The following is a 53,813-nucleotide window of genomic DNA, read 5'->3' as shown; positions in this document are numbered from 1 at the left end:
CACCAGTCAATTGTTACTACGGCCAGCCCAGGTCCGAAGGTATACCGGGGAAATTGGCCGTGTTTTTACCCTTCTGGTGCCAGATAAATGCGATGTTTTATCTTTGCGCAAAATATAGCGGGGAATGGGCCTTACCTATGGTCCCTGGGTGCGGGGGCATTGTGCGGAGATTTTTCCATTTGTTCGTCCACGCAGGGCGGGCATTTTACCCGGGGTTGGCTGGACCGAAAGTCAAAGTCCCCGCATTTCCCCGGACCTTGTTAGGGGTGTGGTTACAATTGACTGGTGCAATACAATACAACATAATGATAGGGATATTGACATTATCACTTTTGTAGTTTTTACATGAGAAATAATGCCTTCAATAAATCAATAATAGGTTTAAGGATGTGTTTTGGCTCAAAGCCTTGAAAAATGAACCATTTGTGCAATTAAAAAAAAAAACGTATTGAAATTCAAAATAAAAATAAAGGCTGCCTGTTTATTGGGGTCAAAAACGATCGTTTACAATAAAGTGATAATGTTCCCAGCACAAATTGAGCTTTAAATGTTGCCCATGCGATGTATAGATTGGTCATACGTTAAAAAGATCGACAATATATTGTACAAGTAAAGTCAGCTCTAAATGTCCGTTTCATTAAATTACTATTTCATTTTTAAGAACTCACTAGTATATTAAAATGCATTAGCACTAAAACGTTTCCGTGTGTGAGTTTTTGATTGGGTGCATGCAAGGTTTCTCGAAATTTCTTCTCAATTTGTAAGAACATCTCAGATGCTAGAAAAGTGAGAATGATCGTGTCGCCTTAGAAATCTAAGAAATTTAAAAACATTTCCATTAATAACATGTAATATTGCCACTTACTGGATACCTTTACGGCCATCCTATGAACCCAGCGTATCACACAATCAAATTTTCTAATCCTTAATACTTTGTTATAATGCAGAGGCGTAGCTTGGCAAATCTCAATGTGTAGGCCCCGTCGTTCTAGGGGGGTCCGGGGGCATGCCCCCCCCCCCCTCCGAAATTGTTTGAAATCCTATATCGCCGCAGCTGTATTTTGGGGCATTTTTGGGGAATTTTTTGAGGGAAAATAAGTTTTATAAATTTGCAGTTTTTGTCAAGAAACAATAAATAAACGATAATTGAAAAACTCTCCGTACTGTATTCAGAATATATTTATGACATGAATATATAACCGACCATGTCAATAAAAGTAATCAGAGTAAGAAACCGGTACTAGGTAGAAATCGTACAAATCAAACACTTTCTGTAGCAAAGGCCGACTGCACTGGCTTCAGAAAAAGTTTAGATTCCTGCACTTCCTTGAAGCGAATGTAATTATTACATTATTAATGTCGACGTCCATGTCCTTGTGAATATGCAGTAATACTAACGATGACATTCTGTCTGGTCGACCGCAAATAGTTCTTGATTCGCTTCATAGCACAAAACGATCGTTCGCATGATGCTGATGTCGGTGGCATTGTCAACAGTACTCCGAGAATGCTATAGATACACCGGTACAAATCTTTGCTCGTCTGTCGGAGCGTATCTTGGAGCCGAGGTCTACTTTCCGCGATATTCCACCGACCTCTCCACCTCGCAACTTCGTTACCGAAAGCTTCAAACGAATGCAGGAAATCTGGAGCATATGCGGCATATATGGACGGAAGCATTTCATCATGTAGACCTGACAATCGGTTTGGCAAAAGATACTCTGCCGCGAAGCGGTCTTCATTGCTTAAAATGCGGGTCTCCATTTCCTGTATCAAATGGTCAATTAATACATTGAACAGTGTTATTCTCCAATAGTCGGAAACTGTATCTACATCCGGGTTAGCGCGGTGATTTTGCCTACCAGCCCTTGTTGGTCTCGACGGGATTATATCGAATTCTGGTGCAACATTTGTAACTTTTTCAAAGAGAACGCCCCACACGTCTGGGTCGTTTCGCTCATTGTTCATTAGATGAATGACGACCTTAGCCTCACCAATTGCATGTAACAGATCGTTATCTTCTTTTTGCAATAGGTTTGTTAATGCAACCGTGGAACTAATCACATGTTCAGCCACTATCAATGGTATAATGAATTCAAAGCAAAGTATCCCTGCCGAAAGCTGCTAGCTGTTTCGCAGAGTAATCGAACATAAAACTTATGTCCTGGACAGTTGATATCATTGTTTGAACACAAGGAATATTGGAGCTGTGAACCAACGCGAGATTAAGGCAATGCGCTTTGCAGTGTACGTAGTTAGCATGCGGTGATCTTTCACGAACAAGAGACTCAACTCCCCGATATTTCCCCGACATGTTTGATGCCCCATCGTAACTCTGCGCTCGAACTTTTAAGACGTCAAGGTCGGCTTCCTGGAGAAATGACATAATATTGGCACAAAGTTCAAATCCTTTGACAGAGGCACACTGATCGAAGCCCAAAAAATCCTCTCTTACTGTACCCTTAATGTCAACAAATCTGACACAGAGCAACAACTTTTTTTTAGTTGATTTATCGGTAGCTTCATCGACAATTATTGCAAATTATGGACGGTTCCGACAGTCGCTAAAAATCCTTTCTTTGACTTGTTCACCGCAAATGTCAATAAGTTCGTTTTGGATGTCAGGGGAAATGTACTTGGCATTATATTGTGCGCTAGCTATGTGCTCCGACAGAATTTCATCATTGTGTGCAAATGCAGTAAGTATTGCGTAGAAATTACTAGTTTCCTCTGTAAGCCCTCGTTGTGGTATGTTTTGCTTTGAACAGAGAACTATTATTTTAATTATTCTATGCAAGACATGTCTGTTGTTCACCACTGTTGTCCTAGCGGAGTCCGACAGTTTCTTGTTAATAGACTCACTTTATCCAAACTGTATGTCTTGATAACTTTCAACTCGAGCGGAAGCATTATTATGACAATTTTCTTTTTTATGACGTTTAACCAACGATGACAAGTTCTTCCAATCAGTCATACCAGATGTTAACGTCTTCTCTCGGCCATCAGAACCTCCAAACAGGCAACAGTTCACACAATATATCGCATCCTTTGACTTAAAATACCGCAACCATTTGTTCTCCAATGGCCATTTACCATTCAGTTTTCGTTGTTTGCCTCCAAATGTCCTGTTAAGCAAAATACTTCAGTGTTAAACATTTTGAGATAATTCTAGAAAAATGGTTTCGGACGGACGAATGGACGAACAGACAGACGAAAGTAAAAAAAAATCACCAACTGGTTACAAAAGTATTATGAGTGGCGAAATATTTTTTATTAATATTTATATGCTGGATCGAGGAATCGGACCGGGGTAGCTCGTGTGGGTGTCAATCATCATACCACTACACCACAGTCGATTAGCCAATATTAGCGTTCTTAAACTAGTACATATTAATTTAACACATTTGTTTCGTAAGTAAAACAATAAACATTTTATTTAAAAAAAAAAAATGCAAATTTAAATTAAAATTCTGCAATAAAAGCAGATGATACATATTTATTATGAGTCTTGTTGAATTATTTTATGTCATAAATGTAGTACGCACATACCGAAATGGGAATGGGTAGGACAGACAAGACGACCAGGTTTCAGTCATTAAAAGTAACTTTTATTTATTCATTTTTGATAAAAATGTGTAGGCCAACAGTGCCTAAATGAAGCTACGCCCCTGTAATGCCATATTTTTTTAAACAAAATTCAAGATGTCATTATCTGTTTGAATACAAAATGTAACCATGATTTTAAAAGTGTTTTTCATGGAATCAAGAAGAAAGATCACGTTTTCCTTTTATGACTTTAATATTTTTTGAAATATCTTATCCAAGCAGATATCTACCATTTCATCAAAATAAGAAATACACAAGTATGACTTGCTTGAGTATTACCCATTAAGTAATTAGTGTTTCAAGGTTAAATTATTTACAAACGGGCGCAGTGATACTGTTATATTACTCATGTATAATGCAAAAACAATACGTGATTGTTTTATTAAAACGGAAACAAGGTCTATCATGAGATAAATACTGATTGTTGTTATAAGCTAAATCTATAATTGCTAATGCATTCATTCTTTTTCAAAAGTTCATGGCGGATGGGGTCAGTGGAGTCCATTCGGGTCATGCAGCTCCACCTGTGGTAATGGCCTGATGAGACGGGACAGACAATGTGACAACCCTTGGCCATCCTCAGACGGAAATTTCTGCTTTGGAGATAACATCAATTATGATTCTTGCATCGGTTCAGACTGCCCTGGTATAAATAGTGTTCGTGTTGTTATAATATAGATGCAATTAATATATATGCGGCTTGTACTCTTCGTTATTTATTGATGTAGTCATTTTGATAAGATCAAAGTCTTCGGTGGGATTTTGATGTGCCACTTATAAGTGACAATGTCTGTGTTGGATAAGTTAATATTATATTTTTGTAACTATAATTCTGTTCCTTTGATGCGTTTTAATTATATGATAAATCACATTGTTCTAATATAATTATGAAAATCGCACTTTAAAATTCCTTATGTTATTAACGCTTTATTTTTGATTAGTCGGTTGGCTACCGTGGTCAGCATGGAGCAAGTGTTCCGGTAGCTGTGGCGATGGAATAAAGACGAGGCAGAGGACCTGTCAGAACGTTGTAACGTCTCTCCTCCTTGGTAATTGTACCGGTCAAGATCAAGAGTTGGTTCAATGCAGCCAATGGAACTGCTCAGGTAAATAGCAATTTTACCGGTGAAAACGATGAGGTGGTTTAATGCAGCCAATGGAACTGCTCAGGTAAATAGCAATTTTACCGGTTCAGAAGATGAGGTGGTTCAATGCAGGCAATGAAGCTGCTCAGATAAATAGCAATTTTACCGGTGAAGACGATGAGGTGGTTCAATGCAGCCAATGGAACTGCTCAGGTAAATAGCAATTTTACCGGTTAAGACGATGAGGTGGTTAAATGAAGTCAATGGAACTGTTTGGGTTAATAGCAATTTTACCGGTAAAGACAATGAGATGGTTCAATGCAGCCAATGGAACTGCTCAGGTAAATAGCAATTTTACTGGTCAAGATCAAGAGTTGGTTCAATGCAGCCAATGGAACTGTTCAGGTAAATGGCAGTTTTACCGGTTAAGAAGATGAGGTGGTTCAATGCAGCCAATGGAACTGCTCAGGTAAATAGCAATTGTACCGGCTTAAACGATGAGGTGGTTAAATGCAGTAAATGGAACTGCTCAGTTAAATAGCAATTTTACCGGTTAAGACGATGATATGGTTCAATGCAGCCAACGGAACTGCTCAGGTAAATAATAATTTACCGTTTAAGACGATGAGGTGGTTGAATGTAGTCAATGGAACTGCTCAGGTAAATAGCAATTTACCGGTTAAGACGATGAGGTGGTTCAATGCAGTCAATTGAACTGCTCAGGTAAATAGCAATTGACCGGTAAAGACGATGAGGTGGTTCAATGCAGTCAATGGAACTGCTCAGGTAAATAGCAATTTACCGGTTAAGACGATCAGGTGGTTCAATGCAGTCAGTGGGACTGCTCAGGTAAAAAGCAATTTTACCGGTTAAGACGATGAGGTGGTTCAATGCAGTCAATGGAACTGCTTAAGTAAACAGCGCTTTCAAACCATGCAGCAATTGTCTAAGCGTAAGTGTCATTTATTATTTCTTATCATTTTTTATGTTTATAATTCAGTATTAATTCCCAATTTTAGATCATTTGAACTAGCTTACACAGTGAGCCTTCTGGATGAATTCATGTGAGGAAAATTACGAAACGAAGTATTATGATACATTTTCTGACGAGTGAATCATCATGTGATATCGTATTCAGTAGAAGAGTGTCATATTGACGATATATTTTTGTACATACAAGTTTTCTTTAAATGAAACAATATCCGAAATCCCGTTTTAGCGAACTAGTTAGTAAAAAGTGTTGTCACTCGATGGTGTTCACTACGTCCACTCGAATGTCTCTTATATATGTAACTGAAGAAATGGGTAGCAATTTGACGTTATTTCAAAGTAATGAAAAGAGAAAACCAAAACACTTGACATAACATTTAATCAAAACACCTTAAAACATTATTATAGCAAATATTTATCCAAAGGGCTAAAATCGCGGCTCATATGATATGCATCTCTGATCGTGATTTACTCTTTATTTATAGATGTTAGAATAAATGATGCTTAGTTGCGATTAGAAGGATTATTACTTAATTATGGATTTACTTTTAATGCGTTTTTGCCTCTTAGATAGTAACATAATTGAATTTAGTATAGAATCTAGTATATAAATTAAATTCACATATATACTTGTTGGAAAGTACTTTGTGTTTTTCAAATCCAAGTGTTTGTTTGTTTTAAAACAAAAAAAAACACATTTATACATGTAGTTAAATTTCACACATGCATGAAAATGAAATGAAACGGGTTTAAACGCAAAGCATATATATATATATATATATTACTTATTGATAAACCGTTATAGAGTTATTGCCAGTTACATAGTAAAAGTTTCAAACTTTCATATAGTTTAGTACATTAATTAAATTGCAAAATTTATGATGGAAAGTACTTTGTTATTAAATCAAAGAGATTTTTTTTTAAATAATACATTAATAAATAAAGTTAAATATTACAAATCCTATCGAAAGGAGATTGTTAAATGCAACAAATGAACATTTAAAAGTTCTCCTGTTAATGCGCACCAACAAATAATTATTTTTAGTTTTTTTTTTTCAATATAACATTTTCAAAAAAAAACAAAACAAGGCTTGAGCACCGTTAAAGGATTACCTTTAGAAATGATACATGAAAAGTAGACAAGTGATATATGTACAAAACAAAATTAATACTATAACTTGCAACTGAAATGTAATGTGAATGAACTAAAAAGAAGATGAAAACAGTAAAGTGATATCATCTTCTTCTAAATAATGAAACAAACCCAATTGTCTTTGTAGCAGAAATATAACATAAACCTGTGTGACTTAATTGTGTTTTCTCCTTTACGCAACAGTTTTGTTCCGAGCACGGGGGGTTGCTGATTACACTCTGTCAACAAAAAATCAGATAATCATCTTCACCGAAATGCTCTACAATGTCGGTGGAGGCTACAATCCTGCAACTGGCAAATTTACAGCACCAGTCACGGGTATCTACCTTTTCACTGTTCACCTTTGCGCTGCACACTCTGAAAGTATCTTCTACGCTATTATGGCCAAGGGAGAGCAGGTGGCAAATGGACACACGTACAGGGTTTCGGGATGGGTTTGTGTTTCAGGAGACGCCATAGTACAGCTTGATGTCAATCACGTCGTCTACGTCAAAACCACTTATACACAAGACGAACTTTTGCAAGCAGGACTGAATGATGATTTTGACGCAAAGTCGAATTCCTTTCAAGGCGTCCTTCTGAAGTAGTTCTAATCAAAACCATATAGTCAATCCATGCTTCGAAAAATGACAGCAAGTGACAGAATAAGAATGGAATGTAACAGAACAGAAATAGTCCATATTTAATGTTAATTGCAGACTGTATAATTCTGTAAATTTTACAAAAAAGTTTGAATACCTTTCAAACTCCCTCATGGAAAATAGGTTACCCTGGAGAGACCTGATTGAATATGCAAATATTGTTACATCCATTTTCAAGTGTGTCAGCGTAAGACCAATTCTTGGAACAGCTCGTAAAAACACAAACGGCTTTCATTAAACAATTGAGATGTAAAACTATAACGTCTGGAATAGATGTATCGAACCACCGACCCAAGGAATATGAGCTTGAAGAGCTATTAAATGGCATCATATAGTTTGCTGTGTTTCTTTTTTCATCAATCATAAGAAAGTAAAAATAAATTACAGAATGCATTCTCCTTTTTTTATTGAGACCAATAATATGTCTATGCATATTTCAAGTATTGTTTTGTAAGCCGAGATCGTTTTATTCAGAAAATGTTTTCATTCCCTTACGTCATAGTTCACTTTGATGTGTGATATATGTCGTTATCCATTTCTAAACATCTATAAGAAAACATGAATGCAGACAGCATAACGTGCACTATACCCTACGTTACTGTTTGTTTAAACTTGCTACTTAAGTAAGTTTAACTTTAATTTATCACGGAAAAATCAGTCCCCAAGGCGACGTTCGTGCAGCCCGAAAACAAAATCGGCTGAGAAAAGACTCGGATTCTTTCATACATATGCGATGGTACGTCCTTCAAGAGATTCACTGATGGTTCCCACAGCCATAAACGTCCGTTTATATATATTGTTGAAAACGTACCATAATTATACAAAGGTCACTTTATTATGTTATAAGCAACAAAAAAAAGAACTTCTTCATTTTTGCTGTGCTGTAATCTCTTTTATCGGTTAACAGTTTCGCTCAACATTTCAGTCTCTGAAAGACGGTTAATGCATTTGCTTGCATTTTTAGTGATATGTGTATCAACTTTAACATTTAAATTCGCATAAAATTATACTGGGTAATGTGTTATTATCAACGTCTTAAGCGTCGAATTGAATAACCTTTAGTATCAAGCAGACAGTTTTCTTGTTTTTAAATCCAAATGATTTTGCAAAACGACCAGGTACGCTGATTAATATATTTTAGTTGTGTATCTGATCAATAACATGTATTCATATTTGTTTGCAGCGAAATATCATACATTTACCTGAAAATGTAATTGTCATGTTTTCGTCACTCTTATACAATTAGTTATTACTTATTGCGGGTTGATGTATGTGTTCATATTTTGTATTTCGCCGTGACTATGTTTGTAATGGCCATAGGTAGTAGATGCCGCTTTTGACAAAATATACTTTGAACTTGTTTTATAACCGTTTAATCGGTTTCCGCATTTTAAGCAAGATATTATTATCACGGCGTAGATTTCTCGTGCAACAAGCCTGAGGTCTTCTTAAACAATACCGCGTAGTAGATGTTATGATACTAGGTTCAATAAGTTGAACATGTTTTGCAAGAAAACTCATTGCATTATTGAATACAGGCATACGTTGTTTCTCAACGGACGTTTGCTTCACGAACAAATCAGTCTGAATTGATTGCCATATCCTGTTTATCTTAGCCTTGGTTCTCAAAAACAAATATATTATAAGTCAGGCTTCAGAGTTAAACACTATTTTCGCAATTTCCCGTGGGAAAAATTAAGATATAAATCTAGGACTCATCGCACTTGGATCATTATAAAGTGGAAAATACTAAAACACATGTCAGCTAGATATAAATCTGTATAATAATGCTGCTTATCTTGAACTTCCTTGATTTGACAATAGACACCTGTGGCAAATTTGCGATATCCCTTAGGAAACATAATTTTCTTCAAACGAAACTGATTGCAAGATAACAAAGCCCCAACCAATAGCACTTCCTTCAGTTTATAACAGACATATAACAAAACAAGGATGCTTCATCGAAGGAAAATTCTCAGCATAAAATAACTTGTCTTCGATACCTGGTTGCAGACACAACCGGCTTTGGACCCATACAAACTACTCGAAATGCATGCTCAGCAGAAATATTTCATTCTTTTTTGTACATTTTCTTTTGTATTCGGTGATGAGCCCCGTTTTAAATCACGATTTGAGTACGATGAGCAACTATTGGAGAAAATGATTCGCATGGAAATTGAACATGAAAAGTGGGAAAAGCGTATAAATGAAACTATGGGAAAAATTGAGAAACAGAGAAATAGCATTCATACTGATTTGGAAGTATTGCGAAATGAAAGAGAGGAGTTTGACAAGCACGTTAACGAGACGCTGATTGACATGATGCAGCAACTATCTACATGTAAGTGTCACTTATTATATTAATATAATTAATTTAAGATTATTTTTTAGTATTAATTTCCAATTAATGAACATTTAAAGAAGTTCATTGTATAAAATGATGAAATAAGGTATCTGACTTTTAGTGGAAGAAAGTCATATTGACCGATATTATGTTTTGCCAATGAATATCATTTCATATGACTCTCTAGTGAATAACTGTTTCATTATATGACAAGTTTTAGATTTATATCAAAATTTTTCTTTTACCCACTGAACAATCTAATAAGCACTACTTTTTTAAAAAGGTTTGCATACAATTTAAGTGTATTAATATGACCTTTTTCCTTAATAACGTTATTATATTTTATTTTACCAGACCTAGTTAGTCGGAAATGACGTAAACGGATTATCTTCGCTACGATCTAGTTGAATGTCCCTTTTGTATGTAACTGAAGAAACGAGAAACAGTGCGGAATTATTGCTAAATAATGAGCGAAAAAAACATAAACAACATATTTCACTCTGAGAAATTGTTACTGCGCTGTAACTGCGTTTTTGCCAGTTCAATGGTAATATTATTCAAGCTATTATAGACACATATTTTTCCAATTTATATTCATCAAGTTCACACATTTCTGTTGATATAAGTACTTCATTTTTGTTTCAAATCCAGAGGTGTGCTTGTTTTGTGCACAACTACAAGAAATGTATGTTTAATATTAAATATTCTCAAGAAATGTGTATATAGTTTGCATCACATGGGCAATTAAAATTCCACCTGTTTAATTGCAACACATACTTGGTTTAAACTATATTTATTGCAAATCCGAATTCAAGGTATACAAAGTTAAAAATGACATATTCATAGGATTAAGCGTTGAAAATTGACATAAAAAGTAGACAACAAGACAATTTATGGAATGTACAAAACAAAAACTCAAATAGAGAATTCGCTTACGATAATGCTTACGAGCATATACTTTATCTCGCTTCTAAAAATATACAAGTGTTAAATGCAATACGCATGTATTAAATAATGACTGAAAAGGTGGTAAGCGACACCAACTTCTTCCTAGCGATCATAAAACAAAATTGATTTTTTTTGTAGCGAGAATATATCGTAAATAATTCCAACTTTCATATGTTTTGTTCTTTTTTTTTTAGCAAAAAACATTAAAGTTTTGTTCCGAGCTTGGGAAGTCTCGGATTATACCCTATCAACTGCAAACGACAAAATCATCTTCACTGACGTGCTCGAAAACGTTAGCGGTGGCTACAGTTCTGCAACTGGAGAATTTACAGCACCAGTTGCCGGGACCTATCTATTTTCTGTTAGTCTGTGTGCGGTAACAAAAAAAACATATTCTACAACATTGTGGCCAAAGAAGACGTAGTGACATATGGACATTCTTACAGTGTATCTGGCTACCCTTGCATTACCGGAAACAGTATCGTGCAGCTTGACGTCAATGACGTCGTCTACGTCAAATCCACATACAGCAATGATGTACTTGCGACTGCTGTGAAGGACTCGAATGACGCAAAGGCCAATTCCTTTTCAGGCGTCCTTTTACACCCAATCTAGAAAACACATATCCTCAAAATATGTTCACTTAAGGACAATGCCGACCCTAAACGTTCGCCAGATTGCTAAAATATGGAAATTGTAGACCCAGCTATGGACTTTCGTTTATATTAATGACATTGTTTTTAGTCGGAATGAATTTTCATTCTGTTATGGAACTTTTAGACAATCAGAATGATTATTAAATGCAAATCGTATTTTATTTGTCAATGTGTCATTTATTGAAAAGTCAATAAATTACAGAGGCGATTTGCTTTACACAGTTTGTCAAATGTGATTTGTTAGAGTTGATTCATCATTTGTTTTTTTATAATTGATTACAATCATCAAGTATTGATTTGTTTTTGAATTTAGTAGTTTACAGAATAATTCTTTAAAAAACCCGATAATATTATTGTTGTTAAAACGTTTGAAAGAGATATTACGGCACGATTAATATCCTATTTTCGAGTAGAAATCAAAATAAGAGTTTGATAGGTGGACTACGTCAGTCGTAATATGCTAAATATATTCATTTTTTGTGTGGCTTCTCCATCTTTTCAAACAAGAAATCCCAATCTTAAATACAGTTGGAATTATTGCCTTAGTTCCCTGACGCTTTACAGACCGACTTGTGCTAAATGGAATATGTTAGGATATGAAACGCCTGCCATCTGATACTTTTATAGCAAACGCAAACGAACTATGTCAAAACAAAGCAAGGTTTTTGGATTAATTTAGTTCTAAAATGAGGGCATATATGTACCGTGGCACAGCAGTTTTGTGATAGTATGCATTTGTGACATTAATTAGCACATATGAACATAACGGTCTTAGTGTTATCGTAATTGCGGATGTCCGTCTGTCCCGTCGCCAGCCCTAAATAAGCATGGAAACACTCTATTATTAAAATTTTTGAAGAAACCTATCTAAACTTTGAACAAATGTTTATCGCTTTCAGACCGGTTAAGATTGACACTAGTCCAGATCGGACTATAAGATAAAAAGTTATGGTCCTCGATTAAAAATATCATTTCAGTACACATAATTTCGCAACAACAGCTTTTATCTGATCGACATAAATTTTCTGTCGAGGCGAAAACTAGGTCACTTGTTGAACTTATAGAATGTTGTTGAAAGCAAAAAAGTGTAAACTTATCAAACCATCGTGAAACTTGTTCAGCATAAATGTGTACATCGAATTTTAATTCGAATAATAATGAGTCACGATATGTCAAAAACTCAATAACATAGCTAGGTAATATATAATGACATGTCGTGTGCAAAAAGAACGCCCATATTATCAAAGGAGATAGTAAGAAATCGCATACTCGGAATATTGATCACAGTAGATCTGTATGGTTTTGGAGCTACAGTGTATATGCAAAACAATAGTAGTAAGAATTTCTACAAGGCCAAACAGCCACACACTTTTTTTCAGAACGATATAGGTAAGACGGCAGATAAATTTGAACTCGTTCATATATCTCTTGTTACGTAGTCAGTAACTGAACTAGGCATATATATGTAAATACCGATGATACAATGTATGAGCTTCATAGTACCAAACCGATTGTGTTTGTTTAGTTTATTTAAACTTCATTTATTGTACAACGATTGTTCAAAAAGTTATACTCATTTATGGTTTAAATCAAACATTTCTGTTAAGAAATTGTTATATAAATAACATCGTTTAGATCTTTCAAGTATCATGACATTTGTAAATAGCCTCCCATAAAATCTTATTACTAAATTTATTATATATCACAAAGATTGATTTTTCTTTTTTTTCGATACCTTATTGTATGTTCTTTTATTTAGCTCACTTATATTTTCTCTTTTCTTTGTATTTAGGTCATGCATCGTTGTTACCATACTGACTATTTATATTCGTGCTGATATGTTTTATATTCTGTCCAAAAAACTTTTATATAATATGTTTACGCCAATAAACATTTATGCCTCTCTGTCTGTCTGGTAAGTCACTCTCGTTGGCACGTCCTAATGCGAAAGAGTCGTCAACCAAACTAACATGCACCCAGGTTGAAATTTTACAAACTTGTTGGTTATAGTGTTTATTGTTTCATCTTAAAATTACCAAATCGGCCAAGAAACACCAACACAAAACACGTACAGAGTAGGAATAGCCCTGCCAATAAGTCTTGGTCAATATAACACAGAATTTCAGTGTGTTGTCTTTTGTCGTGTGTGTACGTTTGTGTCTTTCGTTCAGTGTCGTTTTGGTCCATCCCTTGTGCCTCTTAACAGGGTTTACATTTTAAATTTGGGTTTGTTAATTACTATAAATAATTTTAATATGAATACAATTAAACTCATACGTTCAATATGAGCTCTTATCGACTTAAGAACACGTTGGCGACAATAGAGGGCCTGTCAATGTATGTTTAGTAAATTTTAGTTTGTAGGTCGTAATCAATACTTACTTTTTGACATGGCATGTTAAAAGAATTAATGCGCCGAGGTTACAAAAAGGAACAAATAGTTATATGCGGTTGAAAATATTGCGATTAAAATACCCAGTTTATTCATATACGTTCATAAGATTGCAACGTGAATTTCAATGTGAATTAGAAAGTAATCGGGTAACAAGCTTCAAGATTCAAGATTTGACTTATTAATTAAGTAACTTGAAACAAAGGGTTCTTCATTGCATGATAGAAATAATACATTCAATGAAACATATATACAACGATGACACCCAATGACTCAACAGTCAATCAATTAGCATCTCTCTATCATACATTTTGTCAAGCCCTAGATACCAGGAAAGAAGTTTGAGTATTTTTTTGTGATATTTCAAAAGCTTTCGATAGGATTTGGCATAAGGGACTATTGAATAAACATGAATCAAAAGGAATTGCAGGCCCTCTTCTCCGCTGGTTCTCGAACTATTTCTCAGACCGCTCTCAGAGAGTTGTTATTGATGGATCGGAGTCGAAACTCCTGAAGCTTCAAGCTGGAGTCCCGCAAGGGTCCATACCTGGGCCATTACTATTTATTGTCTTCATTAATGACATCGTTGACCAAATTCAATCAGGAATACATCTATTCGCCGACGATACAAGCTAATACGTGGTTTTTGATGACCCTGTTACTGCTTCTGTATCTCTGAACGCAGATATCCAAACAAATCTCCCAATGGGCTGCGCAATGGTTAGTTTTATATAACCCACAAAAACAGAATCTCTCATCATATCACGTAAACATAACAAACCATTTCATCCTCCTGTCTTAATGAATGGAAATCACATACAAGAGGTTACCTCGCACAAACATCTTGGGCTCACTTTTTCAAATGACGGCTCATGGCAAAACCATATTCTAGCAATTGTAGAGAAGGCTTGGAAGAGAGTACATGCTCTCAGATACCTCAAGTTCGTCATAGACAGGAAGTCCCTTGAAATAATGTACAAGACGTTTATAAGGCCGACTCTTGAATATGGTGACATTGCATGGGGAAACCACACCCTTCGAGATGAAAATCTACTCGAACAAGTTCAGTTAGAAGCACTCAGAATTATCATTGGTGCTACTTAGCTTGTTAATACTGATAAGCTTTATAAAGAGGCTGGGTTTAAACCAATAACGTCACGCCGAGAGCAACATAGACACACTCTGTTCTATAAGATGATAAATTCCATGACACCAACTTACCTTTCAAATCTCATTCCTAACTTAGTACAAAATGTTACGTCCTATAATCTACGGAATTCTGCTTCTACAATAAATTTCTATTGTAATACACAGGTTATCGCAAAGTCATTCATCCCATCCACTATTGCCTCATGAAAGAGTCTGAAACAGTGTCGTTTTTTTAAGTCACGACTATCAACACTTTATCAAATATTAAACCCACCAACCTATTATTATGAAGGTAATCGTTTCGACTCCAAAATGCACTGAAGAATAAGGACCCATTGTAGAATTTTAAAGGAGCACTTGTTAAAACAACAACAACATAATTCCAGACCCCTACTGTCAATGCGGCCAGATAGAAACGACCGAACACTATTTCTTTCACTGTCACTTATATCGCAAGCAAAGACAGATTCTCTTTCGAAATTACCAATCACCTCAACCTGTTAATTAAAACACCCTTATTCGGTAGTCCTCATTCTGATGACATAACAAACCGTAACTTATTTCGCCATGTTCATAAGTTTGTCTCAGCCTCAAAAAGGTTTTCGTAATCTATTATTAAGGCCTACTCGGGAGTGTCCCGAAACACAAGCCCAAACCAGTTCACATACCTACTTTTCACTACCTCTTTCTCTCCTGCCATCTCCTTTCTCATTCACATACAAGAGGTTACCTCGCACAAACATCTTGGGCTCACTTTTTCAAATGACGGCTCATGGCAAAACCATATTCTAGCAATTGTAGAGAAGACTTGGAAGAGAGTACATGCTCTCAGATACCTCAAGTTCGTCATAGACAGGAAGTCCCTTGATATAATGTACAAGACGTTTATAAGGCCGACTCTTGAATATGGTGACATTACATGGGGAAACCATACCCTTCGAGATGAAAATCTACTCGAACAAGTTCAGTTAGAAGCACTCAGAATTATCATTGGTGCTACTTAGCTTGTTAATACTGATAAGCTTTATAAAGAGGCTGGGTTTAAACCAATAATGTCACGCCGAGAGCAACATAGACACACTCTGTTCTATAAGATGATAAATTCCATGACACCAACTTACCTTTCAAATCTCGTCCCTAACTTAGTACAAAATGTTACGTCCTATAATCTACGGAATTCTGCTTCTACAAGAAATTTCTATTGTAATACACAGGTTATCGCAAAGTCATTCATCCCATCCACAATTGCCTCACTATCCACACTTTATCAAATATTAAACCCACCAACCTATTATTATGAAGGTAATCGTTTCGACTCCAAAATGCACTGAAGAATAAGGACCCATTGTATAATTTTAAAGGAGCACTTGTTAAAAAAACAACAACATAATTCCAGACCCCTACTGTCAATGCGGCCAGATAGAAACGACCGAACACTATTTCTTTCACTGTCACCTATATCGCAAGCAAAGACAGATTCTCTTTCGAAATTACCAATCACCTCAACCTGTTAATTAAAACACCCTTATTCGGTAGTCCTTATTCTGATGACATAACAAACCGTAACTTATTTCGCCATGTTCATAAGTTTATCTCAGCCTCGAAAAGGTTTTCGTAATCTATTATAATGGCCTACTCGGCAGTGTCCCCGAAACACGAACCCAAACCAGTTCACAGACCTACTTTTCACTACCTCTTTCTCTCCTGCCATCTCCTTTCTCTACCACAACCGGTCAAAACTCCGCATAAATAATCTTTATACCTACTCTTATTCTCCCTTTTATCCTTACTACCGATTATTTTCTATTTAAGTTAATTTGACTTATGAATAAAAAATACTTTACTGTCTACGCTATTTTTGTACATAACGATACATTTGAGACTTCCGACAACCTTTCCACGTGTATTTTTCTATATTGCTTTAAGTTGTGTATACCAACCATATCGATGTATTAATGATATAAATAAGGAAAGAAGTCTTAATATTAGCTCTAATATATATATTCAATCCTCTACCCTGTATACTTGTAGCATGCTGATATATTAACAACATATGAATAAATAATGTTTAAACCAACGATGACATCATCGTTGTGAAATCTTAGACATGTTAAAGGAACTTAATAACCAATATTTTAATATTCAACTTTGTATTAGATAATTTTACAATACACGAACATTTCACTAACACCTTACAGTGAGGATGGACTTACAACTTATTAGTAAATATTTATATTATATTTGCCATGACGAAAGCTAGATTTTTTAAGATATATTATGGTATGCAAAAAAACCCATAATAGGTTAACCTTTAATAAAGATCATAAAACAATATTTATGACGACGTTCAAATGCTTTAAAAATAAATATGCACAAGTTAAGCTGAACGGAATGATTCGTATCTTGCATAAGATCAATAAATTTCGACATACTAGGCCTAACGATATATTTTCTCAAATATGTTCTACGTAACTTGTGAGACGTGAGTCTCAATTTAGTAAGAGGAATTCTATACTTAAAAGCAAATTTACCCAGATACATAGAGCGTTCGAAAGAAGTTTTAAACTACAGTTTCAAAGTCTTTTCTACCCTCTAGTATTGCGTCCTGGAACGACCTCCCTCCTGAGATTCGCGACTCAGAAAGCGTATCAGTATTCAAATCAAAAGTCAGCGTTCTCTTTGGTAAAAAAAATTCTACAGTGGTGATCGCTTTTTCAATATGCAGCATGCCAGGTTAAGGACTCATTGTAGCAACTTGAAAGAGCATCTCTTCTCAAAAAACATTATCGATGACCCACTCTGTACATGTGGCGAAATTGAGACAACTGCACATTTCCTTATGTATTGTCCTAACTACGCTGAACAAAGATCTGAATGTTGAGAACCTTCAAGCTTTTATTCCTATTTCTACTGACCGTCTCATGTACGGTGACTCCAGTTTTCACGAGCAGTCAAACGTGGCTATTTGCAACGAAGTGCATCGTTTTTTTAAAGTAACTGATCGTTTCACCCCATATGTTACTTAATTACTACTGCGAATTGAATTTACATCAAGGCCTACACCGAGTCTTTGGGCTGGGCGACCTTACTACCTTACTTTCTATCTTCTTCTAACTTTCCCTTTTTACCTATTGTCTCAATATCTGACTAAAATAACAAACAAAGCCCCATCATGTTACTTCAACTCGGAATACTTCAGCAGTTCACTACAGTACATTTGCAACAAAATAAATACTGTTTAAACCAAGTTTTAAATTGTTTGTATGTACATAAGACTGGGCTGTTATGTATGGAGTAATACCAAGATTGTTAAAATAATCAATACGGCATTCTTTAAAACTAAATAGAACTATTTCATATCGAAACAGCTAGGGTTTATCCAAACATCTGAACAACCAGTTGTGTTAAGCAACATTTTTACACTACTAACCCAATAAGTTTTCCCTTTCGTACAATCTGATAAAATATTATTATACATTGTACTAGCGATAATATTTTCGTTATTAAAGATTTTAAACCAATATTTTATAATTCGTGTATATCTGATTATATACAATGCATATCTACCTAGTTCACCATAAATTGACGGTGTCGATTTGGACTGCTTCAGATGAACCCTTTCAATTTCCTTATTTTTCCAAATCCCCAAATTTCACGACCGTAATTAAGTATTGATGAGAAAAATGCATCAAACAATTGACATACTGTTCTTGGTTTTAAAGGCTTATTTCTAGCATTTGTAAGACGGATATTAAGAGCCTTTAAACCATTACCAGCAATTGTCAATTCAGTATAAAACTTCCAGTATAATTAAACAGTTCCAAGATAGTTGAAATTATCATCAACTTCTAAGTTACAGCCACTGAAATTCCGTTTTTCAACAATTTTGTCAGGACCTCGTTTTCAAAACTATTTTACTTTTATCTGGGCTGACTTCTAATCTTTTGCAAATCTTCTGGAAACTGTCCCATTATAACCATATCATCTGCAAATAACATAAGTATGAAATATATTCCTTCTAAAGTAACACCTGAGTCTATACTATCAAATAAATACAACTCCAGATCTTCTAAAAATAATAAAAACAATATTGGAGACATAACTTCCCCTTGCTTTAAACCTAAAGGACATTCAAAGAAATCAGAAAATGAACTACACTTCCTATCACGTGCTCTAACCTTAGAGTACACATCGCGTACTTCAACGTTTAACCACGAACACCTACATTATATAACTTAACCGAAGACCATTGCTATAAATACTGTCAAAGGCTTCTTAAAATAAAAAATGCACAGGCTAAGCGTTTATTTTCATTCCAAAATTTACTTATAGCAGCATTCAGCACAAAAAAAAAAATGCACCAACTGTTGGGCGATCTATTCTAAAACCAAATTGGGTATTTCTTATAATATCATTATTTTCGGCCCAATCTGTAGTACGTTAATTAAGTATTCGTGTAAAAAAATGTAGACAAACAACTGACAAGCGTCATACCTCTATAACTATTTACATCAAGGGGGTCATTCTTTTTAAAGTGACACTTTTATTCAAAATCACTACATACACATGTATAACAAACATATATTTTGAGTGATAAACCCTCATCTACTTACTTAATAATGCATTTATGCAAAATATTAATTACTGATAACACTATTATAACTGTGTGTTTAATAGCTCAAAACGCAAAAATATTAAATGATTGGTGAATGCTAAAATATTTAATACGATCTACTATCGTCTCATAAGGCAGCAATACCGTGTTTTCTGCACATTTCTTTCAAATTAAACTCGGTATCCTTCATAAGCACCATTGTTTTCGACATATATTCATTTGGTTTGGTATATTAAAACAATTGTATTGAATGTGTTAAATCTTATTGATGTAATAGTGCATTTTTAAACAAAGTAACTATAAAACTTTCCAGTCATTGGTCGGGTAAAAGTTGCAGTAAAATATTCATTTAAAAATTCGTCACCAGCGAAAGCTTTATTCTTCTTATAAACTTTTGTTATATTTTCAATTTCCTGCACAGTGATTGGAGTATCAAGCTCTTCAAAAAAATTTATCACTATAAAAATGATGATTGCTTCAGAAATGCTCTGCGTTTACATTTGATGCATTTTTCATCCAAAAGTGAAAAATAGCGAAAGAATTCATCAGTGCTGATATCATTACTATTAGTTTTTTATTTACTGAAATGCCTCCAAAAATATTTTGGTTTACAGTGCTTAGGTTTTTTATTTAGCATATATTCTTCTTTTAAACGAGGCATTTATCAATCTTTTTAATTCGCCGATTCATTCAATTTCTATAACTATTATATTTACTTAGTATTTTAATATACAAACGTTAAGCATTAAAGCAATCTTCATCGAACAAGTAAGCCGTTTTACATACGCCTAGATCAACAAATGGCTTATCAGTTACAATGGTAGTTTCTGCTACATAAATAATGACATCTGTAAATTTTCTTATACAATCATTAACAGCAATACGACTATCAAACATAACATCATTTACAAAATAGTAGCTAAAAATAAACATTTTGTGTGATTAACAATGCTTAGTAAGCTTAGTTTATTTTCACTTATCGAATACAAAAGTCGTTAATTCTGTTTAAGAACAGAATAAAAAGATAAAGAGGATAAGAAGAAATAAAAAGGGTAGGGTGGTTGGTTTAAATGAATTACTTACAGTGCCTATTCTTCACTGAGCCCTTATTAGTAGTGCTGAATATCACATGTTTACAGAAAGGAGACAATCCTGGTTGGGATTGATTATAGTAGTAGGAAGTGACTGTCACTGGCTATCAAACCATTTTGTTATTTGAATAAAGATGTGAACTGCATCGAACAGTGTCTTATTTTGTTTTTCTGTAAAGGCAGTGTCACCGTATAGTAAATTGCGAAGCGTTACGTTAGTCAAAGCCTCCACAGAGTTGAGCAGATGTCTTCTTTGTTCAGTATAAAGGGGACGGATAAGAAGATAATGATACGTTGTTTTCTGAACTCCACACGCACAGGTGGATGAGGGCACAATATTTTTAACAAACAGGTGATGGTTCAATGTACTGCATTCGTTCCGTAAGCGAGCGTGAATGACCGGTAATCGACGTTTTCCATAATAAAACAGAGTATTTGGTTTGGAATTATCCGACTTAAGGTACGAGATGCTGAGATTGATGAAGGAAGGTATGAATTCAAATAAAGTGACGTATGTGTACGAAAGCTAGATATATTGGATGCGTTTCGAAGTGATCTTGTTGATGCTTGACCGACTGTCTGAGGAACCGAACTTGAAAGATAATCAGGGGAGAGACCATTTTTGTTTGTAAAAGAGTAAAAGCTTGTGTTTTCACGCCTTGATTCCAAGCTCTCAAAGCCAGATTCAATGTAAAGCAGACGCAAAGAAACAAGGCTATTGCAGCCAGTAACAATGCGTTCACATTCGTTTTGAATTTTGTCATGATAATTTTTTTCATACTGTGTACACTTATTCCAGATGACATATGCATACTCCAAGATTGGCCTAATAAAAAAAAAATGACCTCCAGAGACTTCATATCCAGTTGATAGCATAGACGTTTCATAATGTTAACTCTAGACCAAGTTTTTTCTTTAATAAATTTAATGTGAGTATGCCAATTGCCTTTATTAGAAAGAAAAATACCCAGGTGTTTGGGAGATTCAGCAAACGGGATATCAGTGTCAAACATGTACACAGGCGGATGAATGGATTTGTTTCGTTTTCGAGATATGACCATTGATTAGATTTGTTGGGATTGAACTTAAAAAGCCACTTATCAGCCCAGATCGATATTTTGTTTATATCTGTCTGTAGTTTTAAAACTGCAGTCTGGAGGGTGTCCACTATAACAAATAGACTTGTATCATCAGTAAAAAGGTTGACATTTGAATCTAACTCGTTGACTATGTCATTAATGAATACAAGAAACAAAATAGGACTCGAAATTGAGCCCTGGGGAACTCCAGCTTCAATTGATTTTAATGCAAAAGTGGCTCCCTGAATAACCACACACTGGCGCCTATTCTCTAAGTATTTGGAAAACCAAGACAGTAAGTGACCACAAATGCCTGCTTTTTCGAGTTTATACAGTAAACCACGACGCCACACTTTGTCAAATGCTTTACTTATATCAGAAGAGGCAACTCGTATTTCAAGACCATTGTCGAGAGCTTGATAAAAACTATTATAGAGGTAGGTAAGCTGGTTGACAGTAAAATCACCTGGTAGAAAGCTGGATTGGGATCGGTTAAAAAAATCTGTATCACGAAGAAAGTTGAATACATGTTTAAATATAATTCTTTCAAAGACCTTCTCCATAGTATTCAAAAGAATGATTAGGCGATAATTTGTTGGGTTGGAAGGATCCCCCTTTTAAAGACAGCGCAAACATTCGAATATTTCGATTCGATTCGATTTTCAATGCCATCAGGCCCAGATGTTTACCAACCGAGAGACTACTTATAGCATCTTTGACATCGGAAGGTACGATAACAATCGAATCAAGTTTAGCATTATCATTAGTTAAATCAAGTTCAGGTAATGCTTGAGTTGAATCGTCAACGTAGGTCTGAAGGACAAAGAAATCATTAAGGAGTTCGGCCTAGACTTGGTCGTCTGCAACGCACTGACCATCTAATGGGTTGAGTAGTGGAGGAATGCTTTGTGGTTTAACCGGATTGATGAATGGCTTAAGTGTTTTCCACCAGTCCCTAGAACTAAATTCACTGGATTTAAGTTTCAAAGCAAGAGAGTCAAAGAATTCAATTTTGAACTCCGAATCAGAGCGACAACTCGTTACGCAATTTGTGAAACTTAGTCCAATGTATTGGATTGTTAGTGCGTTTCATCTTTCTAAAAGCTCTTTTACGCTGTCGAATATTTATTTTAATGTCATTATTTATCCAAGGAGGTTCAAGCGGATTGATAGTTATAACCTTGTTAGAAATACAGCTGTTAGAAATATCAACAATTGATGTAGTAAAATTGGAGGTGAACAAATCAATATTTGTATTCATAACTAGTGACCAATCAGTGTCCAAACGCTTCTGGCAAAGTTGCGTATAGTTCCCATTGTCATATTTCCATATTCTACGTCGAGTAACCTTCTTAACCGGTTAAAGGTATCTAAAAATTGCAAAAATAGGACAATGAATGTTTTGATCTAGAAATGGCTCTCCAACTCCACTATAGACTTAGGAGTTTGAGTTGGAAATAAATAAGAGATCGATAATTTAGAAAGAATTTTCTGTAAAGTGTGTTGGATCTGAGATGCATTGTTCAATGGCAAAATGTTGTGATAAAAGGTTTATTTTGTGCCCCGAACTATCGACTAAAGTGTTCAGGTTGAAATCACCTGTAATGATAATATCCTCAATACCACTTTCTCTCGACAAACCTATAGAATCTTTAATAAGGCTTCAATACTTATTATCAGAGTTAGGAGGACGATAGAACACACCTATCAGTACACGTTTAGATGTTCGTATCTTTATTTCTAACCAGAAACACTGGTTTACCTTGAGTTCGATCTTCTGTAGATAACTTTTAATGGCCTCCGTCGGTGATTCCTTATAAATGGTTTCTTCCGGAGCTTGCGCGAGGAGCGAAGTCAGTTCCGTTGTCTTGTAGTATCGGCACTCCTTCGGCCGGCCGCTGGCTCAGCGCCGGCGGTGGTGGGCTGCTCTCCGCCATGATGCCCTCTTACATTTGATTATTTTTGCATTAGTTGTAAAAATGTATCATTTATTGGTTTGAAAAAAACTAATTGTATTAAAAATTCATAACTTTTTAAACCCTATTCTTAGATTATGACGGGCAATTATCGGTAACAGTTTTGGACCACTCACAATATTTTTGGTGTAGATTTTCGTTGCCTTTGTAAAAACAGGATATGCTTGTCGTGCCTTCAACCTGTTAACGTTATCAATTACTAGGGCGAGCAGGGTGATTACCGATATCATGCTAATAAGAATATTCTAAAAACAAGGATACAATTCGGTCGAGTGTGTAAGTGGAAATCTTCGTTTGACACCCATTCGCCCGACAGGAATGATCTATTAAAGTGGCGTAAACAATACAAGATATAGCAGGTCAAGGACCCTCCCCCCCCCCCCCGCCCAATAACTGTTTTTAAGTATTAGTCAAAAATGGTTCATCTTTAGTCGACCTAATGTGTGTTTTTACAAATATGACAGACAAGAATGCTTGCTTTATTTAATGAGTAGCTCTCAAAACGTTGTAACTTCTACGACAACCAATGTCAGAATAAGAATAAAATGTAATACAACAAAAATAATGCATATATTACAATCTTACATAAAGTATGTGAACAATTCTTATATTCGAAATATTTGCATTGTCTTGGTCATTGCCTAAAGGCATAACAACACACACTGACGTTTGATGTGTGTCTTTGTCTGTGAATAAATCTCAATAAAAGGTGCAATACTTAGTAAATAACTGTTTGAATATTTGCTATTCACGTAAGCTAGACAGTTTTTAACGGATGAGCAGTTATATTGGCAAATAAATTCCGTTGTTGTCAACCATAAACGTCGATGATTAGACATTGTTGAAAATATATCGTCATTTTCCACAAATATCATCTTAAGATATTTACAAGCAAACTATTTCTCTAAAAGAAGTATTTGATTATTTTGTATAGTTTCTTGTTTCGGTTGGTTATTTCACTCAACAGTTAAGTGCGACTAGTATAAGCATTTAATTTGGCCTAAATTATTTGGTTTTAATATGATATCATTAACGTGTTTTAACATCAAATTAAATAGCCTTTATTGAAACACAGACAACACATAAATATATTTTTTTATATGTTATAATTATATATTTTTATGTATACATAATTTATTTTTATTTAAATCGAAAACGTTTTGAAAACACACACCCAAATACGTACTCTTGAAACTAAGTGTGCTTCTCATACAAACATATTTATTCGCGAAAGTTTCGCGATTTGTTTGTCACTCTTATAATTTGACTTTTAACACTGTATTACGCCGTGACTATATGTGTTATGGCCACAGGGCAACGTATAGTGTCCACTTTTGCTCATTGGATTTTGAGGATTTTACGTGTAAGAATGTCGGTGGGAAAGGCCCTAGATAGTTTGACATTTCTGCAAAGTTTTGTGTTACGATATCTGGTTAATAAAATTGATAAAATGTCTTGTAAAAAACCTCATCGCATTATTAAATAATAGTATGTACTTTACAAACGCATATTTTATTCCGTGAATAAACGAGTTTCGTCTGACTTGTCATATCCTTCTTCAACTCTGTTCTCAAAATATTATAAAATATGTTTCAGAGTAAAACGCAACGCAAGCTCATTTTCCCGTCAGATTATTTTGTAATATTAATATAAGCTTCACTGAGTTTGGCTGCACTTGGAACACGTTAAAATCACAAGTGAGCAAGCTATGAAGCTGTATAATAAATATACTAATCTAGGGCGGTTCCATGCATTGCAAATAGGCTATAATGATAGTTCATTTACGCTATCGCTTGAAACATCACTAATTGCATGATTACAAAAGCCAAACCTGTAGCATATCCTTCTAAATAAAGGCTTTCTTATCAGAGACAAATTACAAAACTGCTGCACCGCAGGAAAGTTATCAGTTTTAATTAACTAGTATTTGATACTTATTTACAGACACAAACGGCTATGGACAGATATAATCTACTCAAAATGAATGTTCTGCAGAAATACTTCGTTCTTTTTTGTACATTTTCTTTTGTATTCGGTGATGAGCCCTCTTTTAGAACAAGATTTGAGTACGATGAACAACTATTGGAGAAAATGATTCGCATGGAATTTGAACATGCACAGTGGGAAAAACGCGTAAATGAAACTCTAGGGAAAATTGAGAAACAGAGAACTGGGATTCAGACTGATTTGGAAGTATTGCGAAATGAAAGAGAGGAATTTGACAAGCATGTAAATGAGACGATGATATACCTACAGCAACCGGCTAAGCGTAAGTGTAGCTTATTATATCAATAGCATTTACTTAAATTCCTCGCTTAGTATTTATTTTCATTAAAAGAACTTTTGAAATAGCTTATTGGATGAAATTAAATACACTAAAAGTATCACTATATGTGTTCTGACAAGGGAGCCGTTGCATAATGTACGATATGTTGTTCTGCCAATGAATATCATATCCTATGGCTCCCTAGTAAACAACTAACTTTTTATGACAATTAAATTATTATATACACAAACAAACTCATAAGTAATACTATTTTAAATAATGAAAATGTTGTTTCATAATGGGTATCTTTTTTCCAAATTACTTTATTCCCGACTTTAACCGGAACGATTTAATACATGTCGTCAATAGATTGCTTCGTCCGGTCGAATGTCTGTTTTAATATGTATCTGAAAAAATGATATCAATGCGACGATAGTTGTAGATAATGAATATGAATAGGGAAAACTCAAAGTAATGAGATTATCCATACATATTAAATCACCGATCATGCGAATCTGTTTCATTGGTCTTATAATTTAGTATTTCTAGTTGCTTTTAATATTTTGATATCTTTGTCATCAAAAATGCATATTTTATACAAAAGTAATAACCAACAACTTACAACAGCTCTTAGAATCTATTCCTATTTATTATTTTCGAAATTCAAGCGCTGCTTGTTTTGAAACAAAAACCATTTATAAAAATGGTTTATAATCTAACCCATTCTCAAGAAATAAGATGGGTTTTTGTTGCGACAAATGAACAATGAACACGTAACATGATAATGTTTTGTAAAACAATGGCTTAAACAACTTTTATTTCAACATTACACCTCCATATTTAAGATATTATTGAGTAAATGCATAATTCAAGGATTAACTATGGAAATGATACATGAATAGTGCACAAGTGATATATTTACATACTAAATAATTACGGCAGAACAGCAAACGAAGCTTAGAGGCATAAACTATATCTCGCTTCTGAAAATAAATGCCAAGTGCAGTATGAATAACTTAATTTCAATTAAAAAATACGAAAATAGTAAAGTCATATTAATCATAACACAAAACTGTCTCTTTGTCGAGACAATGTAGCCTAAATGTGTTCGACTTTAACGTGTTTTCAACATTTTCAGCGCCTCACTCAAGAATTTTGTTCCGAGCGCGGCAAGTGGCTGATTATACCCTATCAGCTGCAAACCATATAATTATCTTCTCCGAAATGCTCATCAACGTCGGTGGAGGCTACAATTCTGCATCCGGAACATTCACTACACCCGTCGCGGGCTCTTACCTTTTCACCGTCAGCCTATGTCCGAAAGTTGGAAAGAGCATATTCTACAAAATTGTGGTAAAAGAAGACGTAGTGGCGAACGGACATTCGTTCGGTGTTTCCGGCTACCCTTGTGTTTACGGGAACGCTATCGTGCAGCTTGACACCAATGACGTCGTCTACGTCAAATCGTCTCATTACACTGACGAACTCTTAAAAAATGGGTTGCTCGATTCGTATGATGGAAAATCGAATTGTTTTTCCGGTGTACTGCTTCATTAAACGGCGAAATCAGTTCGCAAACAATTCAAATACTTAGTAAAATTGTGTTTGAACAATCTGAAAAACGGATTCTTTAGATAACTATATGTTTTGTATCTTTTTTTGTGGTGACTAAAGGCTTGAACTCTTTCACGTGACGTATAGAAATTGGAAGCATTGTATTTCTTTCAATCTAACGTAGTTATGACAGATATTCATGTAGAAATGTGTTTTTGTGCTGTTTGCTGTTTTTGGTCAAGTGTAACTTTATCTAATTAAAATGATTGTAGTTTAATTATAGTTTCGAATTGCATTTTTCGTTGATGCTATTTCGTGTAGATACTATTTACCAAAACATAATTAAGATGTAGGCTATTGCTACCTAATTATATTGGAATGAATTGCGGGCTTGATGTCATTATCGGGGTATTAACGCAATTGGGCTGGTCAAAGTGTGTGGAGTCCGAAGTAACTTATATTTACACCAATTGTTTATCATTTCATTCAAGAATTTAAAAAAAATACTTAATTTCATTTAAAATAAATTTAAAGTAACCCATTCCTACACATTCTGTAAATAGAACGACCCGACTGTAACTGCAAGCATTTTTTTCAAATGACGTCACAATATCGCGGGAAAAGATCAATCACTTTTAAACGTAAAATTGAAACAGTTATGGCAACTACACATATAAAATTTAAAAAATGAACACTTTCTAAAATGTTGATTTATATTTTACGGGACCTTCTGACACAATACACACTATTTCAAGATAAATATTTGTCATGTATATTGTTATGCAATGAATTACAATCCGAACATATCCGAAGATGTTGCGTTCATCGATTGATGAACGCAATTGTCGAAAGGCAGTTCATTTAAGGAATGGAAGTTGAGGTGTAAATATAGACTGTTTGACAGTAATAGTATAATAAAACAAAACATTAATAATATTTTTAATAAATAAATGGCTTATGCTGCGTTAAATGGTTATCTTTAGCCTGATCGATATAATTAAAAAAAAACAAAGACATGTCATTTGGCTTAAAAGATATAATGCGCCTTTCGGGCATCTTTCATTGGTGTAGAGGCAGCAAAGAATCTAGCTTGTTTTAGCCTGTTTTCTTAAATCTGGATCATATCCACGATTATGCTTTTATAGATCGTCGTGTTTTTCTTTCCCAATAGTATTGTCATATACTTGTTGTCCTTCGACAGTGTTGGTGGCACTCTCATCATCGTCAAGCAACACATGTTTTAGGTGTAAGCCTTTTTGATAACTTCAAAAATAGCCCAGTATAATTAAATTATATAGGGGTCGTGTAACTGTATCAATACAGCATGTTACGACACATACTCATGCTTTATGCCCATATTGCTTGTACAGATCTTGGATTGGAAACAGACCCCATAGAAACAGAAAATTCCACACAATCAACAAAGAATGGGCAGACACATTAATATAATTTGTATATTTTTACACATCTACATATTCATAAAACATGGCTGTCGGAGTTGTACACTATATTGAAGGAGTAATCACTGTTGCATTTTGATAGGCATTTTGTTTAGAAGATGCAATAACAAATTGAATATACTAGTATGTATCTACCGAACTACCGAAATTATTTTTATTGAACCCGCCCTCCCCACATGCCTTTTATTTGTAGTATTGTAATAAATATGTATACTTTATACAGTGAGATAGGTTGGTTTCCATTGTATCACGAGCGATATATTCGGATTATTCCATGTTTTCTGTTTACAAACAATATTGAAAGTGTATTATAAGTACAACTATTTGTAGAGAATTATGAGCGATTGGTTTGATTTCTGCATGCAGAAATTGGGCTTCAAACATGCAGAACGTTTTACAACTTATATACAAAATTTTATATTATTTTCGTAAGAATTACCTTTTGTAACGTAAACGATCTGGAAGACGATTACATTTTACCCAAGATGTCAAGTGTTTATACCAATATACTATGTTTAAGACATCAAAGTAATGCTCAGTTTACCTCGTTATTGCATACTGATAATAAATCACTTCTCATAACACTTAAAAAAAATCAGGCAGTACACATTTCTAAGAAATACTAAGATTTCATTGTATAATCTTTTAATTTTGCTCAACACTTACATTATTAAGGTTTAAAAACAATATAAGCATATTCGAAATCGTACACATAAGTGATTGTTAAAATCTTATTTTGTTATTTCTTATATGCTATACAGATAAAGCAAAACAAATGCGCTTCTGAAATATGTATTCAAATTAATTTGAGTGCAACAATATCAAATATTTGGCCTTACTTAAAATTTAACAGTACTGTCTTTTTAATATCTATTTGTCAAACGTACACAAGGACAGTGTACGCTCCTTTTTGTTAATTGTTTATGTTTGTACAACTGCATGTTTGTAATGGCCATTTAATGAATGCGTGATTTATGTCATTTTCGGGGTATGAACGCAGTAGGGCGAAGGACTCCACGCGTACTTAAACCAGCCCAACTGCGTTCATGTCGTCAATACTGACATCAATAAGTATGTCATTACTTTTATTTACACAATTTGTTCTCAGTTTTTATTTATTTCAAAAACTGTTATAAGTACTTAATTTTATTTCAGGAAACCTTGCATTTTTTTCTCACCAATTCTGCAAATAGATCGACCCGACCGTCACCGGAAACAGTTTATCATATTACGTCATACTAACTCGGAAAAAACAATCACCTTATAGTTGATACGTTAAATAACTGTCTAACGTAAATTTTAAACGCTAATAACAACAACAACTCATTTAACAAATATACATCAACATTTTTCGACTTGTTGATTAAAGTTTTTCATGACCTGCTGATACCATTCAAACAATTACAAAATGAAATAAATACATTTTTATCATTACGCGATGATTCACGATCCGAATATATCCGAAGATGCTGCGTTCATGGGAGAATATTCGCAAATGCCGAATATCCATCCATTCATTAAAGGAATGGAAGATGAGGTGTAATTAAAGGCATTCATATGTAAGCATTTTCCAAATCATACTTTGAACTACATATTATTACAGTCTCCTCGGATTTCAAGCAGGATAACATTTTCACGTCTTAGAGTTATCGTGTAAAACCGGTCTCATTTCCGCGTAGTTTTGAATTAAGATATTAGGGTAATTGAGCTTAAATGCTGAAGACGTAGAAAATGCTGAAATGCCGGATCCAGTTTTTATCCTGGAATCTTTGAAAAAAAAATATCATAAAACATTTTTCAGAGTAAAACACAACTTGGGCTTTTCCCGTGAGAAAATTTCAAATGTAAATTCTAAGCTTCATTTGTTGCACTTGGAACATAATAAAGTGGAAACACATGTGAGGAAGCTACATATCTGTTATATGATTCTATTTAGGCCACACAATGTTTCAGCGTACTTACTGCATATATTGTTTGAAAATGTAAAGAACAATATTTTTGTGTAACTGCAAAATAATATTTTTATTGCATAACACATTTTGTTGTAATTTGCTTTTTTGAAAGCCGAAAACAAAAACCAAATATAATTTTTCTACTCATTTCTATAGTGATTCGTAAAGGGAAGTAACCGATGCGTTGAGTTGTATACTGTATACATATCAGTTGGTTTTGCATTGTTTTCAATAAATTCAATCAAAATCGTGGCGTACGGTTTCAATAGATTATTGACAATAAATGCATTGTGACAATCCCCGACGTCACTCCATCAACATTATTTTCGTGTATCTGATACTGGTAGCTGTAATTTTGCGTTAGGAACACCAGTTCGGAATGACCGAAAATGGGAAAGCCTAACTTAAGTTGGTTTACTTGATTTCTGTTTTCATCTACAGTATACTGTGGGATGAATAATACAACCTTGATCTTAACATTCACCTATACTTTTTATTTCAATAAGCACATGCAATTGCATTTACTGTGATATTCAAAACAAAACGAAATCAAGAAAATAAAATATATATGCCCGGATAATGGTCTCCTAAATTGTTTGATGCTGTATGAATGAAACATGATAACAGGTCATCTTTTTTAACTATTCAACAAAATCAAACATAATTAATGTGTCAATTCGTTTGCAAATGATGATAAAGTTTGGTGTAGAAGTTGCTTGAAACATTTTCCTAAAAGCATATATTCGAACATTTTTTCAAGTTTCGAATAGAGATTGACATGATGAGTTTTCAAATATTTAAAGAGCAATAATATTAAACAAACTTTTTTCCTTTATATAAGTTATAAGAAAAACATTCTTTCGCGTTTTTAAGATTTTAAGTCAAAATTGTATCTTAATTTCATTTTCGCTCGTTCGCTTCAATTATGTTTCGGCAAAAGTCCGAGGAAAAAAATACTATTTTTGTACGGCCTTACTGTTGGTGGATCCAAGATTTGACGATAGACGGGGCGCATTTACGAGATCAGTCAGAATTAATCAATCACTGAAAGCGACACTGATTGAACGATTGTAAAACCATATCCTGTAGCACCTCCTTCATTTTGAAGGCTTGCTTATCAGAGACAAATTACAGAACACGGTAACTGCCTCTTAGGGAAAATATCAGTATAAAATAAGTTGCCTTTGATACTTATTTACAGACACAACCGGCTTTACACCAATATAAACATCTCAAAATGATTTTTCAGCAGAAATATTTCGTTCTTTTTTGTACATTTTCTTTTGCATTCTGTGATGAGCCCCGTTTTAGAACAAAATTTGAGTACGATGAACAACTCTTGGAGAAAATGATTCGAATGGAATTTGAATATGCACAGTGGGAAAAACGCATAAATGACACTCTGGAGAAAATGGAGAAACAGAGAGCTAGCATTCAGACTGATTTGGAAGCATTGAGGAATGAAAGAGAGGAGTTTGACAAACATGCAAACGAGACGATGAAAGACATGCAGCAACTGGCTAAGCGTTAGTGTTACTTATTGCATCGGTATAATGTATTCATCTTTATTTTTCAATTTTAATTTCCAATTGAAGGACATTCTTAGAACAATAAAGCTAACACCTTGGATCTTCTGGATAAATACATGATAAGAAAATAACGAAGTATCGTTATACATTGTCTTACTAGGGAGCTATTGAATAGGACCTACTATTCAGTGGCACAAAGCTGGTTTGACCAATATGTTGTTCTATAAGTGAAAATTATATTATATTGATCCCTTTCAAGAAACATAATTAATATTAAAATGAATCAAATGCGTATTTGTTATTTTAAAAGATATTCTGCAAAACCAGCACTTACATTTGTTTAATGCAAACGATAAACTAAAAATTAGTTTTTCTCACTTAAAACCCAAATGCCGAACTTCTCTTATTATCTGCAATAATCGTCATACGTTCCAGTAGAGCTCGTTGACTGGCTTATTTTAATCTCCATTTCATTTCCAACACCCAAACCAAACTACTAGTAAGTCCTGTTTTTAGAAAGTGAAAGATTTATGCATAATTGACTTCCTTAAATGACCTTACTTTCCGAATCACGTTATTCCAGTCTTTTACCGGAACTAGTTAGTCGGAATTGACGTCAACATGAGGAACTGTTTCGGTATATGTGTTATGTATAGGAAATGTCACGAGTCTTCATATGCTACAGAATCTTTTTCAACGAGTTCAGTAACATGCAATTAAGCTTACCCTTCGCGAACAAACTTATATATTGCCTGGACGAATACAATTGTGTAATTTATGATGACAAGTGTCAGATTATTTTTATCTTGTGCTTTTACCACCAACTCTTGTGATGATCTGAATACCGCAGTGTAGTGTCATTTCATGCGCTACATGCGTTTTAGAAAAAAAATACCCGGAATAATTTAAAACCAAAGATACATCCGATCGTTTTAATTCTGTTTACGAGTGAAATGCATACTAAGATAATATCCAGCAAGAAACAAAACTAAAACACTAATCTAATAATGAAATTTTGCTTTTTAAATCGTGACGTGATATCCGGTGTGATGACGTCATGATTCGTAACTATTTTCATGACGTTATTTCCTTTTTAAACACATCCAATCACCTCTTTTAAAATGCTGTTCACGTCATCAAGACAAAAAATCACGCTTTCTTTTAGATGGAAAATGTACTACAGTATTCATATAAATCTTCATCAAAATAGGAAAAAAAGAAAAACGTTTGATTTGCGAGAAAATTGCATCTAAGCAGTTAGTTTTATTAGTTTTGCCAATTAATTTGTTTACGAACATGCGGTTATATTTTTGTCTGACCAAAAGAATAAGAACAATGATATATTGGACATTGGAAGTTAACAAGTGTTTTGTACAAATTAAAACAAAATTATCACGGCAGAACAGAGATGAAAGCTTATATGCTCATACTATAACTCGCGTCTAGAATTACTTTTTAAGTGTGAACGCAATACGAATGTTTTAGGACAATGATGCAAATAGTCGAGTAATATCAACTTCTTCGCAATCATGAACACCAAACTGAGTATCTAGACGTAGCGGAAATGTACCCTTATATGTTTGACTTTTTTCCTATTTCAGCGCAAATTTCAACGGTTTTATTCCGAGCGCGGGAAGTTGCTGATTATACCCTTTCAACTGGAAACCAGATAATTGTTTTCCCCGAAATGCTTTACAACGTTGGTGGGGGCTACAACTCTGCATCTGGACAATTTACAGCACCTGTAGCGGGAACTTACCTTTTTCACATCAGCCTGTGTCCCAAACATGGAAAGAGCATATTCTACAAAATTGTGGTCAAAGAAGACATCGTGGCGAACGGACATACGTATGATGTTTCAGGCTACCTTTGTGTTTCCGGGAACGCTCTCGTCCAGCTTGACGCCAATGATGTTGTGTACGTCAAATGAACGTACTCACCTGATGAACTCCTACACAATGGGTTATACGAGTCAGATGCGAAATCAAATTCATTTTCCGGTGTACTACTACTACATTGAATGACTTCATCACCTCGAACAAAATTAAAATAATGGTTTGCAATATGTTTTTTTTTTCAATATGAAAAAGAGATCCTTTCATAACTGAATTTTGTGCATTTGTTTCCTTGGTGACTCAAGACTCGCGTGATGTGTGAAAATTGGAAACCTATTCGAGTGTAATATAAATCATGTTATATAATGATTATACCTATACAATGCATTGTAATCCATTGTAATGGATTGTTTAGATATATATTTTTTGAATTCATTGTTTTTTGTATAGCTTCCAAATGTATTATTGATTCGATGGTATTGCGTGTATATCACATATACTAAGACATTTTTAATGTAGGATATTGCTGCCTTAGGACTATTTGACAATAATTTTAAAACAAATAAATAAAATAACTGTTATGATACCCCGCCATATGGCAGTATACTCTGTTAGAGAAACATTTTTCCCGATCGATTTAGTTCATAAAAATATAATACACCTAATGGCCTAACAGACTTACTGAACCTTTCGGTGTTATGTCATTGGTGTAGATGCAGAAGAGTGCCATGCTTGTTTTGACATTTTTTTTAAATTCTGGATCATATATGCGCTGATGCATTTTATAGACCGTCGTGTTTTTCACTAAAGGTATTGTCATTGACTTGGCGATCTCGTTGTCGGCGATTTTGGTGTTTTAAAACTATTTAAAATTGTTAAATGAAATTTTGTATACATTTTTACACATGGATAGCAAGGCTTATAACTCTAAAATCAAACTAAACGCATGGTTTAGTAGTATGCAGCTGTCATGGCAATGAAAATAGTCCTGTAACAACGTCTTACAAATTGATATAAGCACACATGTATCTTCAGTTCATGGCTTTGAAAATTACCGAATAAACCACTGGCCGGGTGAATATATGTCCTGCTGTGCAAACAATGTTTGGAAGCAGTTTAGGTTTGGTTGAGACTATTCGATTAATTCCAGGAAAGATAAATACAACACTGATCCAATCCTTATTAATCATGAAATTAGAATACCACTTAAGCCAGCGTTGTTTACCTTTTGCGTTTACAATGACCTCGAAGGAACAGAAAAGAATATTTTATTATGAAAAAAGAGGGTGATATATATCAACAATCTTTATGTTTTTAATCATCAGTATTATTGCACGATCATAATACTGTCGGTATGTGGTTGTATCCTACATTGAGGAAGAACACACTGTTTCTAAGACTTAATGCGATGTGAATTCCACATAGCAAATTACAACTTTGCCGTTTGCCTGCTGTGGCTAGACTATATTGCAGTATTTTATTCCTTTCGCCATCACTTTAATGGGTATTATGTTCTTTGAAAGATACCATAATAAATTGATTATGCTAATATGTTCATTAACGGCAGGAACATCCGGTAAGGAGCTTTATGCTGGTAGTACCTCAATGATGTCAGATACTCGTGTTTCCAGGAGCTGTCTTCTCGAGCGATCTATGACTTCATTTCGTTTATCAAACACCGTATTTTCAAACTGCAAATGAGTCAGTCTGCGTCCGTGTAGTAAGTAGGAAGGTGTGCGTGGTGCCGGGTCGTCTCTACGGGAGATACGTAGGTCGTTTATCATAGCCTCCACTTCCTTAATGACTGTTTGGACCATTTAAAGCTATTACTTCATTGTTGTCTTAATAAAACCAACGAGTTTTTCCACCCAACCGCCCTACCATGGTGCTTGTTTTGGAAGGAACGGCCATTGCCTCCTTTTATGCGTAAGAGTAGTCTGTAATATGCAAAGACGTCATATCCGAATAGCGGCTGCTTGATAGGTGGTGGCATTGTCGGAGATCATTAATCTGGGCAGTGATCGTCTGCTTACGAGACGTCTGAAGGTCAGCAGGAAAGAGTGTTCGATGAGATCGGGAACTGTTTTCTGTTGCTGTGTCTGCCTCTTTCTCGCATGTAAGGCTGTGATTAAATCACACATCTAGCAGGATCTTACGTCAGGTGATACATCGACGAAGAATAGTTTTTACGTGCTGTCTGATGGACGGAATCCAGCCCTTGTGACGTAGTACCAGTCTGAGCTGCACATGCGTGTAATTAATTGAAATTAGTGTCTTTAATGAAAATCTGGTTAGATTGTTTGTCGCGGGTAAAATATGTGGATACTATGTATATATGTGGCTGTCTCTGGTAACTCTGTGTTCTGGATTATCTCGCCACAACGAATGCAATCGTAATCGTCTTTGTAGTAAAACCGTCACAGTCTCATAAGTGGTTGACATAAAGACTTCAATTTGATTGCCTGCGTGACCTCACGATAGTTCTGAAGGTGACTATTCCTATATTCACGCTATTCACATCCGACTCAATTCATCAGTAGTTAATGACCCTAGAGTACGATGTTCATCTGTGACCTGTCTGCATTTTAATGAACCGCAACATGTATCTTTTCACACGAAGCAACTGCCGTAAACTGACTTATCTGTTGATGTTCATTATGTTGTTAAAACCAGCGAGGGACCCGTTACCAGATGTTAATCCATTATCTGTTTCTTGGTCTGCCATTGCAGTGAGAGCAGCGCCATCTGTCGACGAGTGCAAGCAATCAAAGCATTTTTTACATTTTTTACGATACATTTACATTGTTCTACATCTCTTACTTTGCGACTGTAATCGGACGAGCAATTTCGATCTCGATCAATCATTGATTTTATAATCGCAACTAAACAAGTGAATGAATGATAAAATTCATCCATTGACAAACTGATTTGTACATTTGAATAAACATTATGGTAAAGAGATATGCAATATTTCTATGGTAAATTATATATAATAAACTATTAACTCTTATTAATAAGGAGATCACTTACTTCCGCCGAAATAAAACAATAATTTAGAAAATATGACTGTTTTAATATCCAAAACTCTTAACTGAAAAACATTTCAACAAAAAATGTCAACCTTAAACTAAGCTAAACTTTTCTATAGCTTACATGAATTTATGGACGTAAAGAGCAGTGGCTTTAACTAGGGTATCATTTTCCGATGCAATCAGATTTAAAACATGAAGAATGTCACTATTTCTACGATACCAAGAAAATAAATAATTTTCTCGGATGTCATTCAATCGTTCGTATTAAAAATAGCCATGTGTAAAACAAATCAATATGTTGGTATAAACTGTTTGAATTTATACAATAACTTGAACTGAAGTTCAGAAAAATTCAGGACACGATGATAAAGGTAAGGGTAATAACCAAAGCGTTCATAATACGTTTTTATAACGAATGTTACATACAAAACAGGGGGCAAATACCAGAGCACGATTTAGTTGTGTACTTATTCATGTATCAAACTTAAAATAAAGAGGACAATGCATTAATTGCATACCCAGCGTCATTAGATCATTGTTGTTAAGCACTTAAGTTGTTTGAGGACTATATAACACGAGTACATTTTAGAATTGAGCATCTATCAAAATCAAGTGGCATTGCTGAGTTTAAAATATAACATTGAGAAATTGTTGAAAAGATCATACATCTACTTGTGCAAACATTTCGATCAGCTGAGATGTTGAAGACTAAAAAGCTTAGATAACCTGGCCTGAATTGTTTACGAGATATAAAGGACCGGTTTTAAGAAGAATTCCTAAACATGTTTGTAAATAAATGCACACTTAGTTGTTATTGTGTATAGTTATATTAACATGATCAAATAAAAAGAAACAAATACGTGAACATACTGGTCTGTTTGTTTCTAATCAAGTCGGATCAAAACGGTTAAATGGTCAATACATTGTTTAATTTTAATGGTACTTGATATTGATGATGACAATAATATACATTGTGTTGGTGTAATCAAACATTTGTCCTAGTTGCAAAGCAATGAACATAAAAGTTATTGCTTTTATTATACAATTTTATGGTTGGTTTGAATCTTAAAATTATCAACTGCAACACCGATGTATTTTTATGGTTTAAAACAAACAACATCATGTTAAAATGTTGCCATGGTAGAAATAGTTTTCATGATTTAAGAGGCTAGAGTAGAGCTGTATTACTTCTTTTCACCTAAACTGAAATGCTATATTTTGTTCATGCATTTGATATATACGTATGCCATGATCGAGGCATAAATCATTAAATACACTTTAATACTGTTACCATGGTTACAAACAAGACTTCTGTAATAAATATATAAAAAATCTTGACACATTTAAATGCTAAAATGATGTAAATGTTTTAAAGGTATATGTAGGCTAGAACGTTGACACCATGCGAAATAAAAAAAATCAAGTTATACATGTAACCGTGGCAACCTTTATGAAAATCTTGACCATTTTGTAGCAATTTGAGTATAGACCACATTATTAATCATTTTAATTTTCAATTATGTTTTATTGAATTACATTTTTAAATTATGGTGCTTATGATTGTTTTATTTTGTTTTCCAAACATTTGTACCTCATCATTAACCTCCGTCTAGTCGTCATTAGGATCCGTTATACAGGCCTGTCTAATCATGTTTCTGTTTTGCCAAGATCTTCGATTTATCCATTCATGCAGATTCCACTTCGGCAAAATCATTTACATGACATTATTTGGAACAGTATGAGAACTGACAAATAATGCTTGCAAACAAGAACTAAAATAAAAAACCCACAATTTAAAAGAAAGTGGCAAACGGAATTCTACTTCTTGAAGAATAGATTGTGGGCATTATAATATTTAGATAATTCAAAACAATTAGAAAGCAAAGAATTGAGTTATCTGTAAGATGTGTCTTTCTTTTAATGTTCTTCGTTGTAAAGAATATTTGATTGAAAATAGAGTTTTTGAATTTATACTAGACAATAAGTTACATCTGAATGATGTATAAACAACTACCAGGTATTATATTCAAATATCTCCCACCTCAGATAAGTAGATCCAATAATTTAGCCATGCTAGAAATTCTTATCTTGCCCACAGGCTTGTGTCTTGTGGCAATATTTAGAACGCTAATCATTTATTTCTCGCTTCAAATGTCACCATAAAACAGTTTTCACGCACCTTTCAAGAAATAATGCTTCACTCTCCTTAGAATTATTTTAAGACCGATTTGACTTTTAACATAATCTTACATTAACCATTTAAATGCAAACGGAGAAAAATGTGAGAAATCCACGGTCATAGGAAACCTTTAAATAGTGGAAGTGTTGAATATATGTTTGACACAATATTGAAAATTCTCTAAACAATGGGGATGTTAACGAAAATCTGTACTTGTTTTGCAACATTAATCAAGATGTGTGTTTGCCAATGTTTAAAAGTTTTCGGTCAATAACAAAATTATATTGAAGTATGAGAAATTATGAATCTGTTTACTACGGTGATGTATGCATATATTTAAAGCATTGTTTTACATGAATTTTATTTTATTTTTGAATTTGCCATGTGATATAAATAGAATAGAAAAGAAAAGGTATAATTTAAAAGATGGAAAAAAAAAACTGTTAAAAAAATGTATTGATAGAAAAAGAACAGAAAATTTGGAGACTAATTGATAAATATATACTAAACGTTATTGGAAAATGTTTAAAGGTAATGATGTTAAAGTTGACAAATCCAATTTATCAAATAAAGATTTTTCATAGTATTTCGAATCCTTCAATGATTCAGACTTTTATCAAACCTGATGAAAATGTTATGTATTTTCATGATAAATGTTTACTTCGAGAATTAAATGTCTCTGAAATTAAATAAATCATTTATACATAGTGATATTAGTAAAGTCTGTAGAGATTAAATAGTGTTAAAGCAACTGTGCCAGATTGTTTGTTTAATGATTTTATGGTATAAATTAAAGTTAAACGTGAATGATCAATTCTTCAGAAAATAGTGATTATCTCAAATCGTAATGAAGAAGTAAATTTTTAAGACTATTTAATAAATCGGAAAATGATATTAAGGGTAATATTTAGAAAAGACCTCTAGAAAATTAACTGAATGCAAACGAGGCAAAAGTGTGCGAATGTTCGTTCACATGGGGTATCTTAAAACGCTCTAATATCAATGAAATTTAAAAAAGCTTCATATCCGAAGGTTTATCGGTTGGATTTTATAGAAAGTATTTGGAATGAATTGGATATTTCCTATTTGATGTTTTAAATGAAGGATTCTTTTAAAAATTTATACGCTACAAACAAAGATCAGGGAGTTTGTGTTTGTATTATAACATATAAATAAAAATACAAATGGCGACCTATTACAGTTTTAAATGTTGATTATAACATTGCTGCAGAGATTTCATCAATTGGGCTTGAGAGAGTTGAATCAAAATCGTTAGTTCAAACCAACAAGGATTTACACAAGAATCGCTCTATATGGTACAGCTTTCGTCAAATAAATATTCAATAGAATATACTGACGATCTTCAATCCGAATTCGCGATCATATTTCTAGATTTTAAGAAGGCATATGATACAATTGAATTTCATTTTCAATTTCATATACTAAATTTTTTTGGATTCCAAGATGACTTCATCACTTAGATACGAACCTTGTATGAAAATTCTTGGTTTAAATATTGGATGGATATTACATCCTGATGCCTCCGGAAGAGGTAAACGCCAAGGATGTCCGTAACGTAAAAGGTTTTATGGTATAATTATACAATATAACTATTCCACTCACTATATAACAGTAAGTAGATGAAATGATTATTTTTGCAAACTTTGTAAGTGATATTGAGTGTGCTTTACAAATCATTGAAATAAATTTGCTTTTGTTTAAATAGGGGCGCTATATGTGGTAGCATGACGTCATAATCTGATGTATGTTCATCACGTCCTTTCATAAACAAGAGAAAATATCACATTTTCCCGTTGAATTGTGAATGATGTTTACCAACTCTAGAGGTAATACGGAAACCGCATTAAAGCCATATGTTTTATCTCAACAAATGTGATTTTGCAGTTGATGTTTATAGAGGAACATGTTAATGCTTCTGACCAAAATTAACTCATTAGCACTCCATTTGAGATGACTCTACATTCTAAATACGATGCTGAGAAATATTCTGACTGAATTTATTGAAGATTGGATAACCACTGTGGTATTTATGAAAATAATACGAAATTTTTACCCACTATTGAGTCATACTATTTGACTGAGTGACCTAGCTTTTAAACTGTGATGACTAGATTTTCACAATCGTCTTCAACAACAGAAGGACAATAATCTGAGTATTTTATATGTTATATTAAAACCGTTAATTTAATGAACAAAAACGTTTTATACCTAGTCATCAAGTTTTGATCCGAGATGATCCGTATTCAAAGTGATTCTAAATATTATGATTAGAAATTTTCTGAATGAGGTTCTTGATGTTTGATGAACACTGTTGAATGAATGTGAAATGAATTACAAACCTTAACACAAAATTAAGTCTTAATAGTTGACCTTGCTTAAGATCTAGTTTAAGATGCAGAAGCCCATACCCACAATGTTCTAATATAGTCATGCTGACAAATATTTATACCAAATTTCGTGAAGATCAGATAGAAATGTTGTATTTATGACACAGAGAACAGAAGTTTTTTTTGCAAAAATGTTAAAAACACCCGAACGCTAACCCGCCGTGTTTTCGCCAACTATCACGTTGATTTTTTTTTTATTTCAGTTATTGATTTATGTGACTAAGTTGACTAAATTATTGACTTTGCTGTCAGTTAAATAATACTGATCTATTTGCCTGAGTTTCAACGATCAAACAATAAGTCGGTCTAATTCCAGTGGTCGCATATCCCCATTTGTTGTATACGTACTATATTCTATACTTAAATTACTCTTCAGTGATAACGCTCAAAATTCATTTTTCAAAACAAAAGGTTTAAATAAATATCATATTTCATTCAGCCTTATTAGCGCTATGCCAAGATTCACTCTGTTAGAGTGTTACTAATTAAACTGAGATCCCACACAATGTGGTGTAAATTTAACGTTGTACTCTACGAATCGGCGGCACTTGTGTAACATTAATTTCAATACAAAAAAAGAGTGACCGATAGATGATTTAGGGTGTTTTAGCGGCGGGTAAGGGCGTAACCGGCGGTTATGTGGATGTCTGAGAAATATATAAATAAGACTCACCGAATAGCACCACTTCAGACTACAAATATGTCTTGGGTAAAGACCCCCCAAATCCAACTACGCTATCTTTTCTTTTCTCGTCACTCCTATTGTGTTGTTCGACTCATAAATCTCGAAAACTGCATTGTAATTAGTCGTTCATAAAAGACAAACATTTTATTTTTATGATATGCCTTAAAATGACATTTGATTGTAGTTTAACGGAAAAGTAAGCCAAATTGTATGCGAAGGTAACGTCGTTACGGAATTAACGTCGTTGAAATTGTGTCTCAGCCTGTGCGCTGAGGTTTGGTTTGGAAGTTAGAGCGGGCTAAAATTTCAAAACGGTGAAAATGTCAGGTATTTGACTGTCAAATATCATTTTTATTTCACTGATAAATCTTTATATAACGCTTGTAAGCATTCAACAAAACGAAAACTTTCAATTTAAAATATATATTTGCATTTAATACAAGACTTGTAACGGACATTAATGCCTGTTTTTCCTTAAAGCCCGAAACCGACAAATAGGAAAACAAGAAGTATAGTGTTTTAATATGTACTTTCAGGAAATCACACTGTATAATAACGGTGGGTGTATGCGTTCAGTATCGCGATATTGTCATATTCTGGATGCCACTTTTAGAGTTTTTAGATAATGGCCATAATTTTGGACAATAAGAATCGATTGACTTGGTTCCTTTGTAATATACAGCTGTAATCTGGACTTACATCATGTAAAATATATTGAAACCATTTCATGCCATTGCAATTCTAAATAAGAAAAGGCAGTTGGCGGCCGTTTTGAAAATGATAGCCATGACGGCCATGTTGGTTAATATCGCTTATTTCTATATATCTATGATAACAGACATATATGAACAGTATTCATGCAAAGTCGAATGCTTTCACAAAGGGCATGCTTTTCTACCAAATATCCCTACAAAACGACCTATTTTGAAATTGTTCAAGGCCCAGAAAGCTTCATTGTAATACAAGTATAATGATTTACGTATTTATTGCATTGGGTGCTAACTCTTTACACAAATACGTTCTAACCATTTTTTTGAAAAGATATAGAGGATATTTGTTTATTTCAGTGTAAGATCGTATTTTATTTCACGAGTGTCATAGAAAAACATATTTTCACGAGTGGCGAAGCCACGAGTGAAAATGTAGTTTTTTTATGATCACGAGTGAAATTAAATACGATCTTACACTGAAATAAACAACTTTCTGTTTCTTTTATGCTTATTTTCGGAGTTTTATTTGTTTTTTATTTATTTCTGAATTACCCCATTTTTTGAAAAGGGCGGGCTTTACGCCGCTACCCGTGGGGTGCCCCTCATGCATAATTATAGCTGTCAACTTTTCTACTTTCGGTTTGCTGAGAAATAGTTCTCTGCTATTCATTCTTATAGCTTAATATTCGCTCGTTTTTTATTGCGAAGCTTTATGAACAGTAAACAATGAAGTATTATTAGTGCACATATGTTCCAAAAAATAATGAAAACACTTTTTATTTTAAGATGGGCATGAATACATAACCAAACTACTACGCCGCTATTAAAAGAATGAAAATTTGGAAGGTAAAATGTGTTAGCAAAACAAATGTGGATACTCATTGGATTTTAACCATTCTTCTTAGTTTAAGAATGCATGTACGCGTGTTTTTATAGTTAGTTAATATTCAGTCATCTTACTGTCAGAGACCAGTCTGTTTCGCTTTAAAATGTTTGTTTTCCAGATAAAGAGTAAATGCCACGCTAGTTTGTTGACACATTTTGAGGTGTGGGTGGGGTAAAAAATATCGAATCTATCTGTAAATTGTTGTGTGAATTCTCCAGGAGCTCATTTTACGTACTACAACGGTTGACAGTTCAAAATACATTTGAACGATGATATAAAATTTTATTTATGTTCGAACAGTTGTTTTTGTCTGTAATTTGTTTGGTATGAAAGTAAATGTTCGAACATTCAGCTTCAAAGATCAGTAAAATGTTTGATAAACGGGATAACCGGTAATAAACGGTAAGTTGTTAATTTTTTTAACATTTTTTGACATAATTTACTGAAGTCCAGTGTTCTGTTTTGATCAAGGCAAGTACATGTAACAACAGGAATTTAAAAGTAGTTCTGAAAGTTGATATTCATATTAATACGATGTCTAAACTTCGTTACTGTTCGCAGGAAACAAGAATGGCACTTGTGTTCAAAACCTTGATACTTGTTTTGTTGACAATATCGACGAATGGTAAGTACATTTTATGTGTTCTTTTGTGACCTTTAATATATAAATATTTTATTAATGTGTTTTTCTGAGACTTGAATGGTAGAAAATATAAATGGTTAAGATTTCTTCTTAGTTAATTTTCTACAAAAAATAAGTTAACAAATAGCAGGTTATATGTTTCCATTACTATTCAACAGCAATAAGTACGGAGGTCCTTTGATAAAATTAATGCAAACCAGTTAACTTTATGATTTTATATACATACCGATATATCATAATCAAGAGTGTACTAGAAACCATGATACGTTTGTATGATTCTGCGTATGTAGTTGTTATCTTATTTTTTTACTGAAGTTAGCGAAAAGCTTACTTAAAGCTTACTTAAGTGCATACTAATTATTAAATTGAAATATTTTTATTGAGATCTATTGAACGTATTTTACTCTAAGGAAACAATAAATTAAATATATATGGTACAAACTTACTGAATTAGAAATAATTAGTATTTTGGATATATTTGAAAGGATTTAATTATTTCAAGCAATTTGCAGGATTTCTGATGTCGAATACAACGAGAGGTACGTATAAAACCTTCTCATCAGTTCAAATAGAAGTTTAGTTATACATCCGCATGGCAAGAACAAAGAGCACAATTTATCCATCCATCTATCCTATCCATTTACCCTCCATCCATCAATCCATCCATCAATCTATATATCTGTCGGTCTATCTATCCTGTCTGTCCGTCTACCTATCTATCCATCCATCCATCCATCCCCATCCCATCCCATCCATCCCAACCTCCTGCATACCTACATACCTGTCTGTCTGTCGACTGAACTGAGTCTAGGAACGTATTCACAAAGGATTTAAGTTTTCATACATATGCAGGTTTTAATTTAAACGGTATTGAACTGTATCATTCAATAAAATTCAATTTAAATATGTTGCTGTTTCAAATTTTAGATGACAACTTCGCAGTATGCAAAGATCCACAAAAGGCTAGGGAATTGTGTAGGCGTTACTGCAATTTGTGTGACACAGGTAAAAGCATGAATCGCATAAACATGAATTACCTGAATGGAGTCGCTGGAATGTGTATTAAATAAATATTTAACTATCAAGATTTCGTGGTAGCTACCAATCATGTTGTTTTTTTTCAACCGTTATGCAAATACTTAAGTGTCAGTCTATTGATAATAAATATTTGAAGCATGCTCTTATGGAAAACAAACAATTGATATAATAGAACCGTTGTTTGCACAAGATAACATTCTTTAGTACACAAGAGGTATAACTTTTGGAAACGTTGGAATATCCTGATTTAACTGTCTATTCTGCTTATTTCGCTTTGATTAATTAAGGAACGTCCGCAATGCATAACTGGGTCTATAGGACTTAAACGCAAAATTTTCAAAATGTCAAACAGTACGACTTATTAATGTTCAATACTTAACTCTTTTGCGAGCATAACTCAGTTGTACTTTCAAACATGTTTGGGAGCCAGGCACATTTTACGAAAACAATATTTTACCAGACTTTGGCATAAAAGCATTTGCATTCTTACGCAAAAATGTAACGAGATTCGGAATGAAAATCATGTGGCTTTGGATGAATACTTCTTTATTAAAAATGATATTTGAATTCTGTAAGGAGAATGTGAATATCTTTCTATTTATTATAGATTCATTGTCACAGTCCAAACGGTCATTGTTGATAAGATAGTCTGGACTTGTTTTGACACAAAAACATATTCATATATCTCGAAACTGTATTTAGTAATAATGATAGAAGTTTAAGAAACCTTTTATACGATATTTCTTCGTTAAATCTGCTCAACGCATTTTTACACAATAACATGTTACAATGTATGCATGTTGTACTCTTGAAAAAGAATGAACTTCAAAAGTAAATTAAACTAGTTTTAAAGCGATGTAATTGTTGGCATACCCCATCCACTTTGTTTTGTGAAAACCTTTAATTTATGCAACACTCATGTGTTCAGTTTGAGCCCAAAAACTAATTAACCTTGAAATACATAGTATATATATATACTGAGTTTAGAAGGTGCACGGATATATCGAGTAGAAAACCATACAGTACATTTGAATTTATGTCACAATGTTGAAAATAGATAATCACATAGAACGTGGTATTACACACACTTACAACACTTACAATAACGCGAAAAGTACACACACAAAAGTGTAAATGAAATGTTATAATTATTTTTTAAAAAGATACTAAAGTAATGTTCTGCTAGAACCATACTGATGCCCATATATAACACGTGTCTTATAACTATATAAATTCCATCAATGCTGTCGCATAAAAACATTGCTTTGTTTCGTTTTCGCTTATATTTGATGGCGATTGGTCAGTTTGGGGCATGTGGGCTGGATGTGACGTAACTTGTGGAAATGGTACAAACACACGCACTAGGTTCTGTAATAACCCTGCGCCGGCTCATAATGGGAAGTATTGCGACGGGTCTTCGACAGAAACGGGCGTTTGCAGAATCAACACTTGTCCAGGTCTAATCACATATTTATGATTGTCAATGACGATATTTGATTTATGATGTTTTAATTCCAACGATCAAAATTCAAATCAAGACAAATATTATCATTGTCATGAGCTCGGAATTGTCGTGTTACTGTTAAACGCCGCGTGAACATTGGAGTCATAACGTTTTGTTATCCGTTAATATGCTCCAACGCATCTGTTTTATGGTGCAGACCTCTAGAACATGGGGATAAAACGTTGTGGTTCCAATGTTCATACGGCGTGTGATTGATCTAAACCATTTTGTTAGTTACAAAGGATTTGGTAAATTGTCCTTAAAGTTATTAATTAATACAAAAATCATTTCTATAAACCATTAGAGACTATTGTGTCTCGATTTTAGAAAATTGCAATTACATTATTATTTTTTGTAATTTTTACATGAGAAATAATGACTGTAATAAATTATTAATAGGTTTAAGAATGTGTTTTTGCTCAAAGCCTTGAAAAGTGTACCATTTGTGCAATTAAAAACAAAACGTATTGAAATTCAGCATTACAATAAAGGCTGCCTGTTTATTGCAGTCAAAAACGATCTAATACTTTGTTGTTATTCAATATATTTTGAAACAATTACTTTGGCTGAAAAGGTTGCACTATGATTATTTCAACTGCAAATGGAAGCTTGAATTCGATTTCTTGCACTAGCAAAGCGTTCAACTGAATTTCTTGACCTTAGGATATTGTGTCGTACGCTCACGGCCCTAGTATATATAGGTATGCTTTTAAATGGTGACGTCACAACTGGATATATTACGTCATATTTTGTATATGTTTAAGATGTTTAAATACAAAATGTAACGACGATCTTAAAAGTGTTTTTCGTGGAAATCAAGAAGAAAGATCACGTGTTCCTATAATTATATCTTTAATATTTAAATACTGATCCAAGCTGATATCTACTATTTTAACAAAATATGAAATACACAAGAATGACTGTCTGGAATATTTTCCATTACGTAATTAATGTTTCCAGTTAAATTATTTACAAACATGCGCAGTGATACTGTAATATTACACATGAGTAATGCAGACACAATACGTGATGGTTTTATTAAACCGTAAACAAGGTACTACATGTGATTCATACTGATTGTTGTTACATAGGCATCGTATATAAGCTAGGTCTATTATTGCTCATGTATTATATCTTTTTCAAAAGTGTATGGCGGCTGGGGTCAGTGGAGTCCATTCGGGTCATGCAGCTCCACCTGTGGTATTGGCTTGAGGAGACGGGACAGACCATGTGATAATCCTTGGCCATCCTCAGACGGAAATTTCTGCTTTGGAGATCACATCAACTAAGAAATTTGCATCGGCTCAGACTGTCCTGGTATCAATATAGATCTTATTGATTTACTTTAGTCCCAGCGTACGTTTGTGTGTTTAGCATTTCTCGTAGTAAATTGATGTAGTGATTTGATCTGATCGGATGTTAGTGGGATTGTGATGTGCTGCTTGAGCATTCAAATGTCCGAACATTTTAAAATAAGTTATAATGTATTTTTGTAGGTAGGAGTCTGTTCTGTTAACGCGTTTGTTTCAAATACGTGTTTGAAAACGTTTGCTAATACATACATTATATTTATTATTTATCACTCCTCATGTTGCAAAAACATACAGTTAAGACATTATTTTATTTCATACAATGCATTTGATGCCTAAAATTCTTCGTTCAGTCGGCTGGTTACCTTGGTCAGAGTGGAGTCAGTGTTCCGGTAGCTGTGGTGATGGCATGAAAACGAGGCAAAGGACATGTCAGAACGCCGCTATGTCTCACCTCTTAGGAAATTGCACCGGCCAGAATGTTGAGCTGGTTCAATGCAGCCAATGGAACTGCTCAGGTAATTATTTATTATTCCTGTGAAAAAGATGAGGTTATTCAATGCAACTAATGGAGCTGCTCAGGTAATTATCGATTGTACCGATCAAGAGGATGAGGTGGTTCAATGAAGCCGATCGCAATTGTATCATTATATCGGTTAAAACAATAAATGGCAGCCAATTAAACTTTTGCGTGGGTACTTGGCCAATTAACCAGTCATGATTATGCGTTTGTGCGATGTAGCGAATGAAAATGCTCAAGTACTTGACAATTGTACCGGTCAGGATGGTCAGTGGGATCAATGCAGTCATCAAAAGAACTTTTAAGATGATTATCAAATGGGAAACAATAAATAAAATATAGATATTTTCCAATAATCAGAGATCAATACTGTATTCTTGTTTTAAATTTGAAGATCAAATATGAAATAAACTCACAGAATCCAAAAGTGAAGACTTTTGTCAAATTTTCCGATGTTGGATAAAAGTTACTTATTTGAAAGAGTATAACAGCAAAGTTTTAACGGGTTAACTACCTAGCTTTCATATGAGACCTTTCTTTTAATGCTGTGGTAATTATAAGGACATGCCCAGCACTTGAACACAATTTTGTGATCATGTTTTATATCACAAGGATCAAAGGCCAAAATAGGCATTCAACAAGAAAAAATGCAATAATTTGCGTATGTCAAATGGCATTGTCTTCTGTGCAATGGCTTTCGTCAGTTCTGTAAACCTAAACCAATTGTCCAGTTACGCCTACCAATGTATTAACTGTTTCAAAAGTGTAAGTTGGCCATTGTACAACGTGAGTACTGTTCACTCGTTATCCGCTCTCATTAGTCTATTGTGCATTAAACGATACATGCCTTAACAATTCTTGCATTTACTTTTATATGCATGATTAAATAGTTCCGGTTCTTTGTGAAATCATGCTGCCAAAGCAAATGCATCATGATTTATTTGGGACGCAAATTCAGCTTTACATTTAATAAATTGGTTTGGAGCACCGAAGTAAGGATAACCCTCCCATGTTAGCCCAAGTCAAAGAATCAGGTTTAAACAAATAGGATTAAAGCTAGACCGAAATTCTAAATACACCTTTAGTTCATAAGCTGAAAATAACATTATATACGTTAAATGAAACGTTAATAACTTAGTAGCAATCAAAGCAACTTCCTATATCAATACAACTAAACTAAAAGTTTTCAAGTATCAAAGAAGTACATAATTTAAGAAATGTATAAATCTGAAACTGAAACACGTTTTAGCAAAGAAATAATTTTATTTAAATAGTTTACCATTACATAGGTAGCCAGTTAAAGCAGATTTACAACGTATACAGGTTAATAATATTTGGATAATTTTGTTATTGGGCGTCCGGTCGGAGATATGTTCCATGTTATTGATTTAAAATTGTGTGTGATAGATATTAAGGTCAACGTAAGGCTGGCAGAAAAGAGATTTGTCAGGAATGGTGTATATATGAGGAAAAGTTTTATATACCAAGTCCATTGAGATTCATACGATTGAGTTTTACTTTGGTTGGTAGGATTCAGGTTCAGTGTTGCTGCTAAACACTTTGACAATACGCATATGGCTTTATCCATTTATTCGGTTTATTAGTGACTTAAATGTATTTCTTCTCCGAAAACAACAGAAAATACTTTTTACAGGCTTAAAATGATATCATTTTCCATTTATAAAAGTTCTCTTTCACTTTAAAATGGCAGATTGATAAAATAGATCGTCAGACACCAATCACATTACATGGTCCTGGATTGTTGTTTACAATATAAAGCCATTTAATGGCTAATCAAATGCTAAAACCGTTGAATTTGTTCTGTTTCCTCTTTATACCTGTGTTAGCACACACACACACACGCACACGCACGCGCACGCGCACGCGCACGCGCGCGCGCACACACAAACACATACACACACACACACATATATATATATTGAGTTTTCACATGCTTTTACTTAAATGTAAACTGAGATATTATAAAATTATTTTGAGTTTAGTTGAGTGAATAGTTTATACGATAAAGCCATTGACATTTTATTTCGTGTTCAACTTTTCGTGATTTCTTTTTATCCTTTAACTTACACATCCTTGCTAGAAAAAGATATTAGTATAATACATTACAGCAGCTTAAGGGAAATGTGGAGATGGTTCAATACATATATATTGAACCATTTCTACATTTCCCTTAAACTGGGAATATTTTTGTAATGGAATGTTGGAATACTAACACACCATCGATGTCACTCTCAGCCTGCTCTTGCATCCTCTTCTTAATGTATTTGTGTTAATATTGTATTTTAATAAGTTTGAATTTTCAAACTTCTCACACAAACACATTTCTACCTAATGACATACCAGTTAATTCTTGTTTTTACACATAAACCTTGTTGAAATATTGTTTTGCCTTTTGTTCAGTAAATGGTCTGCTTTACATTTAGCTCAATATGGCTAATTTTCATCCAAGGGAAAGAAAACGAGAACAAATAAATCTCTTTTACGTAATATACTTTTATCCCTTAAGAGGCAATTATTTTGAAAGCCAATCGTTACACGTAGTAAAAACTATCTTGCCGAAGATTACCGAAAAGCGCCTAGTTGTTGCATAAACTAAAAGATAGTTGGCACAATTCAGCTGTGCCACAAACTTCATTCATCTACGACTTTTATATTTGTTTATTTTTATTTAAAGATTCTTATATAAGGATAAACGTGAATTCTTCATGTAACCCATTTATGCTCCAAAACGTTTTTTTTTTCTGCCCATACAGCAACAGTACTGTTTCGAGCGCGGGAAGTCGCTGATTACACCCTGTCAACTATTAACCAGACAATCATCTTCTCCGAAATGCTATTCAATGTTGGGGAAGGGTACAATTCCTCAACGGGAAAATTTACAGCACCAGTCACGGGTATCTACCTGTTCACTGTTAACCTGTGTCCTTTACGATCTGGATATATATTCTACGCCGTTGTGGCCAAGGAAGACGTGGTGGCAAATGGACATTCGTTCAATGTTTCCGGCTACAATTGTGTTTCCGGAAACACCATCGTGCAGATTAACGCCAATGACATAGTCTACGTCAAATCCACATACAATCTGGACAAACTGTTGCACAATGAACTTCATGATCGTTATGACGCAAAATCGAATTCCTTTTCAGGCGTCCTTCTTCATTAAAATGCCGAATTTGCATAACTCCGCTAGGTGGCCTTTGTTTATCTGTTTACATTGTATTTTATCTGTAGTGTATCTTTATTCTATTATGGAACCATTTGGCAAGGAAAATACGTGTAGTGAATATCGATATGCGTTCAAACATACATAATGAGTTTTAATTGATATATTTGTAAATAAATTGTTTCACAGTTGATGAATCATTCATTATAGTACTTATATATACAGCAAGTCTGTAAACCTATTATTTTATAAGACAGACTGTGTGTGATGCTCATAGTTTCAAACAATGACTGCATCGTATCTTTGAAAAGTTTTTTTGCATTAGGTGCTCCAAATTGTATTCCTCCGTCTGCAGATAGTTTTGGGGTCTCTAATCATTGAAGTACTTGGGGTTTACCTATAAGTTTATTATAATTTGTTTTATTATTAGGTTTCCTCAAGTTATTGCATTCTTTGATAAGATTTACCCTTTACGTTTTTCTTTATTAAGGATTGTTGGGATAAGAGTGAGGTTTGTGCACGTAAACTGGTTTACAACCCCAGTAAATTTACATTTAACTGACCGTTCTAAGGCGGTACCTAACAATCCTTGATAAACATACAAATTTTTTATATGGTATGTATGTACTGTGCTGTTGTGGAGTTTTGTGCTGTTCTTCCATGTTTCTTGTTTGTGATTTTTTGTTTTTGTTTTGTATGTCTTTGGCGTTTACCCAGTGCCATTAACCGGGTTTATGTTTAAACTTTTTGCTACTGAGCTTTTTTCTGTAGTTTTTCATATTATAAGTAGTGTCGTGTTTATTTTTTGCTCTTTCCAAAATTCAAGTTTCCTCCATAAAAACGCTCAATTAGGGACGAAATTGGAGCTTGATGAAAATATAAAGATGTAAAGAATGTCTTAATCGAATATAATGTCAAGATTGTGTATACGATCACTAGGTCAAAGCGTATAAAATATAACTGAACACACACGATGACATAATTTCCACGAGTTCAGCATATAATTTGCCGCGAAGATGGTCTTCATGAACTTAAGGCTTGAATATGTATCACATAATGTGAACAACTAGGTAAACATGTAAAACCCTATTACAGTCTTGTGAACTCAATGGAAAGTTTAATTTGTATCGGATCATCATAAAACGTGTCAACATAGAAATGTTTAATGCTTGATCCTGTTGGGATCATCACAATACGTGTTCACCTAGATATGAGTTTAATGAATGTTGTATGCGAAATGTGTTCAAAAGTTAGTTATATTGACCCACAAAGTTCTGTCCTTTCCGGAGTTTTGCATACACAACACGTTTCACTCTCCTGTGTTATGTTTTCCCAACTTTGAGAAGCTGTATGGAATCTCTCGGGGTTCCGAAAATCCAAAATATAACCAGAT

At 34.0% G+C, this 53,813-nt stretch overlaps 4 protein-coding genes across 4 annotated transcripts; all 4 read left to right on the top strand.

The window, feature by feature from the left end:
- The first annotated feature begins 3,176 nt into the window (after window positions 1–3,176).
- LOC128223300 (A disintegrin and metalloproteinase with thrombospondin motifs adt-1-like) lies at window positions 3,177–7,421 on the top strand. The gene is made up of 4 exons (XM_052932612.1): window positions 3,177–3,216; window positions 4,082–4,252; window positions 4,548–4,712; window positions 7,018–7,421. Exons 1-4 carry the CDS (start codon window positions 3,177–3,179, stop codon window positions 7,419–7,421), a joined length of 780 nt encoding a protein of 259 aa, XP_052788572.1.
- Window positions 7,422–9,432: 2,011 nt separating this feature from the next.
- LOC128240799 (uncharacterized) lies at window positions 9,433–13,299 on the top strand. The gene is made up of 2 exons (XM_052957686.1): window positions 9,433–9,816; window positions 10,962–13,299. The coding sequence occupies exons 1-2, from the start codon at window positions 9,525–9,527 to the stop codon at window positions 11,189–11,191; spliced, it is 522 nt and encodes a 173-aa protein (XP_052813646.1). The 5' UTR covers window positions 9,433–9,524; the 3' UTR covers window positions 11,192–13,299.
- Window positions 13,300–25,705: 12,406 nt separating this feature from the next.
- Window positions 25,706–27,663, top strand: LOC128240794 (caprin-2-like). Its single transcript, XM_052957671.1, has 2 exons — window positions 25,706–25,994; window positions 27,130–27,663. Exons 1-2 carry the CDS (start codon window positions 25,706–25,708, stop codon window positions 27,546–27,548), a joined length of 708 nt encoding a protein of 235 aa, XP_052813631.1. The 3' UTR covers window positions 27,549–27,663.
- A 3,683-nt stretch (window positions 27,664–31,346) lies between these two features.
- Window positions 31,347–52,420, top strand: LOC128223192 (semaphorin-5A-like). Its single transcript, XM_052932519.1, has 5 exons — window positions 31,347–31,365; window positions 32,207–32,249; window positions 46,617–46,693; window positions 49,070–49,234; window positions 52,011–52,420. Exons 1-5 carry the CDS (start codon window positions 31,347–31,349, stop codon window positions 52,418–52,420), a joined length of 714 nt encoding a protein of 237 aa, XP_052788479.1.
- The last annotated feature ends 1,393 nt before the right edge of the window (window positions 52,421–53,813 follow it).

The sequence above is a fragment of the Mya arenaria genome, chromosome 1 (genome assembly GCF_026914265.1).
Source record: "Mya arenaria isolate MELC-2E11 chromosome 1, ASM2691426v1".
NCBI lineage: Eukaryota > Metazoa > Mollusca > Bivalvia > Myida > Myidae > Mya > Mya arenaria.
Note: the sequence above shows the minus strand (reverse complement) of the source record. Positions and strands in the feature narration are given on the sequence as shown.

Coding starts and splice junctions, on each gene's coding strand:
- LOC128223300 (XM_052932612.1), top strand. CDS start 3,177: ATGGTTTCGGACGGACGAATGGACGAACAGACAGACGAAA. Junction 3,217..4,081: donor GGACGAACAGACAGACGAAA/GTAAAAAAAAAT, acceptor CTTTTTCAAAAG/TTCATGGCGGATGGGGTCAG. Junction 4,253..4,547: donor CATCGGTTCAGACTGCCCTG/GTATAAATAGTG, acceptor ATTTTTGATTAG/TCGGTTGGCTACCGTGGTCA.
- LOC128240799 (XM_052957686.1), top strand. CDS start 9,525: ATGCATGCTCAGCAGAAATATTTCATTCTTTTTTGTACATTTTCTTTT. Junction 9,817..10,961: donor GATGCAGCAACTATCTACAT/GTAAGTGTCACT, acceptor TTTTTTTTTTAG/CAAAAAACATTAAAGTTTTG.
- LOC128240794 (XM_052957671.1), top strand. CDS start 25,706: ATGAATGTTCTGCAGAAATACTTCGTTCTTTTTTGTACATTTTCTTTT. Junction 25,995..27,129: donor CCTACAGCAACCGGCTAAGC/GTAAGTGTAGCT, acceptor CAACATTTTCAG/CGCCTCACTCAAGAATTTTG.
- LOC128223192 (XM_052932519.1), top strand. Junction 46,694..49,069: donor ACACAATAACATGTTACAAT/GTATGCATGTTG, acceptor TTCTTCGTTCAG/TCGGCTGGTTACCTTGGTCA. Junction 49,235..52,010: donor CAGCCAATGGAACTGCTCAG/GTAATTATTTAT, acceptor CTGCCCATACAG/CAACAGTACTGTTTCGAGCG.